This window comes from Balaenoptera acutorostrata, chromosome 4 (genome assembly GCF_949987535.1).
Source record: "Balaenoptera acutorostrata chromosome 4, mBalAcu1.1, whole genome shotgun sequence".
NCBI lineage: Eukaryota > Metazoa > Chordata > Mammalia > Artiodactyla > Balaenopteridae > Balaenoptera > Balaenoptera acutorostrata.
In genome coordinates this window covers 73246730-73318818 of record NC_080067.1, presented here as the reverse complement: position 1 = coordinate 73318818, position 72089 = coordinate 73246730, and the positions used below count along the sequence as shown (strand labels likewise).

Genomic DNA, 72089 nt, shown 5'->3' with positions numbered 1-72089 from the left:
CAAGTGCTCATGGAATATTGTCCAGGATAGATCATATCTTGGGTCACAAATCAAGCCTGGTAAATTTAAGAAAATTGAAATAGTAGCAAGTATTTTTTCCAACCACACCGCTATGAGACTAGATATCAATTACAGGAAAAAATCTGTAAAAAGTACAAGCACATGGAGGTTAAACAAAATGCTACTAAATAACCAAGAGATCACTGAAGAAATCAAAAAAGAAATCAAAAAATACCTAGAAACAAATGACAATGAAAGCATGAAGACCCAAAACATATGGGATGCAGCAAAAGCAGTTCCAAGAGAGAAGTTTATAGCAATACAACCCTACCTCAAGAAACAAGAAAAATCTCAAATAAACAACCTAACTTTACACTGAAAGCAATTAGAGAAAAAAGAACAGAAAAAACCCAAAGTTAGCAGAAGGAAACAAATCATAAAGATCATATCAGAAATAAATGAAAAATAACTGAAGAAAACAATAGTAAACATCAGTAAAACTAAAAGCTGGTTCTTTGAGAAGATAACAAAATCGATAAACCATTAGCCAGACTCATCAAGAAAAAAAGGGAGAACACTCAAATCAGTAGAATTAGAAATGAAAAAGAAGTAACAACCGACACTTCAGAAATATAAAGGGTCATGAGAAATTACTATAAGCAACTATATGCCAATAAAATGGACAACCTGGAAGAAATGGACAAATTCTTAGAAAAACACAACCTCCTGAGACTGAACTAGGAAGAAATAGAAAATATAAACAGACCAATCACAAGCACTGAAATTGAAACTGTGATTAAAAATCTTCCAAAAAACAAAAGCCCAGGACAGATAGCTTCACAGGTGAATTCTAGCAAGCATTTAGAGAAGAGCTAACACCTATCCTTCTCAAACTCTTCCAAAAAATTGCAGAGGAAGGAACACTCCCAAACTCATTCTATGAGGCCACCATCACCCTGATAACAAAACCAGACAAAGAGGTCACAAAAAAAGAAAACTACAGGTCAATATCACTGATGAACATAGATGCAAAAATCCTCAACAAAATACTAGCGAACAGAATACAACAGCACATTGAAAGGATCATACACTGTGATCAAGTGGGGTTTATCCCAGGAATACAAGGATTCTTCAATATATGCAAATCAATCAATGTGATAAACCATATTAACAAATTGAAGGATAAAAAACATATGATAATCTCAATAGATGCAGAAAAATATTTTGACAAAATTCAGCACACATTTATGATAAAAACCCTCCAGAAAATAGTTATAGAGGGAACCTACGTCAACATAGTAAAGGCCATATATGACAAACCTACAGCCAACATCGTTCTCAATGGTGGAAAACTGAAACCATTTCCACTAAGATCAGGAACAAGACAAGGTTGTCCACTCTCAACACTATTATTCAACATAGTTTTGGAAGTTTTAGCCACAGGAATCAGAGAAGAAAAAGAAATAAAAGGAATCCAAATTGGAACAGAAGAAGTAAAACTGTGACTGTCTGCAGATGACATGATACTATACATAGAGACTCCTAAAGATGCTATGAGAAAACTGGTAGAGATAATCAATGAATTTGGTACAGTAGCAGGATACAAAATTAATGCACAGAAATCACTTGCATTACTATACACTAATGATGAAAAATCTGAAAGAGAAATTTAGGAAACACTCCTATTTACCACTGCAACAAAAAGAATAAAATACCTAGGAATAAACCTACCTAAGGAGACAAAAGACCTGTATACAGAAAACTATGACACTGATGAAAGAAATTAAAGATGATACAAACAGGAGGCTTCCCTAGTGGCGCAATGGTTGAGAGTCTGCCTGCCAATGCAGGGGACACGGGTTGGAGCCCTGGTCTGGGAGGATCGCACATGCCACAGAGCAACTAGGCCCGTGAGCCACAATTACTGAGCCTGTGTGTCTGGAGCCTGTGCTCCGCAACAAGAGAGGCCGTGACAGTGAGAGGCCTGCACACCGCGATGAAGAGGGGCCCCCGCTTGCCACAACTGGAGAAAGTCCTCACACAGAAGACCCAAAACAGCCAAAAATAAATAAATAAATTAATTAATTAATTAAAAAAAAAAAGATGATACAAACAAATGGAGAGATATACCATGTTCTCGGATTGGAAGAATCGACATTGTGAAAATGATTATACTACTCAAAGCAATCTACAGATTCAATGTAATCCCTTTCAAACTACCAATGGCATTTTTCACAGAACTAGAACAACAAATTTCACAATTGGTATGGAAAAACAAAAGACCTCAAATAGCCAAAGCAATCTTGAGAAAGAAAAACGGAGCTGGAGGAATCAGGCGCCCTGGCTTTAGACTATACTACAAAGCTACAGTAATCAAGACAGTATGGTACTGGCACAAAAACAGAAACATAGATCAATGGAACAAGATAGAAAGCCCAGAGATTAACCCACGCACCTATGGTCAACTCATCTATGACAAAGGAGGCAAAGATATACAATGGAGAAAAGACAGTCTCTTCAATAAGTGGTGCTGGGAAAACTGGATAACTACATGTAAAAGAATGAAATTAGAATACTCCCTAACACCATAAACAAAAATAAACTCAAAATGGATTAGAGACCTAAATATAAGACTGGACACTATAAAACTCTTAGAGGAAAACATAGGAGGAACACTCTTTGACATAAATCACAGCAAGATCTTTTTTGATCCACCTCCTAGAGTAATGGAAATAAAAACAAAAATAAACAAATGGGACCTAATGAAACTTAAAAGCTTTTGCATAACAAAGGAAACCATAAACAAGACAAAAACGCAACTCTCAGAATGGGAGAAAATATTTGCAAGTGAAGCAACTGACAAAAGATTAATCTCCAAAATATACAAACAGCTAATGCAGCTCAAAATCAGAAAGCAAACAACCCAATCCAAAAATGGGCAGAAGACCTAAATAGACATTTTTGCAAAGAAGATATACAGATTGCCAACAGACACATGAAAGGATGCTCAACATCATTAATCATTAGAGAAATGCAAATCAAAACTACAGTGAGGTATCACCTCACACTGTCAGAATGGCCATCATCAAAAAATCTACAAACAGTAAATGCTGGAGAGGGTGTGGAGAAAAGGGAACCCTCTTGCACTGTTGGTGGCAATGTAAATTGATACAGCCACTATGGAGAACAGTATGGAGGTTCCTTAAAAACTAAAAATAAAACTACCATATGACCCAGCAATCCCACTACTGGGTGTATGTACCTGAGAAAACCATAATTCAAAAAGATACATGCACCACAATGTTCATTGCAGCTCTATATAAAATAGCCAGGACATGGAAGCAACGTAAGTGTCCATCAACAGATGAATGGATAAAGAAGACATGGCACATATATAAAATGGAATATTACTCAGCCATAAAAAGAAATGAAATTGATTTATCTGTATTGAGGTGGATGGACCTAAGAGACTGTCATTCAGAGTGAAGCAAGTCAGAAAGAGAAAAACAAATACCATATGCTAACACATACACATGGAATCTAAAAAAAAGAAAATGGTCTGAAGAACCTAGGGGTAGGACAGGAATAAAGACGCAGATGTAGAGAATGGACTTGAGGACACGGGGAGGGGGAAGGGTAAGCTGGGATGAAGTGAGAGAGGGGAATTGACATATATACCCTACCAAATGTAAAATAGACAGCTAGTGGGAAGCAGCACATAGCACAAGGAGATCAGCTTAGTGCTTTGTGACCACCTAGAGGGGTGGGATAGTGAGGGTGGGAGGGAGATGCAAGAGGAAGGGGATATGGAGATATATGTATACATATAGCTGATTCATTTTGTTATACAGCAGAAACTAACACACCATTGTAAAGCAATTATACTCCAATAAAGATGTTAAAAAAATAAAATAAAATAAAATGGTAGCTGAAATAAATCTCTATGTGTATTTTAATTTATTTCTGAACTCTATTCTGTTCCATCTATCTTTTTGTTTACATGTGTCAGTACCGATTTTTTTAAATTTTTATACTTTTATAATGTCTTAATATATAGTAGTTTAGTGCCTCTTTGTTCTTTTTCAGAACTTCCTTAGACATTTTTGGTAACTTTTTTGTTGGGAGTTGTGTTGGAGTTGTTTCATTTATATAAATACTGAAATATACTCTGTTTAAAAGTAAGCTGCAATTATTATGAGACAGGGAAAGCTTTATGCCCAAGGTTGGGTTACACCTGGGACTGAAAATGATGTATTGGAAAAGAAGAGCAAAGAGGACCAACAAAGGGAAGAAAACTAATAAATTTTCCAAAAAAAAAAATTCTACAAAACAAACAAACAAACAACCCAGAAGTATCCTGGAATAAAACATTCACTTGAATGTTGTAAGCTATTTCAGCAGCCAGCTAGTTTTGCAGGTCAGCATGTATTACCCTGGCTTTTAAGGGTTTGAGAAACATTATCAGTGTTCTGAGCTTAAACTGAAATCCTTGAACTTTCAGTACCTGTGAGCTTGCACCTAAAATTCCTGCTCCTGGCAGCACTTTACCAGTCACAAGGAGCCAGCATTAATGAGTGCCCTGGCAGGAAGCAGAACTTATAGAGAAGCTAACAAGTTCTGAGAAAGACGGAGATAAACACAGGCAGCAAACCACTATCTTTGAGCCTCTTGTCCTTTAAGATATGTCGAGATCCAGACTTCTAAGTGTCACTTCGGTGGTCTCAAAAACAGGAATCTTGTGTTTGCCACTATTCCAGGTAACCATCTCTCTTTCTGGGAAAAGATTTTCAAAGCTACTACTCTAAGGATCTGATTTGTTATAGATTTGTGGTTTGGGTAACAATGACTCTGACAGTTAGAAGATTTCCTTTAAGAATGTGTTACCAGAATCTTATGACATTATATATATTGGTTAAACATACAGATAACAAAATGGTTTATGACCTTAGTCCTATGTCTTCTTTATTTAGTTCTATTGCTATTGAAATATGATGTGATTACATTTTTTTAACTTTGTTATGCTGTAAAATTTTTTAAAATCAGAAGTGCTATTGACATAAAATGCTGTGGCAGGATTAATTTAAGATATGTTTACTGTTGCCCAAAGACATACTTGAGGTTCAACAGTTTTTCAGTGCTGAACAGTGCAGACAGAACCATCTTAGAGTCTATTTTGATTCCTCTGCTCTAGTATCTCATTCTGACTAATCCCTGCATTTCTGTATCTGTGTTTCTTGAATGCAGCATATCTGAAAGATTTTGGTATGAAATATATTAAGACTTCACTCCCCATTTCTTGATAACTCCAAAGTCTGACATTGGAAGTGAGGTGGTAATAATGTAACACTGTGTACTTCTTGCTAGGGTTTCAAGGAAGTGACTTGAAAGTGAAATGCTGGCTTTATTTGTTTATCTGTTAAGCTGGATCCTAAATGTTTTCATCTACTCATAAATAAACTTTCTTTATGGACAAAATTTGAACGTTCATTTTCCTCTCAGTTAGTATGCAAGTCTATTTGCAGCATTCTAGCAAAAGAGAGTGCAGCTCATTTTCTGTGCTTATAAATTGTTCATTACCACGCTCTCTGATGGCCAATTCATGACTCCATCAGCAACTCCACAAATCTCTTTGCCCAGACAAACTTGGTGGAATAAATATGAGGTGCTGAAGAAGATGAGTTTGGGCTTAAGGGAAAAAAAACGTATCTCACACAAAATTTCCAAGTCTATGATTTTAAATTTTGTAACTTCTTACTTGTATTGATATTTGTATGTAGGGTCCAGGAAAATAAATACTTCACTGACCTTATCAACACAATTTTTAGGGCTACATATAAATAATATTCAACAATTTTTCTCATTGTACATGAAAAGGGTCTCAGTTCAAGAGAAAAACAAACCTACAAGCAAGTCCTCTAGATAGGAGTACTTTCTTTCCTCTGTGACGTGAGTTATTGTAACCTATGAGGCTCGACACAGAGGACTAAGATAATTGTGTTAGAATACTTATGGTTCGGGTCTTTTAAAACAAAGCAATCAAGGTTATTAGTTTTCCCCTCTTCTTTGATAAAGAGAAAAATGTAAATCTCAACAGGAATGTCAATGGATCTTAGGTTGACCTTAGCCTTAGAGCAGGTTAAAATCACTCCCTCCTTCGTGCATGTATTTAATATCCACTAACGCTAAGGGAATGGACTTCAGTTTTCATGTAGGGAACTTGATTCCTTTGCGTGAAAATAATATTCACAAGTAATGAAGCTCCTTCCTCTAGCTAAAATGTGAAAACAAAGAAAAACTGCAAGGTGCACAAAAGCTCTTTAGATAAAGCAAAATCTGCCTATAGAAAAAACAAAGTGTTTCCACACCCACCTATGGCGGTGTGTAGGATAGGAATCTGGCTCCCAGTATATATCTCCTGTCACTGCTGAGCTGGAGAATCTACCCAGAGATTTTTTTCAATTACAATTCTGTGCACCAATAGACTCTGCTGCGGAGCTTTTAATTAAAAAAGAAAAACAAATGAAATAATATAAACCCGCATTGTCTCTAGGCACTGTTTGTATTAAAGGATTAGACATGAGATGTTTGGATTTCATTGTTCTAAACATGTGTTTCAGTTGGTGCTATCGGACTCACCATGTGAAGAAAACAAAATGTAAGTAAATAACAAGAGGCCCCATGGTTTTATTCAGCATTTTCAAAATTCAAAGAATAAAAATGTCTCAAGTCATTTGAGAAGCCCCAAATGAGTTTCAAATGATCATTATAATCATGTAAGAAAAATAAAAAGTAAATTCCTTTTAAATGCAAATGGCTCAATTTTTCTAAAAGCAGAAAAGATGCACTTTCATAATGATCAGCTTTGTTAAACAAATAAGGGGCCTAGTTGATTTCTAGGTATTTTTGCTCACTGCATTCTCCACCCTTGAAGTTTTAAGCGTCCTTTAAGTTCATGAAAGAATCATGACTTCCTCTATGCCTCCATCCACATGTGTAACTCACAGGGATGATGGGAGACAGTTTTCTGGATCATTTGGTTTCAAATATAAGCAAACTACCAAAGATCTAACCTGTATTATGTGTACCTTTCAAAGTGCTTTTGATATGTTATGTGAATAATTGACACTATTTTCTCACTTTTCGTACCGTAGGCTTAATCCTTCTCAGAATTCTATTCGGGAGATGGGGAGAAGGTGCCGTTAATAAAGCTGCTGATGATTAACAATAACTGTAATGTACTGAGACTTTGTGCAAGTGTCAGAAAGCACTTCTGCCAAGCCCTATCTTCTCCTGGGAGCAGCCCTCATTGCCAGCTAGCTGTTTTTAATTATCATTGACTGTTACCCTCAAGGCCGGGGTCTCCGGGCATTGTCTCCAGATTATGAGGCCATGCTGGGTGGGATGCTTTCCTTGGCCCTGGAATCCTTCACCTATTTCTGATGGATCATCCCATTATTGATCATCTGCTTATTAAATGTGTGCCACTCTTTCAGCTACTGCATGGCTCTCCATTACTGTTTCTTTGCATTGATTTTGGACTTGCTTTTTTCTCTGTCTTCTGGTGTTGGTGACATAATGGACTTTTGACTATTGGTGTGCTTACCTAACTTTGGACCTCATGGCTGTCTCATCTTGCCCTTTCATCTTCTGCCTTTGACCCAGAACAATAGAATAAAGAAATTCATAATTGGAAAGGATCAGAAATGTTGAATCTAATTCCCCAATCAACAGGACAGGAGAATATGGTATTGAGGAACTTTATAAGCTAACTTTAGAGTCACTGAGGCTACTGGCCTTTTTTTCGGGTGAAGAAATTGAGGCCCAAAGAGAGATAGTAACAAATTTATCGCAGGACTTAAATTAGTACTTAGGTACAAACTTTTTGGCTACATCATTTTGCATGTAAATGTCTGTTATATCAGTCATTATTTAATATAATTGCTTTTGAATAAAAACAAGAAACCACCTCAAATATAATGCAAATTAACAGAAAATTAAGACAGAGAAGGCAAGAAAGTGGCTGATTTTGTGGAGAGCTCGTATAAGGTAAGTAAATGTATTGAAGGCAGACACAGTATTTCAAATATTTTGCCACCACAGGAAGGTGTTTGTGGGATCTATTATTAGTTCTATTTACATTTTTTTTCCAGCACAAGACTAATTTTTTCTGCTCTAACCCGATCAATTTATTTATTTATTTATTTATTTTAACATCTTTATTGGAGTATAATTGCCTTACAATGGTGTGTTAGTTTCTGCTGTACAACAAAGTGAATCAGCTATACATATACATGTATCCCCATATCTTCTCCCTCTTGTGTCTCCCTCCCACCCTCCCTATCCCACCCCTCTATGTGGTCACAAAGCACGGAGCTGATCTCCCTGTGCTATGCGGCTGCCGATCAATTTATTTTTATAACAGCATTTTTAGTATAAACAATGCATTGCTAGACTTTTTGTGTATAATTTAGATATTATAAGTAATTTAGTGTATGAAATCAAACATGTCAGAGTCCCTCTGAAAAATTACACCTTTAATCTTTTCCCTCCCCCAGAAATAACCACGTACACTGATGTACATGTATGTACATAAACAGGGTATTTTACAAAACATAAATAAAATCATACACATACGGGATTCTGTAAATTAATTGCATTAATACATTGCTGATGATAGCTTACCATATTACCTGGCTTGGGGAAGTTAAGTATTTTGCTCAAGAGTAAACAAGTAAAAGGCAGAGCTTGCATCTGGGCCTATGACTGATTCCTGAGCCTGGGATTTTCACTACAAATCCACACTGCATGTCCAATATTTAGATAAAATTACACACCTGGTGAAATACCTAGGGATACACAATCCATCCATCCTTCTGGGTACTGTACAATTTACCCACCCCAGATTAATTAGGTCAGGCCACTAGTCTCTGGATGATATGGTTTGGCACCCATCCCTCCCCCAAATTATTGTAGCTGAATTGCATTCTGGCTTCTGTTAAGAGTAATTTTTACAAAAAGGACCCATGAAATTTATTATTGCATTTATTCTAAGAGTACTGTGAGAAACATTGTTTCTGTTGTTAAAGACAGCCTCTTTATGAAGCCCCATAGTTTGAATTTGTCTCTCGTTTCTATAGCTGGAATAGTTGTGCATTTGGTGAATAATGCTGCCTGTTTTTGTTGATTTTAGAGGATACTATATAACCAATTCTCTCTTTCATCCTATTAACTGCTAGAAAGCTTAAGCCAGATCTGGAGTTCAGTACTAATTTTATATATGGGATTTACTGTATTCAGTTTACAAACTGATCTCATTCTTGGCTTATTCTCTTTGTCTGATACTCTCTGTGCTCTCATTTCTAATTTTTTTCTGTATTTTTAATATTTTCTTAAAGCATTTTGGAACACAGGATATTGAATCCATTCAGGCAGTAGTCCACATAGTAATATGAGGCTAGAGATGAATTTTACTCTCCCCAGTTACAATGCTGCATGGTGGTAAGAGACATGAACTCCACAGCCAGACCATTTGGGTTTAAAGCCTGTCTCTGCCACTTCCAGCCATGTTATCATGAACAAGTTACTTAACCTCTTTATGACCGAATTGTCTCAACTGTAAAGTGAGGATTATAATAGTGTGACCCCACTTTATAGCATTTTAAGTTTGAAAATGAGTTAATTCACATGAAGTTATACAACTGGTTTAGAAGAATGCCCAGCACAGGAAATTATGGATAATTCTAGTAGAGAAGCCAATGAAACAACTTCGCACTCTTCTTCTATTTATCAAAGTAATGAATTTTCAATTAATCTTAGGTCCACAGATTCTCAGCACTGAGAAAAAAAATTAAGATCAACTAGTTTAACCATCCCTATAGAGCAGGAATTATCTCCATACATCAAAGTAGGGCACTGGTTGTTCTGGAAGGGACAGAAATTATCTCCTTCGACACCTACTTCTAGAGAGCTCTGATTATTGGAAATGTCTTCCTTAAATGTTATATTCAGCTCTCACTTCTGGATTTTTTTTTTATCTTTTTGGCATCCTCATCCTAATTTGATCAAGCATAAGTAAATCTCTGAGTAAATAACTTTTTCTACACTGAAGATCTTGCACCTAAAATTTGAATATTTAAAATATTGATACTGTTCAGACACTTTTAATTTTTTTTAAGAACTCAAAAAAATTCTGTTTAAAAATTGAACTTGTGAAAGACATGGAAACAATGGTGAAGAAGGAGGCACTTGGAGTCAGAAGACCTCTATTCTAGTTTAAGTTCTTTGATCAGGTAGTGACCTTCCCATTTCCTTTCCCACTGTGAGTGTCTGTTGCATAGTGTGCAAAATCCTAAAGGTGAAATAAATGATACCAAAGGAGCCTGCAGTTTTGAAATTGTATGACCACTTCGCATTTCTCCAGCTAACTGCTTCCTGGCCATTTTATTGCATATCAGTAACTTCACCAGTGTGTGCACAGGGTCAGAAAAAGGAAGTAAAGTAAATAAGTTTGGATAATTGTTAGCACTTGAAAAAAATATTGAGTGGCTCAATAAGAGCCACTCAATAATTGACACTTATTGAGTGTCACAAAGAAATGATATAAGGTAGTTAATATTTAGAATTGACATTTTAATAAGTATATGGTTTATTTTTAAATGTAAAGAAGAGAAGCAGAGATTTATATATGGAGGAAGATAAAGCAATCCATACTTTTTTCTGGTCATAAGCTTAGATTTCAAGATTCAAAACCAAGAACCTTGAGCTGTTTTATTGAGCCAGGACACCAGGAGAATTTCTGTACATACATCTTTAAAGTGGGATACTACATTTTAAAGATTTTTTTGTATTTATAATATACTATGTAAAAATTTTATGACTACAAAAGTGATGCATGTACATTATAAAAATTCAAACAATATAGAAATACTGAAAATATAAAGTGCCTCACAATACCATCTTCACGAGAAGCAAGCATTGTTAGTAATTTGGTATATATATATACATACTAACTGTATAACACCTATTTAGTGAAATCATTGTATTTACATAAAAGGAAATATACAAAGTAGAATTGAGCTCTCTGTATTATTTTTATTTAATTATAAATATACATCTATATTCTCTTTGATGAATGGGTAATATTCCTTTATAAGGATGTTCCATTAATTATCTTTATAATCCTTTATTGATGATCACTTGTTTTAGGATGTTTTTGAAATTTATACTTCAGCTGCCATTTTTCCCCCTGCCATTTGTACCTATGTACTTGGTTAAACCCTCTAGGTGCACACACACAAAAAAGTCTTGTCATGTGGGTGACTGATGTTTGTCTTAAATGTTTGTGGTAAAATTTTTAAGTTGATACTTCACATATGTTAAAAAGTCATTTCTGACTAGTATAATAAAAAACATGACACACTGCCTCTTTAGAGATGCTGGGAGCAATAAATTAGCTGACATTTAAAAATGCTTTCAAGCTGAAAAGTACTAAGTATTATTTTATCAGTGGCTGAAGAAGACATGATTAAGTACAGCTCCATCTCAGAAGTTTATCAGGCTGTGATGAATGGTTTTCCACTATTTAATGCTAGAATACTTTAACAGCGGCCCATACAGCAAGGTGTGAAAAAGTTCCATCAGCAAACATACATTTAGTGCCCGTGTCTGATATAGTGAGGGTCTCTGGAATGAATAACACTTGAGTGTCTATCCCTGGGGAGTTAAACCTCCTGAAAATTACACTGTGAACCTTGTTTTTGTGACATCTTTTTAACCTAAACCCAGAAATGACTGAGTTGTGCCTAGATACAAAAATGGTTTAACCATCCTAATGGAAGATCAACTTCTAACTCCTTGGTAAATGGTATGTGTGACCACACACACCCATTTTCCTTTTATTCTAATTTTTTTTCTCCAACCAGGTTACAGGCCTGGTTTAGTAAAATCTTCCTTACCAAGATATTAAAGAATAATAGAGATTATGACGTTTCCCTGGAGAATTTGCATTTTGAAAAACTCTAGGTCTCTGAATAAACAGAATACTGCGATGGTTATCTGCCTAATGCCTAACACCTATGACATGTTAGCCCTGAAAAGTTAGTCACTACCTTCTCAATGCACAACAGTATTCGTAACTCTAGAATCAAGTCTATTACAGTGCAGTTATCTGCTTACATATCTGACAGTTTCACATTTACCTGTATTCTCAGTGCCTTAAATGAAGTGGGCATTCAGTAAACATGTGTTTAATTATGGGGAGTGCAGTGAGTAGGTGATTGTTGAGGAAACAAGTGTGGTCAGAACAAATACTATGGTCCAGAAGAATAATCCTTGTCCATCTAGAGGTCCAGCACTAACTGCTCTTCCTTTATTACCAGGTGCACAAACTATAAAGATCAGTACACAAGTGGCTGGTATATCTGGTAAGGACATCCTCAATTTGTGTTATAAAACCTTTGGTGGTATATGCGGCTTCCCTGGTGGCGCAGTGGTTGAGAATCCGCCTGCCAATGCAGGGGACACGGGTTCGAGCCCTGATCTGGGAAGATCCCACATGCCGCGGAGCAACTAGGCCCGTGAGCCACAACTACTGAGCCTGCGCGTCTGGAGCCTGTGCTCCGCAACAAGAGAGACCCGCCCACCGCGATGAAGAGTGGCCCCCGCTCGCCGCAACTAGAGAAAGCCCTCGCACAGAAACGAAGACCCAACACAGCCAAAAATAAATAAATAAATTAATTAATTAAATAAATAAATAAATTAAAAAAATAAAAATAAAAAACCTTTGGTGGTATATGACACTCCTTTTCCTAAATAATTGAGATAAAATATGAAATCATAGAGCATAAGAAAACTTTAGGGATCATGTAGATCAACAGAAACATCACTTTCAGGTTGTTGGCCAGTGTTTACTTAAACACTTCCTATGACAGGGAAGTTACTATTTTTAAGGATAATAGTTTATTCCCAAGTTGGATATTTTTAAAGGTAAAATCATTGTTCTTTATCTTGAAATCTCCCAAAATGACTCCTCCACTGATTTGAGTTCTGACCTTAAAAGCCATTCAGAATATGACAAAAAAGGATTGTTAAAACTTCCTAAATCTTGGCTTCTGTATTTTCAAAACTAAACATTACCAGTTCTCTCAATTAGATGGTTAGCTCCTCAAAGACAGAGATCCTGTCTTGTCAACCTGTGAATCCCCAGCTCCAACATCTAAAATCTATTTGGTCACTTACGTATTAGTTGAATGAATGAATGGACGGCTGAATAGAAGGAATAATGGATGAATGAGTTAAGGAATCAAGATGCTGCTCCTTTGAACAACTCTCCAATTTCTAAAGAGAAAACAGTTACAATTACCTGGCAAGACTGACCCCCTCTAAGCTCAGAGAACATTCCAGAGTCAGTGAAAATGTGAGTGGTGGTGGGGGATTGCTTAAGGAATTTGGCCTCCCAGATGGCTTGCATCCAGTCTTGCTGAGTTTTTGCCCCTTTCCGGGAAGTAGCGGGAGCTCTTAACTTCCCAGCATGCTCCAGCTCACTCCTCCCCTTCTTCTTCTGCCATAAGGTTCTTGCTGCTCATTTTCCTGGTGGCTCTTCTCTGTGGAGCAGTGCTCTTCTGCCTCCAGTGGTGGCTGAGGAAACTCCAAAATGGTCCCCGAAGACGCACCATGGCTGTTTTTGCTGTTGGAGACTTGGACCCTGTTTATGGTAAGCTGTCTACACACTTCTAGACTTCCTCTTTGGAAACCTTATAGTTTTGTGTGGGTTGAAAAGCTAATCTATGAAAAGCAGATTTGTAAACATAGAACAAGACATGGTTTATTGAAGACTCAAAGGCATGCACTGGGGAGAGAGTCTAAATGAGAAAACTTCAGAAGAAAAAGACCCCAAAAGAAAAAAAAAAAAAAAAATGTGTCCTGGGGAAGTGACTCAGAGTTGAGTATGGGGATAGAACCTAAACATGTCATTCAGTCAACAAGCAGAAGGGAAAAGATACACAGGGCTGGCCATTCCAAGTGAATGGTAAGGTTTAAGGTACAGAAGAGCATCTCTGGGCTTTTGATATCCATCTATCCTACCCCATGTTCATAGTCTCATTTACAAAGCTCTCCATGTCTCACTTACCCTCAGTAATATTGAAAAACAATTTCCAGATTGTCTGCTGCCACTGCAGAGCCTGAAATACTGGAATAGGACAGGCGAGTGTCAATACTCATGTCTTTTCTCCCCAGACATACTGGCGGCATCCTGATCCTGTCTGCTCCCAAACCCCACCCCCCAAACCATGCCTTTCCTATTATTTTTCAGTCTGCATTAAGAGGTATGAAATGGAGGAAAGTATGGTCTTGCATTATTTGTAATTGCCAGCCTCAGCTGTAAATAGAGAAATGATAATTTTCTGATTTCTGGCAAGTGACAATTGATAGTTTATTTCTTCATGTTAAGCAGTGTCCTCATCCAGAGACCGTCTGTTATGAGTCTTTCCAGTTAAGGCACTGCATTGTATACTACAGTTGCCTCAAGAGTGCTTGATAGAGATTAACAGCTGCCCTTCAGAAACTTCATCAGCATAAGATTTTCAACAGAGCAGGAGATGTCCTGGAAAAACTAACAACTAAATAGGAAGTGGGGTAAAAATAAACTAAAATGTTTTAATATCAAAATTCAGTACTAAGATTTAGTGATTATATTCACTATTGGATTTTTTAAAAGTTATTATTTAACAGAGAAACACATTGTCATTTTGAGAAATGGTTATTTGGGGAAGAATAATTAAAGTCGCCAATGAAAATAGCTTTTTCTCCTAAAATCAAAAACACTTTCCACTGAGCGTACAGAGAAATAGGGTCACTGACCTTCTAACAAAATACGTTAGTCAAAGGGATCAACATGGTCACATTGGTCTATTTTTCTTTATCTAACAAGAGGTATTTAATAAATAAATGCAATTATGTTTCTTCCAACTTGACCTGAGTTCCTAAAGAGGAAAATCCACAGTGGTCTTTTCAGCCCTCTCTCATTCTGAGGAAGACTCTTTCTCTAGATGGCCTTGAAGCATAAAAAAATTTTGTTTTTAATTTTCAGTAAATAAGCTACCCAGTTAGACTGTTATAACTTTTCAGGCAGTTTATGTGCCACAGTTAAATCCCCATTTATCTAATGTTTTTATATTTCCTGGATGGTGGTTTACATGCATGGCTTTGAATTTGTCTGAATTTCCCTGAACACATATGAGTGTGAGAAAAGGAGTCAAGACTGAGATAGTACTTCAATAATCTGCATGTAATAGCATTGAGTGCAGTGAGTTACATTAGAGTCACATTCTCTACATTACCCTGAAGTCATTATGGACAGAAGAAAATATGTAGGAAGAAATTGTTTAGAATATATATGTATGTATGTATGTGTATATCTATATCTATAGATATAGATATAGATATATAGATATATCTATATATCTATATATCTATATCTATATCTATAGATATAGATATAGATATAGATCACAATTTAATTCACACCTACCAAGTACTAGGCACTAGGTCAGGGGCTTCTCAGATATTATCTCTAATTCCTAAATACCAACTCAGAAAAGTGGCTTTTACTTCCCTTAGAGGATGTTATCTACTTTTCTCACTCTACTGTATAAATATACCCCATAAATCTTTGCTGCAGTCCAACTACAGATTGTCCAGAATTGAGGGTAGAGAGCAATGAAAATTTAGGCAGGGCACACATGGCTTAGCCACCTTACCCCTGGACACTAAGTACGGCTCTATATCCTGAACCTCCAGACATTTCCATTGGGTGATTCCGCGATGGTAGGTATTGCTCTCCAGAATCCTCACTTCCTCCCTCATTCCCTTCCTCATTCTATCCTTTCCTCTCTAATCCCTCGGGTATAGCTCTGGCTCTTCTTTTGCACAAGCAACATTTAACTATTTCTCAGCTTAAATTGCATTACCAAGTTCACTTCTGTTGATGTCCATCTCAGAGAATACAACTTCAGTGGCCTCTTCGCGTTTATTTTTATCCTCACCTATGCTGGGATCAGTGTTGGGTTCTCCCACCCACTGTCCACCTCCCATCCTGTCCTATGGATGCCCAGGGTGGCTGTACAGGGAGCAAACAGCCATTCACATCATCTTTGATGTGGATATGGCTCTCAGAGCTGTGCTTCTTGCCATTCCTGTTTCTGCCCTCCAAAACAAAACACAAAAGAGTAATTTAGGAAGTGGTATTCTCTGTGATCTCTAGTCACCTCTTCTTAACTAGTAATTTCTGGAAGTAAACTCTAGAGAACCAATATTTTAAGGCAGTCTGAAACCCAGACCCACACTGGATTTCCTTTCCACACTGGATTCTCATTACACTTTTACTTCTCCAGACAAACGATCCTCCCTACCTAATATTTCCATAAAAGGAGGTGCTCTCCAAAAGAGAAGTGAGGGAAATACTACAGGATCTTATTATGGCTACAGAGGAAAGTAAGGGTCGAACCACAGCTTCTACCTTCACAGCCCTGAAAAATTTTCTTCTCCCAGCTTAGAGCTGAGTTCACTACTGCTGGATTCATCCGTCTACACCGCAGCTTATGGTTTTGTACTTCTGAGTCTTCCCTATAGCCCCTGTTCAGAAGCAGGAGAGGAAAATGAGAACTCGTTTGAAAAATACTGGTGACGCATTAGAATATAGGGTTTCTGGACTCCCTGCCACCCCTGAGCACAAAGGGGCAGATAGGACCTTCCCTCCTGAATACAGAATGTAGGAAATAAGTCATTTAAAACATCTTAAAGGTGAGACTAGATTTGATATATAAACCTCGGGTTCCTCCGAGACCTTCGTTTTATTTCTTCAAAACTTCTTTCATGTTATTCCCCTTATTTGCTGAATATATTAGTTGAAATAGCTCTGCTCTTCTGACCTGTGGGTCAGAAGTCTGACTCCAGGATCCCATGAAAGCTGCCCTCAACTGAGAAGAGCAAAGAGGAGAATTTTGACTGATTATCAGAGGCTGGAATGGAGTGAACTTCACTGATGTTGAAATATATAAAATATGAAATTTCTCTTACTTGGAATTCCTGACAATATTTCATGGCTCAGGTAGTCAATTATCTTGATTAGAAATATTAAAGAGAGCAAGGGAAACACTTGGCTTGGGAATCCTTGTAAAATGTGTTTAAGGAAAGCCTTGCCAGCCCAGCCCATCACAGTGTCTGATGAGATTTCTGCCTGGGAAAGGTCCTTAGGAATCTCAGCCAAACACCCAGACCTCAAGAGCATCTCCTGGACCAAGAATCATGCTTTTTCACAGTTCTCTGCTGGCTTGGTGATTAGATCTCTCAGTTTTCCTTCCCCTTTTATAGGATCTATGTTTCCATGTCATAACATGTTATGATGAAGCTCTTTGTGCACCAATAAAAGGAGAATTGATCTCTCTGATACTCCTGTGGAGGTTACGGAGGAAGGGGAGGTATTGTTGGAGAAAAAGGAGAAGGAGGAAGAACAAAATAAGGTCAAGAAAGTGCAGGGGGAGGGGAAGAATGAAGAGCTAAAGGAGAAGGAACTTACAGTTTGAAGTTGGAGATATTTTAAAGGCAGAAATTAAACCTGTTTATTTTATACAAGCCCTAAAATTATGCTCTTTCTTCTTCTTCAGGCCCACCTCCTCTTCTTGGACCCAGGTCCAGGGTCTCCTAAACGGTTCCTTCTTCTGTTATTTTCCTGCCCTTACCCCCAGCTCATCTTCTGGATCCAGTTTTCCCTTACCATCTTTGCTCTAAGCCTAGAAGGGATCCATTCTGTGCTCTCCATCTTTTTGAATGGGATCATCCATGAAGTAGTCTCTGAGACCTTCTTGCTCTCTTCTCTCAACCATCAGAGCCTAAAAGTTCTGGTATAATTCATTTTTTTTAGCACCTATCTAAGGGGTAAAAATAATTTAGTGTTTCAAAGCTTTCTTATTTCATTATATTTCCTATTTTAATGATGCTTTGGACAACCTCCTTTCTGATAATTCAGCAGAAAACATAGGAGATTTTTTTTTTTCTTTCCCCAAATGTATACATGGAGAATGAGAACACATATTGGACCATAGAAAGTGATTTTTTAAAAGGATGTATGCAAATTTTTAGTAAAGATGGAAAAGAAGAGGAGAAAATTATTAAAATTCTCACACAAAAATCCATATCCCAAATATCTATTATTTGTGATCAATGCTCTCCACTTTATAAGTCTATACAGGCAGGGTGAAGAGGTAGAAAATACAAGTGATTAAAAAAAAATGTTTTGGGTTTGTTAGATTAATTGCTTTATTTTTTTTAATTTGTATTTAAAAATAAGTAGTGACAGAGGAGTTTTAAAATTTATTAAAAACAATTTTTTTCCAAATTCACCAAAAATATGGATGAAAATAAGTTTTCATTGGAAATAAGGTTGTGAAGCTGAATGAAAGCCCTTATTTACGAAGAATATGACATTTAAAGATAATGAAGAGAAAGAAGTTTGGGGTTTAGGAGGTAAGAGAAGAACAAAAGGCTTGAAGCAGAAAAAAAATCTAGTGTTCATTAGAGAAGAGAGAATTTAAGAGCTTAGGAGAGGGGTCCCAACCATTATCTGTCTTAACAAAAGATAAGCTTTAACAAAAAATAATAAGTTACTATAAAATCTACATGGAATCCTTTTCTTCCTACCTCACGTGGATCAGAGCTGGGTCCCTGACGAGGCAGCAGGCAGGTCCCGTGCCTTTCCTGAGAAGACAGCAAGGTGAGAGCCACAGAGATACCCCTCCTGGGACTCATCCTGGCTTAGCTCCGCCTTGGCCTGATCTCCTTGATAATGCTGCCTTTCAACTATCCAATCTCCCTGACCCCATTTCTTCTGCAATTTCAGAAATAATCTTACCTTTTTCTTATTTCAGGGCAAATAGAAACACCAGTCTTCCAGCAATGATTAAATGTGAGTGCTCCGATTTGCGGAGGGGAAGGAGGACTGGACAGAGTCAGGCAAAAAGCTGGTCCTTACACACTCTGCTCTCATCTCCCTTCCCCTCTCCCAGGATCCTGTCTTATTTTAGGATCCTTTTTGAAATGTCATTTTCATGTACTTTGTGTTCTTCATGTAAATATTCTGGAACTCATTGTAGGAAAGGAATGAGAGTATTTCCTTTATACACTGTCACACACGGGCATGATAATAGTAATGGCTCACGTTTATTGAGCACTCATGTGTCATGCGCTGGGCTAACCCTTGACATCTCTCATCTCGTTTATTCTTCCCTACAACTCCGTGAGGGGTTCACTAACATTCTGAACATTAAAGATGAGAGAACAAAGGCACTTAGAGATTAAGCAACAGAGTAGATGGTAGAATAGTGACTCAAATTCAGGCAATCTTAGCCACCCCCCTGTAAGAGAACAGAATGACACAGAGAAGGGAACAGAGCAGAAAGAGGAAGACAGGTGTGTTAAAATAAGCTAAGTCCACTGGAGTGATTCTTAATGACTTGGGGAATCTGAAACCTGGCTGTAAAAACTTGGCAGTGAGTGTATTTTACAAAATTAAAAAACAAACTCTAATATCTTTACCAACAGCTCTGTCAAAATCATAGGATTTTTGTAGGCATTTTTAACTGAGTTCTCTCAGGTTCTTAATCTGTCAAAAGATAAAAATAATACCTGTCCCCCTCACAATCACATGATATTGTATGTAAACATGCTGTTAAAAAAAATTGAAAAGTGGTATATGTTCAACTTTAGTTCTGTTAGAGCTTAGTTCTGTTTATCAAATGAATGCCCTGTGGTTTTCACAAGTTTAAGAGCAATGGGCAAATTTGTAGTAAGGAAATAACAGTAAAACTTTTCTATCACATAGAGCAAGTGTCAATACCTTGTTGCTTGGAGCATGATATTAATAATGGCAGTGGTGGAAATAAATGTGAGCTAATAATTGTGTCGAGTCAATCTGGTCAACGACTCCAGGTACAATGATAGCCAAATGACCTCTGACTTTGTATTGGATATGCCAGGAGCAGTTCATCTGGAAAATGGACAGTACTTACTACTGGTATCCATACGGAGGGAAGTACTGAGTCAAGTCCACTTTGCCAGTGTTAACTCTGTTTTATCAAGACCCTCGGACTTAGCCTACGTCATCCTAAACTTCCTAACTATTCAAGGCTCTAGCTCCAAGAAAGTTTTCATTCAGTAATCTCTGTGCTGTAACATTAGTAAGGATAATGATTAAATCATTATTTAACCATTAAGATAGGATAGTTTGGGAAATACTATTGTAAATAAAAGAAAATGCATCATACTCCTAGCATAGTACAGTTCTTGCTATATAGTAGTAATGCTAATACTATTATCACTACTAATAATAGTGACAATCAATTTTAATGTGTGTCAGGCTTGGTTTTAAGCACTTTACATTCATTTAGCCTTGTTTTTATAGATGTAGATGCCATCACTGGATTTTTATGGCACAACAGCAAACTGAGGTGTAAAAAATTGTGTAATAACCTAGGAGTAGATTATTCAATTAAATAAATAACCCCTTAAGAAAAGTGTTGAACCAGGAGGTGAGATTTATATTCTAAATATGACCCCACCCTTCACATAGTATAATAATATTTGAATTATTATACTATGGAAATTCATGGTTCTAAATAAATAGAATGCACTCCATAGTAATAATTTTGAGTAATCTACATATGGATTCCAGTGAAGCAGCTATTGCCTAATATGTAACTACTCTTGGAATCATTTTGATAATTGTGGCATGTTCTTTGGAATCTTCTCAATGGTATTGAATCTTAATCCTTTAAGAAAGAGGTCAGCACATTTTTTATATTAAAGGCCAAAATATGTTTGACTTTGCAAGCGTGTGGTCTCTGTGTGGACGACTCACTTCTGCAATTATAGTAGAAAAAGCAGCCAGAGACAATATGCAAATGAATGAACATGTTTGTGCTATTTCAATTTAATATACAAAAACAGTCAAAGGGCCAGATTTAGTTTAAGGGTGTAGTTTCTTTTTTAAAGGTGAATTTATGGTTGTTATTATTGTTTTGGGAAGAAGAAGCCAAATCATTCCCAGAAAGGTAAATACCCCTGTGAATAAAAGAAAAAATATAAAGAGAGAAATGGCTATAAAATATTACTGTTGACTTCCTGTGTAACTCAAAAACAGTCTTTCAAGCCAATACTAATAGAAGAGTTCCCAAAGAACTATTGGAATAAGTACATGATCTCTCAAGGTGATCAGTTTAAGGAAGAAAATGTTTGTTTTTTGATATTTAATGGCTTGTAGTGTGCATAATCTAAAGTCAAGAGCTTTGATTTCAAAATTTAAAATTTAAAATTTGAGAGTGCCTTTCATTTTTGCATGTGTATACTTTAATTACAAACTTTTCACAACTTGATATTTTTACTATTCATCATAGAGATGTTGAAATTAATTAATTGTGTTAGTTGCAGTTTACAGAGCATACATATAAAATAATGAAGTTCAGAGGTAACACTTTAACGTTTCTAGTGATATTCGCATATCTCATGATGGAAGCATTAGCTAAAATGCCATTAATGTTTACAGGAATCTTGTCTTCTGATCTTCCAAAAGGGATATTTCTTCTAGTTTCAGCTGTTAAGTTGTAGATGCTTCTTGATGACTTAGTCAATGATGGTCTAATCGGTTCATGAGAGCAAATTTTCTTGCTGTAATGACTAAAACTATCATGGCAGAGAGTGATATGGTTGTAAATTTTTTCTCAAGGGAAAAAACAATTTTCTGTTACTCCAGTGATCCAAGAAATGCCAGATTTTATTAGGCAGTTCATGTGCTTCCGTTTTATGCTGACTAGAAAGATTATGTCTCCACCTTTCTCTTTCCAGGGACAGAAGCAGCTGTGAATCCAACTGTTGGAATGCACCTTCAAACTCAAAATCCTGAACTGTATCATGTTCCATGTTTTGGTGCTTTAGGCCCCCCACCTCCATATGAAAAAATTCTAAAATCAAGCCGATTTTAGATCTGGATGATTAATTGAAACTATTAGAAATATTTTTAATTCCAAAACATAAAATTTAAGAACAGTTCTTTCATTTAGTGGGAATTCCTAAAGATCAATTAATGTAGTCTAAAAAAGGACAAATAGACAAAAGCATGAATGTAGGAAAAGAATTTGGGGCATGGAGATGTTTCTGTAGTAAATTAGTGGACTCTTGGTATGTCATGGCTGCTTTATACTTTTATGCTCCTAATCAAGTTTCTCCATGTACTCAAATAGGCAGTACTTAACTCAAGGAGTGGCTTCCATTAAGTTTAGGATTCCGCTGTCGTACACATCACAAATTTTTCTGCCTCAATCTCTATTTTAATTTGACCTCTTCCCTAGTACGGAGTGAATAAAATTATCATAATTTAACAGTGACCCAAATAGAGATGCATACATGTCCAGACCCAGAACCAGAAAGAGAATATTTGAATTAGGGTGAGGGGAGAGAGTAGGAAGAAGGACCATTTGGAGTTGAAGGGTGAAGGATGAATGAAGAGGAAGATTAAAAGTTCAAGGAGTTGTATGTCACAGCCTGAGAAGGGAGAAAGTGTTGATTGAAGCTGAAGGAGACCACTTAAGCTGTGAGGCACATGTAATCCCACAGTGTGGAGAAGCAGAGGCTCCCATTTTATATGAGTGAGTGCAGACTCCAGATCCCAAGACCGGTGCCTCAAGACTTGACATTTCTTAGCAAACCATGGTTAGAACCCTTGGCATAGATATCAGTATTCCCATTGAGGACTCTACCTACAGAAGTAGCAGTGAGATATCATCAAGTGACATTTTTGCAGTGGCCATGAGCAAGGGGTCCAGGAAAAGACATCCATGGCAGACGCCATATGGTCTTTGTTGAACGGAACGGTTGACATCTTCACTTGTTAGTCTAATATACCTTTCAAATTTAACTTTGACCAAGCTTATCTCCTAATTTCTTCCCAAACATGTTTATCCAAACCTTCCCTATCTTAATTGATGGTAATAGCAACCTTCCAGGTGCTCAGACCAAATAACTTGAGCCTTGAGTTTTCCATTGATGTGACTTCCTACGTCAAGAAATGCCTTAGCTTGGCTCTACCTTCAGAACAGTTCTAGATTCTAAACATTTCTTACTCCATCTCTGGTGTGAGCCATGTACGGTCAGTTCTTCCCTGGATTACTGTAATAGCATCTAAACGGGTCTGTTTGCTCCCAGCTTTGCCCTCCTATATTCTATTTCCAACACAGTAACTAGAGTAGCATTTCTTATAGCATAAGGAGGATCATGTTCCTTAAATAAATTCCAATGACAACACATCTCACTCAGAAAATGACAAAAGTCCTCGACACATGGCCCTAGAGGATCCATATGCCTCTCAGTTCTCCTTTCTAGTGACTCTCGCCCTTACTCATTTGCTCCAGGAACCCTGCCCTCAAACCTGCCAGGCTGTACCTGACCCCCATCTGACCTTTCCCGCCTTAGCGCTTTCTGTTCCTTTTGCCTGTAAAACTCTTCTCCCGGATATCAACATTGCTTCACGCCTTCACCTCCTGTAAATCTTTGTTTGAAAGTCACTTTTTCAGTGAGGTCTGCCCTGATTACCCTATTTTAAATTGCAATTTCTCCCAACCCTAGCACTTTCACCTCCTTGTCTCAGGTACACTACTCCTTTTCCCATAACATCTATTGTCTTCTACTTATCATCTTCTACTATACTGCATAGTAAAATTCTATTTATAATCTGCTGTCGGCCTTCCCTTGCTAGAACATAAATCCATGAAGGGAGGGATCTTTGTGTCATACACTAATTTATATCCCAAGCCTCTAAAGCAGCCTGGCACTTAGTATGTATTCAAACAATTTTATAAGGAAAGCTCACTAGTTCTCGAAATTTCCAAAAATAACTGGACGGGAATTTGACAGGAATGAAGCCTTACAAAAGTGACTGTGGCTAAGAGCCAGGGACAGCTGACAATGTTGTATAACTTTAAGTTATACATGGTAGATTGAACATATCCATTCTCTTCTTAAACCCACGAAGATTATAGTAAAGGAGTAAAAGGGCTTTTGAATTCACAAGAACAAAGAGAGTGGCAAGAAGATGATGAAGAAAATTAGCAACAAGTTTTAGTACATGGAAAGATGTCTAAGATAGATAAAGATAGATAAATCATAACTGACTGGGGTTTCAAGTTTCTCCGCTATGCTAAAGGACTTATGGAAAGAAACTGAGAATAATCAAGCAAATTCCTGCTGTACCAATGCAGAAATGCCCAAGAGTTAGAGGCAAGAGAGGTGAAGAGAATTTTGGGAATGATGATGAACTTCATCTACAGGAAGATAGCATTGAAGCAGCCTAGAGAAGAGCCAGTTCCAGTCAGAACATGACAGTGAATAGCTATAGGAGAATAAGAGGTAAGATTAAGGAAAAATCTGTAATGAAAATGTGGTGATAAACTAACGATTGGTAAATGGAAAGTGAAGAAACTGAAAAAACAAGGTGATTATAAATCTATGAAAAACAAAAGTTGGATTAACGGCCCAAATGGTTAAGTTGTGAATAATGTAAATAATTGATGTTGAATTATAAAATGAGGGTTATTCATATTGACAGTGTAGGCAGAGGAGGAAAGTTTGGATGAGGGGAGGTGGGTTAGGGTTAGAAAGTATATCCTAATCTCAGATTGTGTGGAATCAATGAATAATATCTAAATTTTTTTAAAAATCAAGAAATAGTAGTAAAGTACATCATGTGGAAATATCATAAATATCTGAAACAAAATGCCAAAGAGTTGAAAATTATTTCCTCAAGAAATAATATTTGGAGATAATGCTGTGTGGGAACAGGTAGAGCAGAGATGTGTTGATTTTCATCATGAGCCTATAGTACTATTTGACTTTTAAAACTAAATGCAAGTGTTACTTTAATAAAAATAAAGTTAAACAAATAAAGGTTTGGCAGATTTATACTTTGCAGTTGCAAACAAACAGAGGAAATCATATCACAAGGAAAAATGTTAAACATAAGTGTCTTTAGGTGGTGGGGCTACAGGTGATTTTGTTTTTTATTCACTTTTTTGGATTTTTCTAATTGCTCAATAACATGTGTACATTACTTTTATAATTGAAAATCTCAGCAAAATTCTATTTTAAAAAAGCACAAAACACTGCCTTCATTTAATAGATGAGAAAAATGGGCTTTGGAAACATAATTGACTACTCAAGGTACATAACTAATTAGTCCCTTAGCTAATTAGACAAAACTAGAGACTATTTTGATCTTTTAATTCCTGTCGCAAGTATTTTTTCACTATGATCTTTTATCTTCAAAAGTGGTTATAGAAATAAACATCAGAGAATGTGGGTTATAATTACATTTATTTCAAATAAGTAACTCTAACAAAAGAGATTTTGGTCATATCCTATAAGCTACGTATGTTAAAATCCATTCCAGTTACAGAACAGGCAGAGGTTGTAATTAACACATAGAAAAGTATAACACAGTAGCCCTGTTTCACATCTGGAAACAGGGCTAGTGATTCAGCAGCTGGAGTTTGATGAAGACATTAGTGAAAGTCAGGGTTGAAGCCATCAGAATTCATTTTTAAGTGACTTGAATTTTATGTGTCAGTGCAAGTCTAAGCAAAGTTCATGCTTGGTGTGTGGTTGGTTGGTTTACTTTTGGGGGCTGGGGAAGAAGTGTGGAGAATAGGCTGTAAGCGGGTGGGTAGGGTTGAGAGAAAATAGTTTGTTTTCAGAGAAATTTTCTGACAAAGATTTTTTATCGAATATCACAAGTCACATTTTAATTTAATGTCTTAGAAATACTTACTGAATGACTGCTGTATGTCAAGTATTGTACAAGGTTCTGGATGTATTTCTCTGATAAACTTCGTTAGTATTATTTTTCATGATACTAGAGTTTCCATTACTTTAATCTGACCTCCAGACAGAGACTTGAAAGTTCCGTAGCAAGTGCCCTTTATGGTCCACTGAAAACTACTGCAAATAATAAAACGATAAAACTAATTTGGGTTATAAGATTATCATGATATTTAAAATAGAAATTAAAGGGCTTCCCTGGTGGCGCAGTGGTTGAGAATCTGCCTGCTAATGCAGGGGACACGGGTTCGAGCCCTGGTCTGGGAAGATCCCACATGCCACGGAGCGGCTGGGCCCGTGAGCCACAACTACTGAGCCTGCGCGTCTGGAGCCTGTGCCCCACAACGGGAGGGGCTGCGATAGTGAGAGGCCCGCGCACCGCGATGAAGAGCGGTCCCTGCACCGCGATGAAGAGTGGCCCCCACTTGCCGTAACTAGAGAAAGCCCTCGCACGAACCGAAGACCCAACACAGCCAAAAATAAATAAAATAAATAAATAAAGTAGCTATAAAATTAAAAAAAAAAAAAAAAAAAAAAAAATAGAAATTAAAAAAAAGAAACCTGTGTTCCTTTCTGTCATCTCATTTCTGAAAATCTTTGCCTGCATCTTAGTTCATCAGTAAGTCATTAAAATTCAATTTAACCTGGCATCTCAGACTTTAATTTTGATAGGACTAGATTTTCTTTTTCTTCCCATGTTAAAGAGCATTCATTTTTTTACAAGGAGGTTTTTATTACTGCTGAAGGATGTAGCTTTTTCTTTGAATGTCCAGTAGAGGGCATGAAAGCCTATCCATGATCCCAGCCCAATAGCTAGATTTGATTTAATGGCTAAGGGAAACCATGAAGCTAGGTTTTTGACACACTCTAGCAGAATAGAATAATAATGAGGTTCAAATTTGCAAAGAGGAATTTAGTACTTTAGCTCGTGTTGCTCACAATGAAGCTGAGCATCAGGTGAGATGCCTGCCATCAGAGAGTCTAGAAAATTTGAAATATACTTGTACTTCTGCGGGTGACACTTGTAAGTTTGAGTTGCCTAAAAAGGCAGGGTAATTTGTGTATATGCTCCTTATGTGGTCTATAACATCTACAGCACTGACCCTATAGGTCTAGTCTATTACTTTTCTACCTGACCATGAATTCCCCTTTAATTTTCAGTTTTGTGGTTCCAATTTGTTTCATTTGTGTTAGGAGCACAACTTTTATAAAAGACAACTATAAAATTCAATATCTTTCATGGAAATGAAATAGAGCTAGGATAAGACTGAATAGCATTCAGCTGGACAATGAAATGAAATTCAACCAGAATATTATATTTAAGGCAAAATGTGAAATACTTCAGGTTTGATTAAGAGAAAACGACACCATGAAAATGTGTTGGCTATAAGGCTCCACTTTCAATAAAGATTTTTTTAATCAGAACAAAGAAAGGAAATAGAGTATACATTCCAAAGGAATCTTTCACTTTTAAATCCATTTTGTTTTGTGATTTTGTACAAAATAACAATACAAGCTTTTTTCTTCCTGTTTAATACTACATCTTGGAAAAATAGTATATATTTTTTTGTTATTTTACTAAATGTAGTTCTGGGAAAATGAAATGAAAGCAATATCCTTTTACAAAATGATATAATTTGGTGATAAACAAAATGTAATTTATATTTGTGCATTTGGAAATAGTTATTTTTCCCCTTCTAAAATTATGCCAGCCTAGATCTATCTGATTCATGAAGCAAGCAATGTATATCAATCAAGATGTCAGATTTTTATATTAGTAAGATGAAAAATGGTATTGCTCAGAAGCACTGAAATTATCAAAGAATTCAGTTGTCTTAGTTTCATTCTCATGTTTATTGAGGAAAAGTTTCCTCTTTGGAAAATCTGTTTATGGGGTGCAGTAAGCAAAACTAAGAGAATTTCCCTTTTACTAGTAATTAATATAATTTTGTCTCTCTTTATATTTAGTAAATTGTCAACTTTAACTTTTTTCATCGAATATGAAACCTGAATTCATCTGTCAATTCAGATTATTCTCTCATTTATTTATCTAAATCTTGATAAATTTATACTGTTAAAAAGCCTTAGGTACCACTGACTAATTGCCTTTTAGATTTAGAAGGTCTGGAGCTATTATTTTTTCATGAAGAGTATTTAGAGACACAAAATAAGAAAGCCTAGCGATTGATTTTAAACAATCAGTGGACGATTGCATGCTTACCTGATACCATGTGGAATGCTTGTCACCTGTGACATGGCCAACAAAATAGATTGATGCTTTATGAGGAGAGTTGGATGAAGGGTTGGGAGGCCAATCTCTCAAGGATACCAAAACATTACTGAGGTTCTAAGGTCTTTCTGGAGATAAGAGTTTTTTAAAGGAGAGTTTGTGGTTGAAAGGAATGCTTTGATAAGCTGTGTAAGCCAGTCAAGGGACACACTCAAGTGACAATAGATGGTCACTAAAAAGGGTAAGTCTGTGTAACCCCAGGAACTCTGCTTTGCTGTTTAAGGTTTAAGTGTTTGGGACCAAAACTAAACTGCGTAAGGCTTCAGAGGAGAGTTTTTCTGCTTTATAAATACAGTTTTACTATAAATTTATTAGCATAAGGAGAGGATTCCATTGAGAAGAAAACAAGAATTGACATATGCTCAGAACAGCCAATAATGGAACATTAACTCCATGTGATTAAGCCTCCACTGTGTTTTTAGCCTCCAATTTTTATTTTCCAATAATGCATTTTATTCTTAGTTTCCTTCACCTTTATTTTGTCTGTTTTAGACAAGGTTTGCTAACTGCTTCAGTTGTTGCTATATTAACCAAATTAGCTTATTTTGTTTTTATTTACTAAACTTGAAGCTTTTCTCTTCACCAATAAAATAAAGCCCCCCTCTGATTTCCTCCTCTAATCAATACTTCTTGCTCCATAGTTTTAGAAAACAAAGGCACTGTATAATGTAGTTTAAATTTAGTAAAAGGAAAAGACATTTTTCAGACAATTGGAACAAAATAGACATTGGGAAGAATGATATTAAGGAGCTGTTAATTGTTTATGTTGTTGACTGTGATAATGGTATTGTAGTTACATTGTTAAAAAGTCTTTATCTGTTATATATATATATATATAATAAGGTAGTTATGAGTGAAATGATTTGATTTCTGAGATCTGTTTTAAATAACCAAATAAATAAATACTCTTATTTTCTTAGTTTTTGGCTCTGGAGAAAGCCTATAGGTTGAATTTGAGCATATGTCCATTTTTCACTTGCTAACTCTAATTCTAGCCTGTGACTCTAATTTGCCTGAGCAATGAAACTTAATAAATTACTGAACCTTTTGTTTAGCATATATTTTATTTTAAGAATATTATGTTGATTAGCCCATTGTATACCAAAATTCAGTCAGCCAAATATGGACTTACCCATTTTTGATAACCCAAAAAGTATTTTTACTTATTTTTATTTAATGTATTTTAAAATCAATGCAGTTTCAAACTTAAATGTATTTAAATGAAAAGTTCAAATTGTATTCTAAGTGGAAAACATGGTGTTTCATATCCACATAAAAATAATTAGACGGCTGTAAAATAAAAATATTCAATGTACCACCTAAAAATATTTCAAATACCATGGGTAGGAAGTATAACACACTTTGAGAAAATAAATATATGTTTTGAAATTGGGACTAGACCATAGCAGTGTAGTAAAAACAATAAAAAAATAATTTCCATCTGCAGAAATAAAAATTCAAACAATTAGTGATTATTTTTTAAAGTTTATCAACTGTACTCAATTTAGTTAAATAAATGCAAATCAAAACAATAATATGATATCATTTTTTTACCCATAAAAGTGGTAACAATATTAAACGTTGCTAATATCTTATGTTGGCAAGGATATGAGGAAACAAACCTTTTTATATACCACTGGGAGAAGTGTGAATTAGCATAACATTTTTTGGAACCCAATTTGGCTATGTGTATCAAAAATGTTAATACAGGAGGAAAGGGAACACTCTTGCACTGTTGGTGGGAATGTAAATTGATACAGCCACTATGGAGAACAGTATGGAGGTTCCTTAAAAAACTACAAATAGAACTACCATACGACCCAGCAATCCCACTACTGGGCATATACCCTGAGAAAACCATAGGTCAAAAAGAGTCATGTACCAAAATGTTCATTGCATCTCTATTTACAATAGCCAGGACATGGAAGCAACCTAAATGTCCATCGACAGATGAATGGATGAAGAAGATGTGGCACATATATACAATGGAATATTACTCAGCCATAAAAAGAAATGAAATGGAGGTATTTGTAATGAGGTGGATGGAGTTAGAGTCTGTCATACAGAGTGAAGTAAGTCAGAAAGAGAAAAACAAATACAGTATGCTAACACATATATACGGAATCTAAGGGAAAAAAAAAAAAAAAAAGGCCATGAAGAACCTAGTGGCAAGACGGGAATAAAGACACAGACCTACTAGAGAATGGACTTGAGGATATGGGGAGGGGGTGGGGTGAGATGTGACAGGGTAAGAGAGTGTCATGGACATATATACACTACCAAATGTAAAATAGATAACTAGTGGGAAGCAGCCGCACAGCACAGGGAGATCAGCTCGGTGCTTTGTGACCACCTAGAGGGGTGGGATGGGGAGGGTGGGAGGGAGGGAGAAGCAAGAGGGAAGAGAAATGGGAACATATTGTATATGTATAACTGATTCACTTTGTTATAAAGCAGAAGCTAACACACTATTGTAAGGCAATTATACTTCAATAAAGATGTTTTTAAAAAAAATGTTAATACATATTCTCATAGATTCAGCATTTCTAATTTTAGACACAGTTGGAAAGTAATTCTATAGTTGTAACCCTATAAGAAGACAAAGATGCTTTTAAAAGAATATTCATTGCCACAGTGCTTATGATACAAAAAGCAGAGGAAGCAATGGAGATGTTTAAGGGGACAAATTAGACAAATAATGGTACATATGAACAAAGAACTATGCAGCCATTAAAAAGAATAAGGTGATATGGAAAATGCCAATAAGTATAGTTAACTATTAATTTTATTTTTAAAGGGAAGATAAAGAGTAAGAGTATGGTGTATACATTTTCAAAGGATCTATATATGCCATAAAATTTATTTTCTTTGTAAACACATAAGAAATATGTGATAGGTACATCTCTTGGGAGAGAGGTGTTGGGGGGAAACCATGGAGGTGGGTAAGAGAGACATTGTTTAATATTTACATTTCTGTACTGTTAATTTCTGAAAAATCTTATGCACGTATAATTTTCCTCTATGTTAACAAACACTCTCTGGGTACAGGGATAAATGCTGTTTTTGTTTGTTTTATTCTTTATTCTTTTTTGTTTTAAAAAAGTAAGGATTACTTCAATAAAATTTTAAATGACAAATCACCAGCTTTTTTGAATGGAAACATAGAGTAACCAATATAGGACTGTGTATTATATTGTTTTCCAATTAATTACAGCATATCAAGGGCCAACATTATTCACTGGAGAACAATTATTTTGTAGCTCAGAAGCTGCAGAACCTGCTCTAGGAATGCTTTTTCCACATAATCCCCAGTTTATCTCCTTAAAATGAAATTGGAACAATTCTCTCCAGCATGAGGATGTTGCGATAAAGAAACAAAACCAAAAAGGTAAAAGAACTGATTTGAAAGAAGATGAAAGTGTAAAGGAGAAGATATGGTAGGAATATTAATTTGGGAATGAAACTTATCTCTGTGATGGTGAAGCCTGTCTTTAATAAGACTTTGCTCCTTGGATCATGCCTCAAAGCGGCTGACTGTAGGAGGGAAACCAGGATAGTTATCCTACAGAATAAAACTTGCACCTTATGACCTTGGCTTGCATTTCTAATGGTGGCATTGAGGGCTTTTTAGCAAACATCTTCATCTCCATTTTCCTACTTGGAAGGAAGGAAATACTATCTTCCTAGGGTTTTCATTTTAAAGTTAATTTGTGAATATATCAAAACCTCCTTATCCCAATTATGCTCTGAGGGCATTGAACTACATGTAATTTTCAGCACATTACTTGCCCTCTCTTGATTCTATTTCTTTGTGCATGTTTTCCTCTTTACACAGAATTCTTTCCCCTAATTTCTTTTCTTTGAAAATGCCTGTCATCTTTCTTCATGCAACTGAAATTTCCCTCCTCTGTGAAGCCTTCCCTGACTCCACAGGCAGGTGCAGAGATTGGTTTTTCCATGACATTCTATACATATCCACATTATAGCAATTATTTTATTGTACTCTAAGTTTCTTCTTTTTTTATGCCTCTGTCCTCTCTGTGTCTTTGGTTGCTTGAAAACATAGAGATGGTCTTTCAATAAAACTGCACAAATGTATGCATTAATAATGGAAGGAATAATCCAATGAACAAATAATTGCATACAATGGATACAAATAAAATGCTTAGTTTCTCCAGGCTAGGGTATTATCATCATTCACTCACTCATTTATTCAAAAATATGTATTGAAGGTCTACTATGCATCAGGCACCGTGCCAGTTGCTGGGAACAGAGCAGTATACAAAGTATAAAGTGTTTTACCCTTTTAGAGCTTGCAAACTTGCAGGAGATCATACACTCATAAGTGAAGTGAAATGGGGGCAATGAAAGCAGAGCCCTAAGGTGTTAGGGAACCTAGTCTAGTGGAAGTCAGGGAGGCCTCCCTTGAAGAAGTGATGTGTTACTGGAGATAGGAAGGATGATAGGGATAAGAACTGGAAAAGGAAGAAGCTGTTCCAGAGCCAGAGGCAAGAGAAACATGGGGCTTTTGAGGCAGAGAAAGAAATGCAGTCTGGTTGGAGGGTGGAGCAAAGGAGAGAGTGCTAAAAGAAGTAGGAGAGGTACCCAAGGACCAAGTCATGACTGACCTTTAAAAATCACGTTAAACTTTTTGTTACTTTATCCTAGAAACAATAGGAAGACATTTAAGCGAAGGGGTAACATGATTGGATATGTATTTTTAAAAGCTCTATCTGGCTGTAGTGTAAACATGGATTGGAAGAAGGAAAAGCGGAAGCTGCCACCATCATCAAAGAGAGAAAAGATAACAATTTGGACTAGGATGGAGATAATGACTTGAACCAAAACAATGATTTACAGGGCTTTTAAGGACATTTGATGTTCATCTGGCTGTAGAAATGAAGGTAATAAGAGAGACAAAGACAACTTTGTCATTTTTCTATTAAGCATAAAATACCTGGTATCTAGCCCACAGGACAACATAAATGTTTTTGAATGAATTAATAACAGATTCTCATAGAATATTAAGAATATTTTTACAGAATATTATATAGTAATAGTAACACTATGTTTAATGAATAATACTGTCTATTGGTGTATGACACCACTTACATTAAAAAAATCTTCTATTTTCTTTTTTTTTTGAAGTTTTGAATTTTATTTTATTTTTTTATACAGCAGGTTCTTATTAGTTATCCATTTTATACATATTAGTGTATATATGTCAATTCCAATCTCCCAATTCATCCCACCACCACCATGCCACTTCTCTATTTTACTTCTATCATGTTATTATCAAAAGTAATTGAAACAGTAAGCACATTTATAGAAAGAGGGAGTTAAACAAGATGACCTCAAAAATTCATTCTAGGACTAAATCTCTACTTCTAAATCATTATTGTAGTGATTCCTTTCTAACATTAAACTTTTTCTTTTATGTTTTAAAAAACAATTTGATAGAAAATAGCCATATTCCCAATGATCACTCTGTGCGTGTTTGTGTGTGTGTGTGTGTGTGTGTGTGAATTTCTAGTTCTATGCAGAGAATTAGTTAAGATACCCTGTGATACTTAGATTTCCATTTCTATGATTACTTCTCTCTAACATGAGAGTTAAATGAGGGTAAGGTGATATGAATAATTAAACCGATAGGTGTCACTGTGGAAGGCTAATTTTCAAATAGAATAATAATCTAGATGACATCCTATTATTTTTTACATATTTTGCATTATTATAAAGTTTTCTGGAATACCCTCACCCTTTCTTTTTTTATATATTTTATATTTTTATATATATTTTTATGAAGAAAAACTGAAAAGAATCAGTTATTTTAAAATTATTAGTTTGAGTAATTGTCAAATTAAAAATAAATCTTAGAACTATATTTTCAGTACCTCATTTCAGTTGTCTGGGAACAAATTCTAACCAAATGTATTAATACTTTTATAAGAAATTTGTTAAAGCCAATTGACCTACTCATTGGAGATATGTATAAGATGTTTTTCCTCGACTCTTTAATCTTCCAATAAAATGCTGGTTATGGATACTATTTATTTTGTTCTTTAAATTTATTCAAAAAACACTTGGATTCATATTTAAATTAAGTAGCAAACTTGATCCTCAAAGTGAATAAGTGACAGAGATTCCTATTGTACTTAAAAAGAAACAGTTGTTCATGCTTTCAAACAAAATGGAAGATTGAGTCTTTATGAATCCCAGGCACCCATGAAATATAACCTATGTTTAGAGGACTTAAACTCTGGAGACCAAAGAAAAACTCTTCAACATTGTACTCCAATTGCTCTACTTGATTTTACTCCCGGTAAGTATTGTGTATGTAGGGGTGTGTGTGTGTGTGTGTGTGTGTGTGTGTGTGTGCACGTGCGTGCACGTGTGCACGCACAATCAATTGTGAATTATATATTGATCATTCTAATATCAGTATATCTGAAAATTTTAAAGTTTACAGTACTATGAACAAGGAAATTATATGGTGAAGGACATAATCGGAAATCTATACAGTTGTATTATCCTATCTCCTTGCATGGAAATTATCTTTACCCAGATATTTTTCTAAAAGTGATTTTCACCCTTGGGTCTGTTAAGTGGGACGATGCAAGCTGCAGAGGAATCATCTAGGAAGTATATTAAAAATAAATCTGAAATTCCGGCATAGTATTATTTTTGATCTGGATGCTGATTACATAGTATGTTCACTTTGTAAAAATTTATCAAATTATACACTTATTGTCTGTGTACTTTTCTGTATATATGTTATACTTAAATACAAGAAAGAAAATACATAAAAGAATATACAAGGGATCACTAAAATAGTTTAGAAGAAAACAGAAGAGAATATCATCAAGATTTTGGGCATACAAAAATTTCTTAACCAGGATACAAAGAAATTATCATCATAAAGGGAAAAATGATGAACTGGACTACATTAAAAATAACTTGTCATTAGAAAATTTCATTAATAAAGTGGAAAAGCAGCCCACAGGCTAGGAGAAGATATTTGTAACACATATATCTGATAAAGGACTCAGATCAAGAATATATAAAGAACTCTTTGAAGAAAAAAGAAAATAGAATGATTGGCAAAGAAATTGAACACATAATCCACTAAATCGAATATTCAAATAGATAATAACCATAGTAAAATGTGTATGGCTTCATTAGTTATTAGGAAGATGAGTTAAAAACTACAAATTTTTATTTTTTGACCCCCTACATACCTACTAGAATGGTTAAAATGAAAGAACATAGATAATATTAGGCATTGACAAGGATGTGGAACATCATGTACTGCTGTGAGTGTGTAAATTGGTACAAGCACTTTGGAACATGGTTTGGCAATATCCACTACCCCTGAACCCAAGCGCACCTGTGATGGAGCAATTCCACTCCTAGGTATCGGAGAAGGGAAGGTATAGCTCTCCCCAAATCATGTACAAGAATGTTTAAGCATAATGATTTACTATATAGCACAGGAAATTATACCCAATATCTTGTAATAACCATAATGGAATATAATCTGCAAAAATACTGAATCACTATGCTGTATACCTTAAACTAACACAATATTGTAAACCAACTACACTTCAATAAAAAACAGAAACAAAGAATGTTCATAGCAGCACTATTTGTAATAGCTAAAAACTGGAAACGTACCAAATGTCCATTACCAATAAAATAGATTAAACATTTTGTTGTGGTATATTCTGCAATAGAATACTGTACTGCAATGAAAATAAGTGAACTAAACTACATGAAACCATATAGATGAATTTTGAATCTTAGGACATAATGTTGGGTAAGAAGTTAGATTCAAAGAATTAAATATACAGTAGTTTGAAAACAGACAAAACTAATCTATGGTTTTGGAAGCCAGGATAGTGGTTACCCAAAGAATGGTGAGGGTAAGGACAAGAAGGTGGGGCAAAGGGAGCTTCTGGGAAAGGATAATCTATTTATTGACATGAATGCAGATTATGCAGGTATATTCACTCTGTGAAAATTCATCTAGCTGTAAACATGTCCTCTTCTGGATGTACCTCAACATTACGATTACCAAAGAAAAATTTTTTTTAAGTACTGTATCAAGAAAACACAGGACCCGGTTTAAAAAAGCCCACACAGACCAAAGATGAACAATTTAAGTACCATAATAATAATAGTTATTATGGATCAAAGCACATTGAATCAATGGTAATATGTAGGTTCACAATGACACTCAAATATAAAGAAATATTGAAAAATAATACGCATCACTCTTTGAGCTAAAAGAAAGACAGTACCTCCTTACTTTCCCAGGATTTAATTATTAATGGGCCCCACTTTTACTCTCAAATTGTCCCTGTTTGGCTGATAAATTACATATTATCTCACTAATAAGCCAGCTCCTTATTTTGTATTGTGAATTGATAAATGAAGGGGAAGAATTTTAAGCATTTATCCTGCCTTTTCAGGGTAACTAAATAGACTCAAATGAAGAGACCAAGGCTTATTTTACAGAAGAGTTTTTACTACAGATGAAGATAAAATAGAATTAGAAAACCATCTTTCTACAAACTGTAACAAATGTACTGACTCCAATAAAGATTATCAATTGTTAAAAGTATTATTTTAAAATTATTATTATGGTTGATGGAGAATAGGATATTCCTATGGTTTCCAAAATAACACCACAATAATCACTTGTTTTTGTCGCTAAAGGAGAAGTATGTACAACTGAAGAATGGAGGGATCAGATTAGCATCACCCTAATCCAGTGAACAACTTTATCATAATTAAGGCTAAATCAACAAGATATTAGGTCTCCAGATATGCTTCACATCACGTACGGTTTATTTTAGAAACTACTTAACTTGATTCCATCAAAGCCTTTTGATTTAAATTTCAATTTACTGAAAATACAAGGTAAAGAGAAATAAGCTAAGTGACATCACCAAACAAATCCAGAAGGTGGAATAAACTGTAGGAAAACTGGTTCAGTTGTTTTTTTTTTTAATAAATCAGGGATGATGAAAAAAATATAGCTTGATTAAAAGAGACTTAAGGGGCATAATAATCAGAGGAAATGCAAATACTGGTTTAAACAAACTAGTAGTATGGTGCATTTTGAGAAACTTGGGTAAATTTAAACATGGATTGGTTATCAATAAGATGAACATTTATTGCTATGAAAAGACAATGATAATTAATGGGGGGAAATTAGGTTACAAAGCCACAGATATGGAATGATCTTTTAAAGAAGAATATATAGTCTTTGTGTATATGTGTATAAACAGAATATGTGGAAGAATGTGCAGATGTTCAATAGGGTTTTAGGAGTAGTGATATAGGTGGAGAGAATATGGTCCCATGATATTTAAACAAGATACATTTTTGGTTGTTTTTGTTTTCCAACTTTCTACAATGCACATATATAACTTTTATAATAACAAAAGGCTAATTTCAGTTAAAAATGTGATATTAGAAAGTCATGATTAATAAAGGGATAGGTAAATAAGATTGTTCCATTTTATACATTTTTATTTTTTCCTATTGCAATTAACAGGACATGACTAAATTATAGTACTCAGAATTTTGTGGGCTATTTTAACGATTCAACCTAATAACCAGATATGAGTATACTTCGGGCTTATGTTATTTTTTTCTTTCTGAGCATGTTGAGCTACCACTATGTCAATTATTGCTTCTTCACAATTTGATATTTATTTTGCTGTTCACTATACAACAAATATATTTTGTAGTTGCTATACAAAGTATATTCTTTGTTATGCTTTATTTTGGAATGCTTCATTAGATTACAGTGGATTAGGAATGAAAATTCCCAAGGGGATTTTTTTAAAAAAATACTAATATTCTTCCCAGGATATGCAAAATGTTTTTATTGAGAAAAATATTCAAAACATTAATAGATTTCGATTATCACCATAATCCTCTGAAATATTTCCTCATAGAAATGAAATCTTTAAGGAGGGAAAAATTTGTATCTCTAAAATCTAATTAATTATTTAATTAATTTTACCTTGGCTTTCCCCAGAAGTATTTCAAGAGAATTATTAGAATATATAAAACATGACAGACAATATATCATAAAATAAATATGGGAATAAAAAATTTAAAAGCTCAGGTTGAGAAAAAAGAACAACACACAATAAGCTTTAAAATGCTTAGAATAATACCCATATAACTAGTAAACATAATCTACAATTACTTTTGTTAAATGTCAGTTACAGTTAATAACATCCATGAAATAAAAGTGAATCAATTGCTCTTAATTCTAAGATTAGATTATGAATTCTCCTTAGATGCTAGAGAGATGTCGTATGAAGTCATGAACATCATTCTCAGCAATGTATATATCAGTTTCCATCATCTCGTTTTCACATTATTTTTAGCTTTTTAAATTGGAAACACTTCTTCTGGGAGCTTCAGACATTCACAACTAAATTTCCATTTTCCAAAGAACTAATTTTTAATTCAGTTGATAGTCTGTTAAGGTACTGTATGGCTATTAATGCTATTCATGTGAGTTTCAAGGAACCAGAAAACCTGAGGTTAAATTTTATAACTTTAAAAAAAAACTCTACAATTAAAAAAATTGAAATATGGTTATATTATGGATATGAACAAAATCCCATTAGCAATTATTCATTGATTTCTTTCAGTGTGTATATAATTCTATTTTTTCTAAAAAGCACATATTTTGTGAGGAAAATTGATTTTTTTCAGTAGAGAATTGTTGAGCCTTTATTGCTTTCAAGCAACAAATGTTTTTTACATTTTATCATATGTCAGCTATTTTGCTGGGTGCTGAGGATCCAGTGGTGAGAGGACACCTGAATTGGCGAATTCTAATATGGTACATTCTTGAGATACATTTGGATGCTCAATCAATACTAAGTGAACTCCCCGGTTTAGCTATTAACTGCTGTAGTTTAATATTTGAAAATATATAGGCAAACTTGGAGTAGTGATTTAAAAAATACACAGATCTTTAATGTGGTTAATGAGGAAGAAGGTCAGCACTGACTCTGGTATTAATTTAGCATTTGCTTTTGACATTTAGAATTTGGAGGGGGACCTTTTTATCTTTAACTCCCACCAGTGGCTGGTACATGAAGCTGTTATTTTCTTTTTCTATTTTAACAGTATCAGAGCAATGGTAAGTTTTGATATACTGGTTTGAATTTGGAAGAATCATCTTCTTCAAAGTTATCAAATAACTCACTCAGTTGAGAATACAAAAAGTGAGCCAAAAGCCAGGGAAAGAGCTAAGAGCTTGTCAATCCTTTCAAAGATTAGAATCTCTGACCTCTTTTGAAAGTTGTTTTCTATTCTTAAAGTGTCATTTAATTTTAATATCAACATGTCACTATCTCTAGCAGCAATATCACAACAAACAGTTTTATATCCCAGCAACCTTATCTTACAGTACAGGGAAAGTGTACGTGTGTATATATGTGAGAGAGAGAGGGTAAAATAATGTGAAAGAATATAAGAATAATTGAGAAGGAGAAGTGATAGGAGAATCAAACTTTTTGATTAAGCTAAGCAATTAATTTAGTTGAACAGGAAGTCTAGATAACTGTCCCTGGATTGGCCAGCTATTTTATTAACTTGAACATATTGATTGGTTAGTTAAACAACATATACACACAGACTGATATGTGTCACTTCACACCCTAGTGTCTACAGCATACATTTTGGCAGTCTGTGTCCGAGGGGCTGCGTATGACGGGGCCATGGAAACAGCTGTAGTTGAATAGGCTTTCCTCCTGGAATAAGGATAGTTCCTCTCAGGTCCAACATCTGTTTGGAAGAAATAAACATAGCGATATAAAAATAATTATGGCTCAGTAAACTTTTGGGTAAGAGTATATAAAATTACATTTTCCCCCAAAGAGGCAATAATATAAATATTATAAGAAGGAATCATCTAAGAACCTAGAAGAAACTCTAAGATTTTCAACTTGAAGTTATTTTTAGATTTAAAATTCAATCAAGTAATCTCCTTTTCTTTTCTTTCTTATGGGAAGAGGGATTTCCTTATTTTTTTTCGGTGACACTTTGAGAAACCCAATAGTAACACATTACAGTCTTTAACAACAAGTATGCATTTGACTTGGCTCTCTGTCTACTTCTCTGTTTAACTCTAGATATAAATTTAGTTGATTGGGTGAAGTGAGATATATAAGATTATGACACATCAAAATAACCATTATATATTTGAATGTTAGATACAATTGTACCTGTAGTATTTTTTTTTCTTTTCAACAAATATACCACTAACAGGATAGTAAGGTTCTAGTATTGCAAATCAGTTGTCCTTGAACAACTGAAATTTCTAATGGTAATAGGTAGGGATCAAGTTATCAACATTACTTTGAGCTGGTGAGATGTGTTTCCATTGGGTTGGGAAGAATGATACTGGAGGCAAGGAAGTGTGCTATTTTATTTTGTTCTTACCTTTGAAGATGTATAAGCAGCATGTGAGGACAGCACCAGCCAAGAAGCAACCCAGAGACCCAGCCATTCCAAGCCAGCAGGACCAACCAAATTTATATTGGATGCCAATAAATATATTGTGCAAAGCCAGAGAAGAACGTTCCACATAAACATCAACAGCATACCACACAGAGCCAATGATTCCCGGGGCACCTGAAGGAGATGAAAATTGCTAAAAATAATGCAGGCCTTTTAAAAATTTAAATCCAAGGAGATTTAAGAGTATTGTATTGTATTGTATTTAAGAGTATTCTATGGCTCCCCAGACCCATGACTGAAGTTATGTCAGCTACATAATCAGCACCCATATGGAAACTATGTTTTTAAAGTCCTTCATTTTAGTACTTTGAGGTTAAAAACAAATAACTAAAGCAGAAATTGAAAATTTATCTAACACTCCCACACCATATTAGGATAGACTAAGAAATTTTGTTCATTTTAAATAAAATTTAATCCTCACAGATTAGTCTTTCTGAAAATTGATTGTCTTGAAACGATGCCACTAGAGTCCTCTTGCTTTAAAGGTATACATTTCATGTCAGGGCTCAGAGGTAAGAAAAAAGAGTGGGGAGTTGTGAGACAAAAGGCTATATGAAAATGGTGTTTCTGAAATCTGTAACCCCCAAGAAACTCTCACCTTTTTTCTCTAATAAGTCTGTGTGTGATATCTTTTGAAGTCACAATTTAATTGCATTATTTTCCCAATTGTTTAATGCAAGAAGTTTAAGAAGAACCAGATCATGAACACATAGTAACCATTAAAATACAGGATGTAAATTACCACACCTTTTCCATAATACTGTAACCCATAGGTTTAGGATGAAAACTCATTTTTTGAAACTTAAAAACAGATCACGGTATATATACACATATATATATATATATGTGCATATATATACATATGCATATATATACACACACACACATATATATATACACACATATATGTGTGTGTGTGTGAAACGGAGCAGGACCCTATGGTCCTTTCTCCCCCATGTCCTCAGTCTGCCTTTTGTCTGTGGAAAAACTTTAGCCAAAGAATACGTTTAATCAGAGATGTGAGAAAATGCAGAAGAAAAGAAAAGCAGTCAGACAGGACAAAACAATGATAGTTTAGTCAGTAAGCAAAGTCAAGGACCTTTAGTTCCTTCTGAAGGGCTATGGATAGTACTCTGAGCCATATCCTTTGAGCTGTTTTGTAGATACTGAAACCCCTACCAGGTGGAAGAAGTTAACTACATGATGAGCAGACTGTAGCCATGACATAAGCTGCCACAATTCCGAGAACTGGCCTCAAAGAAATGGGAACAAACTGACCCTGGAACTGAAGATTAACTGTACTTAAAACAATCAAGAGGATGCTGGTCAGACCACCGATGACCGATTTCAAGATGGCTGTCAGAGCTGACTGTACTGTTTCTACATGTAGCCCCTTCCCTCCACCTATAAAAGCTCTTGCCCCCCGATTGTCGGGGGGGGGGGGCGGTGAGCCTTTGGACAGGTGTCTGCCCTCCCCACTGGTTGCCTGCATCCAAAATAAAGCAAACTTTCCTTTCCACCATCTTTACCTCTTAATTGGCTTTTGAGCGGCGAGCAACAAGACCCCACTTTTAGTTATGTGTATATATCTATGTGTGTGTATATATATATATGTGTGTGTGTATATATAAATATATACATGGTATACTAATTTCAGATGATGATTCCAAGGCTTTGACCATCTCTGGCAATTTAATTTAGTATCTCTTTAGCGGTTCCTGCAGGGATTTTCTTCAGTGACTTATTTTTCTTTAAATTTAATTCGTTTTGCTATTTTATAAAAAATGGAGTAGATTAGTGATGTCTCAAAAAGCATTCTAGAATAAAATTGCAAAATATTAAATGATGTTTAAATTTGTTACATGAACACGTTGTTACATACAAAAGCTTTTATGTTATCACTAGGCTGGATATGGGAATGAATATCTTTAAAAGGAAAAAAAAGTACTAAATTCTTGTGACTTTTTAGTACAACCTAAGGATTCTTAGGGCCTTGTGTGAAAATATCAGGGAGGCCCCACTCTTGACTATGTGATGGGTGAGACTTTCAGCTATGGGCTTACTCTGCCCACATTGGGATCTTTACAACAACAATTAGGAGTAGATATTATTGCTGAGGCTTCACCCTAATTTGCAGACCAAGTTAAGGAGACAGATTAACTGGCCTAAGGTCACACATTTTATATATGTATGTATATATATATATATATATGTATATATATATATAAGCATTTGCTAACTTTTTGCTGCTACCATAAAAGAAGATGGTTTTCTCTCTGGAGGGTGGACACATTGGATTTCAATCTTCCTACACTTTGATTTCTTTCACAGTGTACTTCCTCCCAACTTGTATTGTGATCCAAAAAAGACATGGTGATAAAGGAAGACTAAATTGAATTTGATGACACACCTCAGTAAAATATTGCTGTTTCACTAATAAACACCATATAAAGTGATTCTTGATTTATTGTTTATTACTCATGCTTGATTTATGTCTTCAGAACTCCATTTATCCACCAGCTTCTTAAGTAGAGATAATAGCATAATCTGTTTATTGTTACAGATATGATCATGTGAGTTGGCACATGAGAAAAGTCTAACACAGGACTTGGTACAATTTAGCTCATTGCCATGAAGAACTGGTAAGGGTGTGTACAGGCAAGAAGGTGGCGGTTGGAGGCTTATTTTAGGATTTAACTTCAGGAATAATCACAAAATTTTTTTTTAATTTAAAGCTTTATATAACTTTTTAAATAGTTAAAAAATAGTTCAAGGACATCAATAAACCCTGCCCAGGGATATTAACAAAAGATTAATTATCTGATTCCAAAACTAAGGAAAGCAGGGTTGGTGGATGTGCTCCTTATTCCTTCAATCTAGAAAAACAAGTCAAATATTATCCTAAAATGAACTACTTCAGAACAGCACCCGTCTTCATCCCAAGACCTTAGTTGAGTATCTTTATCCCCATCACTAGTCCAGACCAATACCTGCTATAAGTAATGTGGTTCCAGCAACAAAGCAGATGCGGACTTTGATGTATGGCTCATCAGGGAGCAATTTCACACAGTCAAGACCAAGGAGCAGGGTAATAAATCCAAATCCAGCTAAAATATCTGCAGTAATCATCAGTGCCCGAGTTACCACCAGCTTCACTAGAAGATCAGAGCATGTGGTTTCAGCATAATCAGAGGAAGGAGACATGTTAATACACAGAGGTATACCAAATAACAGACAACCACGTACATTAACACATGCCCACTGAATAAAATCAGACTTTAAATATGCATGAACTTGAAAATAAATACCCTTAATTTTTCATAAAATGCAAAAATAGTATGAGACTATCAACAGTATTATTTGGTTAAGGACTGCTTATTATAGTCTTGTTGGCCATCTAGTAAAATGCCTGCCATAAGGTGGGGACTAAATAACTATTTGCTTTTTGCCTCCTGTTTTGGAATGAGTCTCATTCACAAGTATTAGCTTAATGCTGAATTGAAAGTAGAGTATCTCTTCTTCTGAAGACAACCAATAAATACTCAATAAATAAATAATCACTACATTTGTTTGAAGTGTTATTGAAAAAAATGTAACAAATTGGTTAAAATAGGGGAGCAGAATAACATACTTCAAGACATCTCATGCCAGTTCAGGTAGGAGCCATCAGCAGATCTTTAGAAGGAGAAGGAGCTTCCGTTATTAAACAGAAGACTATTTATTTTCTTTTATTCCTTCAGGTTGTGACCCTTCTCGGCCAACACCCTGCATTAATCCTTCAACCTTGCATTGTCAACGTAGCATATTTTAAAGCTATTGCCAATGAGAATATGTGGTAGAAAGTCCAGGAAAGAGAAGATCAGGTAAATAGAAGTAGAATAGTAGCAGTCACCTGCAATGGGAGCACCATCAACTGTAAAAGCCTCCTCACCTGTGAGTCCCAGTGACACTAAATTAAAACTAGAATAATGTTGTCACAAACAGAGGGTTAATTATCTGAAGTCAGAACTATTGTTACTTTAGCTGGCTACTGGAGAGGAGTAATAAAATTTATTCCTTTGATGGTATCATAATTATGTTTTATTTTCATAGTGATCTGGAGTTTACTTGTATTGAAATAATTTTTCCCCAATGATGAGACAACTTTAGGGGCTATTTAGTTATAGATGGCTTGCAAAAATGTGGCCAATTTTCCTCATTTCAAATATAAAATATTTTTATAATCCATCTAAGAGAGGAAATCAATGCATAAAATCAGTTTCTACCTTATTAATAGGTGAATATTTAAGATCTCAAAATGTGACATTATTTTTTAAAATTTAGGCTCAAATTTCAAATTTAGGCCAAATCTAAGGTTCTTTTTTTTTTTTTTTTCCAAATTAAGGAAAGAGAAAAATATGTAACTCATTAGGTGATATCAGTTTTTATATTTTCGCAGATCTCCTTGATCCTCAAATGTTATATATAAGTGGGCTTCCCATTCAGCACCCCAAACCAAGTGGTCCCACATTTTGGAGTGCCTCCCTTGAAATTTTCTAAGTCCTCTTTTGGAACCTGGGATCAACAGGGCCAGGGTTGCTATCTGGATGGGGTGCCCTGAAATCATTGTGGGCCCTGGTCTTCCCCTCTCTGACCCTTGCTCCCATACAAAGTGTGTCTCAGATGGTCTGTGGAACTACAGTACTCAGGCCTATGGTGTCATCCAGGGGCCACATGGCTAGCCCAGTTCCAAGAGGGCAGCTCTGCAAGAGATTGCTAATGCTGGCCAGCCAGGAATTTCCTTTTGGAGATTATCTGAGATTTGGCTGCCAGAATAACGTTAAATACCCTGATCTGGGGGACGGAGAAGGGTTAAAATTAACAGTATCAACAGGAACCCTAAAAAAGGCATCTGGGTCTAAATACTCTAAGTATACAAGGTAATGAGAAAGGTGATCTAATTGTGATTGTATAAAAGATACCAAAGACTAAAAATAAAATCCTACTCTCTTACAGGTAACATCCTAACTTAGAGGGTACAGTTGTATTATTTTCTTAGAACACATTTTCATCTCTCTTGCCTTTAAGCATATGATAGAATTTTTTAAAGAAAATTAATGGATTTTTAGTATATTATTTGAAAGTAATAGGTAAAAATATATCAAAAGACAAATGTGAGATAGTATAGGCAAAAGATAAAGGACCATTTTAAAATATAAACAGTGATTTTCTCTGTGTAGTAGGCTTATGAATAATTTTATTTTCTTCTTACATAAATGTACATAACAAATATTTAAAAGTTAGAAATATTTCATCTTTCTATTTTCTTCTCAACTCTAACCATAGCACTGCATTTCTGGAAGAGCCTAAGGTCCACATGAACATGAATGCCCATTCCTATTGACCAAACCGTGCCTCTTTGTAGATAGAACTAGGTTAGTGCAAGAAGGGAAAAAAGAGGAAAACATAAAAGGCCTTTTTCTAAAAAATGAAATAAAAGCTTTATGAATTAAAAAATGTTTCAGGCACTCAAATTCTAAATGGCAGAGAAAGATATTTGTAGAGCACAGCTCCTTTTAAGTGCTTTTCCCTGGACCGAAATAGCTGTTCAGGGGAAAAGTCACATTCTAAGGGTTTACTTTTCATTTATCTTGAGAAAAGAAGTTGTGATATTGTACCACCACCCATCATTTGATTTGAAAGAGACTAAAACCAATTTGCTTTAATAACAGCACCAGTATTTCTTGGCACGATTGGATGTTCTAATAAGTAAATAAATAAACAAACAAACACACAAATAAATAAATAAATGGTATGGAGAAGAGTTGAGAGAATCAGTAATAAGGTTTTTCAATCTATGAAATCTTTTATTCATAGAAACATGGGCCTTGTTAACACCTAATTATAATTTAAAGCTAAAGGTAGGGAAGGTGAAGGAGATGGCTTTATTATTTCTGCTAAGAATGTGTCACATATTTTAATGTTTTTCACTCCCTGATCCCACAGTCTGGTATCTCTTTGCCTATCTGTCTCCCTATCTGTTTTTCTGTCTCTGTCTCTGCCCCTATATATCCACTGTCTCTCTTTCTTAACAAGTCATCCATTGAAATACTGTAAACTTTCTATCTGACCTAAGTCATAGCTAAAAGACGTCTCCAAAATGCTTTTCATCTAACCAGTCAATTCTAATCATAAAATCACTGCACCCTGAAGATTTCATTTCAATTTAAAAATTGTTTACTCTAAGCCTGCTGTGTATAAGACACTATACCAGACCTTTTGTGGGAGAGCAGAACTGAGTAAGATAATATTTTTACCCTAAAGGAATTTATAAATACATGGTAAAAGATAAAATATGCTAAAAATGTTCCAATTCACATTTTAGAAATAAACTAAATTTCTAATTGAAACACTTAAAACTGGACAGAACCTTAATATAGAATAGTAAAAAACAAAAACACATAATGGAAACCTGAGTTCAATTTCCTTTGGTCTTCCCTCCCTGACAAGGGTGATGTCTAAGGCATACGTACAGGAGTGTTCAGCAAATATAGAATCGTACTCATCACAGGTGCGAATCCCATCAAAAGCATTTGTGACACACTCCCACCAGAGGCCTCGGCATTTTGTGCTCACCTAGATGTTGGAGAAGACACCGTGTGAAACAATTCAGGCAGACACACTTCAATTCACCTTGATCAAAGGAAGAACTTGGCTGTTGTGAGTTTGATAGCAAAGTACAGTGGTTACAAGCATGATCGGAATTTCATTTACAACAAACACAATGCATTTTAGAGTATTTTCCCTTAAGCACTAACAATTCAAGGCTTTCACCACCAGGAAGTAAAATCACTTCCTGATTTGGGGGTGGGGGGCAGGAAGAAGTCATGCCTAAGATGGATAAAATCAGAATTAAACATATGCAAATGCCTATGGCTGGTTCTATCATCAAGTCAGTTTAATAGGGCGACAATTCATTTCACTACCATATGCTGACATTTACTTATCCAAAAAAAAAAAAAATCAATATAACAATAGGTGATAACTGTTGCCATCTTGAGTCTATTAGGAATGTACATTAATTTTTCTTCATCAGGAACAATGAGTCCCATGAAGAAACATGTTATTATATATGAGGTCCATAAATTTAAAATAATGGTCAAAGAAAGTTATACATAAAGACGAGCATAAATGAAATATAAAGACCATACTACTTCTTCCTTGCTCCACTGATGGACTACCAATGTTTAAACTATGAGATGGATGTAAACAAACTGAACATTAATTTCATACAACCTTGCAGTCGTAAATCACTTAGAAATGCTGTACAGATGATTCTAAGTATCCACTTAGAGCTAAAAGGTACAAGTGTCCTGAGCCTTCTCAGACTTTACCTATAAGCTGTAAGTCAAAATAGATTTTCTAGAATTGGAAACATGCCAACAGAAAATGTTTTCAAGTATTCTTGACAGAGCTCATACATATGGAACAGAAGTAATATGCCTGCTTATTCTGATTTGATTACAGATTCACATTACCTTGGCAATCAGGAAATAGTTTAGTAAGATTTAACCACAAATTATCTTGGAAAATGAAAGCTTAAAGTTTTCCTTAAAGTAAGAATAAATAACAGAGCAGAGTGGGAAGAGAAATGCAAAGACAGGGAGATTATAACTGGTGCAGAGAAGAAAGGAAAGAACATGAAACATTTTGATTTGCAAAAGAAAAATATATCAGAGAATATTTGCTCTATGAAACTCTTTAACCCATGTTCTGCTTTGAAGTTGTGTTGTGCACCAAATAAAACTCTACTGCTGGCTACTCCATCACAATTTTGAATGTTGTACTTCTATTTTCACTTGTAAAAATGTAAAATGCTTATAAGTGGTAATAATTAATAATTCTATACTGAATCTATACTCTGAAGCAGTTACTGTTTAAGTGTATTATCACCTCACTTATTAATTAAAGGATCCTGTGATCTATCATTATTACTGTCCATTTTACAAACAAGGAAAATGAGGCACAGGAAAGTTAAGTGATAACCCCAGAAAGTGTAGTTAAATGGAGGAGATAGGATTCAAACACAGCAGTCTGTGTGTACGCTCTTAAGCATTGCAGTATACTTAAAACCTATTTTTTTTAATTCCAATTTTACTTCAGGTGAAAGTACTCCAGAATTGGAAACTGGAAGATAGTTTTGGGTGAAGTAGTAAGCCCTAACTTTAATCTCATCCTATGGCCATTATTCTATGAAACCCCACTTTGGCTTTCTCTTCCTAAGATTAGATCTAGTAGTGATGTTTTAGAATGTTGGAATATTATCTGACCTGAGGCACCACAGAGACCAAAATATTAATAAAGAAAAGCCATCTTGTGAAACCTAATATATCAATTTCTAAAGAAGGATGTGAATATCTAAACTTACACGCACATGAAATTTAAGCTATAACTGAAAAAACACAGACTTTAAATTGACACTCTTATTAGCTGTGTTGCATCCTTGGCAAGGCCTTACCTTTTTTGAGCCTCAATCTCCTTATCTTTATAAAGGAGCTAATGCTAGGGTGACTATAAGAATTAAAAATTACAAACACACACAACATAAATGATTTGCTCAATAAATGATAATACTAGTAAAGTACTTAAACAGCATAGTAACCTGAGTAGTGACTAAGTTCAGCATTACTAACTAACTATATGAAAGTGGAGAAAGGTAGATGTAATGGGTAGAATGGCAGCCCCCCAAAAGATGTATTCATGTTCTAATCCCCAGAACCTGCGAATGTGACCTTATTTGGAAAAAGAGACTTTGCATATGTAGTTAAATTAAGGGTTTTGAGATAAGAAGATCCTCTTGGATTACCAGGGTGGGCCCTAAATCTAATGACGTGTCCTTATAAGAAGAGACACACAGAGGAGAGACAGACAGAAGAGAAGGAAGCAATGTGCCCACAGATTCAGACACTGGAGTGATGTGGGCTCACGTCAAGGAATGCCTATGTCACCAGAAGCTGGAAGAGGCAAGTAATGCATTCTCCTCTAGAGCCTTCAGAGGCGGTGTAGCCCTGCCAAAACTTTGATTTCAAAATTCTGGCCTTCAGAACTGTAAGAGAGAAATGTCTCTTGTGTTAAGCCACCAAATTGTGGCAATGTGTTATGGAAGCCCTAGGAAATGGATAGTAGAGACGATTTGTACTGAACTATTACACCACAACAGAAGACAAGCATTCTCGTAGCCTATTACCCTTCAGTCTCTCAATTAACAGGAACACACTGGATCCAGTTCATTCCAATTTGAGCTAGGTTATATGGACCTGAAGTCACTATTCTATAATCAGAGAGTGACTGTCCCCAATTTCCTGCTGTCTAACTCAGCCACTAAGACAAACAAATAAAACCTACTATAGTCATTCTCATTATATGTGAGGTTATTTAGAAAATGAGCTGAGCTATATATGTGAGGATATTTAGACTAAAAAGAGTATTTTTTTCTTGCCAAAATAAACCAGTAGTGGTGTCATTTTCAAGGCTATTGATCATTTACCTGCAATGACCATATTTAGAAAAGCAATGAGCTCATTAAAGGAAACAAGGAATCCAATTTCATTAGGTATTAATGCTTAGGGGCACAATATTAGATTGCTTGGTATTCACACTCAGTTAAGGTACGTGAGAATAGTGGCTGTAATTAACTAAACTTCTGTGTTAATATAGCACTTACTGGAGACACCCTTAAAGGTGCCTTTGTGCACAAAATACAAGGTTAAAAGACTGTTCATTATTTATCACATTTAGGAAAGCCCTCCTTGCCTATAATTTAGAATCTTCACTTATCCTCCTGTTGTACAATGGCTTATTAAGAACTCTCTAAAACAAGCAAATCTACATTCTTTAAAGTTTTAAGACAAGGTTTTTACAAAGCAGACTCATGCTTAAAATATTACGGTTAACCTTACTTAACGGGTAAAAACAATGTTAACTAATAATTTTATCTCACAGCGTTGTCCAAAATAGACGATTACAAATTTAAGCTTTGTACTCTTAACATGTGATTCATATATTAACAAATAACATATAAAATAATACTCAGGGAATTTTTATATCATTTCAATAAGTATCTGTTGGTCCTGAAGTGGGAAGAAGTCAGTTTATCCAAGGTGTGGCAATAAAGGTGCAAGTCACAAACATGAGGCCAACCTAAATTTCTTAATATTAATTACAGGCCGACAGTGAAACATAGAGAGTTTACAGAAGAGTACAGATTTCTGGCTTCCCTTGGAAACTTGGTCAGTCTGGCCACCTGGACTCCCTGTCTCCACAGAGCAGCAATTAGCCGGAGCTGAGTGGATCTTCAAATTTCTACCTCTCATTTAAATCTCACCTCAAAGATATCCCTCCTTCCATGAGATTCTCCCAGTCTCTCCAGCTGGAGTTAATCTCTTCTTGGATCCCACAGTAACTAGTCCATATTTCTATAACATGTATAATATTGCATTATCTTTTTATGTGCATTTATGTGCATCTGTCTCCCAAGTCTGCCTTTCACACTATGTTCACTGAATGTCTGTCATGTGTCAGTCAACCGGCCAAGTGCTGGGGATACAGCAATGACCAAGATAGGCATGGCACCTTGCTTCAAGGAGCGTACAAACCCTCCTTCTCAGTATATAATAGATGCTCAATAGATGTTTACTGAAGGAAAATATTTGTCAATTTTTCTAATTCATACACATTAACTCTCATTTCTCATTTGGCATAGAAAATAGTTACTGATACACTGTACACACAATTGATGCTTAATATGTCCTTTTGACTTGACTGAACAGACTAGAACGTCTAAATCCAGGAGTTAAAGAAATATTATTGAGACCAGAGAGTTTATGCTGATTTGGTGTCAGCCTGGACCCTATCTACTCAACTGGCTCTGGAAAGCGTTTACCACAATACTAAGGATGAGCAAGCAGGATACCACATAGAAAAATAGTTTCAGAAAAGTTTCAGAAAGAGGGACTGATGGTCCCTCTTCCTAGTTGAGTTTATAATGGCATAAATTAATTCCTTAATCCTGGGATTTCTTATTCTAACCTCCTTAACAGTTTCCAATTAAGTTTTCTCTATCCTAACCTTTGCCAATTTCCCTTTTCTTATTTCTCTGAAAATATTTACAAGTAGCAACACACAATTTTGCCTGCATTGTTTTATCTTCTGCAGTTTTGAGTGTGCCTGTCATGCCTCCATATATTTTATATATCTTTTGAGAAGAGAGAAACTTAAAAATACTTTAATTAATTGACATTGTCTCCTCCTGTTACATAGGAGAAATTTATGTATATATCTATTGGGTTGGCCAAAAAGTGTCTTCGGTTTTTAAGTAAAAATAAAAACCACATTTTTCATTTTCACCAAGAACTTTATTGAACAATGTATTCACCGTTTTGTTCCACTACTTTCTGCCATTTTTCAGGCAACTTCATAATTCGATCTTCCCCAAACTTTTTATCTTTCTGAGCAAAGAACTGTTCCAAGTGCCTTTTACAGTCTTCCAGGGAATTGAAATTTTTTTCATTAACAGAATTTTGTAAAGGCCAAAATAAATGGAAATCCAAAGGTGCAATGTCTGGTGAATACGGTGGATGAATGAGAACTTCCCAGCCGAGCTGTAACAGTTTTTGCCTGGTCATCAAACAAACATGTGGTCTTGCGTTATCCTGATGGAAGATGATGCGTTTTCTGTTGACGAATTCCGGATGCTTTTCATCGAGTGCTGCTTTCATTTGGTCTAATTCGGAGCAGTACTTGTTGGAATTAATCGTTTGGTTTTCCAGAAGGAGCTCATAATAGAGGACTCCCTTCCAATCCCACCATATACACAACATCACCTTCTTTGGATAAAGACCGGTCTTTGGTGAGGTTGGTGGTGGTTCATTTCGCTTGCCCCACCATCTCTTCTGTTCCACATTATCGTACAGTATCCACTTTTCATCTCCCGTCACAATTTGTTTTAAAAACGGAATGTTTGGGGCTTCCCTGGTGGCACAGTGGTTAAGAATCCACCTGCCAATGCAGGAGACACGGGTTCGAGCCCTGGTCGGGGAAGATCCCACATGCCGTGGAGCAACTAAGCCCACGCGCCACAACTACTGAGCCTATGCTCTAGAGCCCGCGAACCACAACTACTGAAGCCCACACGCCTAGAGCCCACGCTCCGCAACAAGAGAAGCCACCACAATGAGAAGCCTGCACACCACAACAAAGAGTAGCCCCTGCTCTCTGCAACTAGAGAAAGCCCGCGTGCAACAGCAAAGTCCCAATGCAGCCAAAAATAAATAAATTAATTAAAAAAAAAAACAACGGAATGTTTTCATTATGTTTAAGTAGAGAATCGCATGCGGAAATATGGTCAAGAAGGTTTTTTTCACTTAACTTATGTGGAACCCAAACATCAAAGCGATTCACATAACCAAGCTGGTGCAAATGATTTTCAGTGTTTGATTTGGATATTTTGAGTATGTCGGCTATCTCCCATGTGGTACAACGTTGATTGTTCTCAATTAATGTCTCGATTTGTTTGCTATCAACTTTAATTGCTTTACCCAACCATGGAGCATCGTCCAGAGAGAAATCTCCAGCATGAAACTTGGCGAACAACTTTTGACACCTTCAGTCACAGCACCTTCTCCATATGCTGCACAAATCTTTTCTTGCGTTTAGGTTGCATTTTTACCTTTCTTGAAATAATAGAGCATAATATGCTGAAAACGTTGCTTTTTTTCTTCCGTCTTCAATATTAAAATGGCTACACAAAAATTCACCAACTTTGATCTTTTTTAAATGCATGCTGATATGACAGCTGTCACATACAATCTAACAAAATTGTTTTGAATGAATTTAAAAGACAACTAAGTGCTACTAGAGCCATCTTATGGGAAAAAACGAACCAACCGTTTGGCCAACCCAATATATATAGTAATTATACACAGCAGGCTTAGTAAATGTTTTTTCTTGGTTGACCACAATTAAACAAGATTTTTCTTTGTCACTATGCATTATGTTATAAATGCATATGCATTGGGATTTATGTGTAAATGTAATATATATAGGAAGAATAATCATTAGCCAAAAGAAAAATGGGATAAGTCATGAAGATATATTCTTTTAAAAACCACCTTGCATATGCATAAAATAGAGATTTATAGTTTTCACATCACTTTACCATCCCTGTGCTAGTGTACTTTAATGTTGAAGATGTAACTTATTTGTTTCCAGTACTTAATTGAATATATTTATTGGGGTGCGAAAGTTTTAATAATACTATAGTAAATAATGTTTTACTCCTAAAACATGAAACATTTTCACTTTGAACAAAAAGACATTTGAATTTTCTCATACTAGAGTTCTGAACTTTTAATTTTTACATTTTCTTTTCTTTTTCTTACTATCCCAGGGCCTAAAAGAACTCAAGACAAGTATTTATAAGGATGAGAAAGCAAGATTAAAATAAATATAATAGATGTCACCTTTCTTTTTTACTCCATTTATGTACCATGAGTTTATTTGCTAAAATATATTTGGTTTAACTCTTCTTGCTTAGCTGTGGAGCACTGGCTAAAGGTATAAATGGCAAGAATGGGATAATGAAAACCTAGTAGGTATTAATATAATGTTTGTGGCCTTTATGGTCATATTACCTAATTTACATATATGGACTATATAAATATTTCAATTTTAATATTTATTATTTAATTTAAGTCATACATTTAATCATTTTAGGATGTTTTCCTTATGAAAGTATGGAATCACAACTTTGCAAAGATTACTGGCCAGTGTCAGAGATCACAATTTACGTTGAGTGAATTATTACAAAATATTAATTTCCTTTTCTCTCACTCCTTTTCTTCATTTCTTGCCCTCTTTGAAGCACCATGAAGAAAAGCTATATTTTCTAGGTAGGAATACACTCTTCACCAACTTTATTATACATCTCAGGGGATTGGCTCCTTTTTCCTATCTGATTAAAAAGAGGGGCCAAATCCATAACCTGGAAAAATTTAAACTGCAGCAAGATGAAAGATCTTCCCTAAGAAAAAGCGATGGTCTTTCTACAGAGATACTTCTTATTTAGTGTTCAACGTGAGATTTCCAAATATCACTTCACATTGTATTTCACTCATTTATTCATTCTTTTAGTAAGTATGTCAAGTATCATAATAGGTACCCATTCACTTCATATTAACAAGTGCATCCTGAGTTCCCATTATGTGGAAGGGGGTGCTAAGAGCTGTAGGAGACCATGAGGTGAATTAAAGAATATTTCTAGGCTCAAATGTCTGCTAAAGGAGTTTAAAATCAGTTGGAAAGCAAAGCAAGTGTATAGATAATCAGAGTACATGCTAGCTCTAATAATTTCAATATTTATGTATGAAAGAATTGTAGCATCATTAATGAAAATAGAAATCCCAGGGGAGAACCTGGTAATGAAGACAAAATAAATCCAAATGTGGATTACCTTTCATTTGAGGTCATAAAATTTTAATCATAACAGTGCTTGGTACATGACAAATTCTCAGTAAATAATTAACAAAAGTTGAACTGAAAAATGAAATAAACTTGTGAAAACATTTTTTTCTTTCTGATAATTGAGAGACCAGTAACTTTGTGAAGAAGCTACTTTTCTATTTTACTGTGGATAATGAAGAATTACACATTTTATGATGTAATTAGCATATTTATGTTATTAATTCATAATTTATTTTCTTTTAAAATGTATTTAATATATAACTTATGCTATTTTGTCTCTATTCTCTGCCTTATTCCCCTGGTTAGACAAAAAGGGAACAGTCATAAGTGTAAAAATGGAAAAATCAACAGCTCAGAGAAGTAAACAAAATTTGTCCAAGAGAATCAATAGAGAAAACAGGAACAAAACTTAAATCTCATATTTCTCCCTTCAGTGAACATTGTACAAAATGTCATCTCCTCCTCCAGAACAAAAACAAAACAATAAACTGCAAATAGACGATAATATATCTAACATTTATTGACTGGTTTGTATTTGACTGGTACTGCGGTAAACTAGATACACAGGCTCATTTAACCCTCACAAGACACTTACCATGTGCATATTGTTACTCTCCCTTTATAGGAGAGGAAATGCAGTTTTACACAACTTAAACATCTGTCTGAATTCACACATCTACTGCCTGGCAGGGTGGGATTTAATCTCAGGTCCCTGTAACATCAAGTTCAACCTGTAAACATCCACACTGAAAAGCATTCCCTTCCTGGCCTCCTCAAGGTGCTGTACAACAATCTAAGAAAGAAAAAAATAGTGCCATGGTCCAGGGATATTGCTGCTTAATGACTTCTGTATAGAGACTAATTTTCCTCCATTTAAGCTCTAGGTGAGTGGCTCCAACCTTCCTCCAATTACCCCGAAACAGTAAAGTAGATTTCAAATTTTACTTCTCCTTCTCCATCAGCCTTCTTTCCCCACATGCAATCAATTATTAATCCCATCAATTTGAGTCCTTTAGTTTCCCATATTATGCCTTTTTATGCCTTTTTAAAAATGTTTTATTGAATTATAGTTGATTTACAATGTTGTGTTAGTTTCAGATGTACAGCAAAGTGAATCAGTTATACATATACATATATCTACTCTTTTCAGATTGTTTTCCCATATAGGCTGTTACAGAGTATTGAGTAGAGTTCCCTGTGCTATACAGTAGGTTCCTATTAGTTGTCTATTTCATATATAGTAGTGTGTATATGTCAATCCCAGTCTCCCAGTTTATCCCTCCCTGCTTATCCCCCGGTAACCATAAGTTTGTTTTCTACATCTGTGACTCTACTTCTGTTTTGTAAACAAGTTCATTTGTACCCTTTTTATGCTTGCTGCCACACTAGTTCAGACCATCAATGTTTTCCTCCTGTTTTATGGGAAAAGCTGCCTAGTTGATCTCCCTATAATTCATTTTACCCTTTCCAATCATTCCCCACATTAGTCAGAATGATTGCTCTTTCTAAAACACACATATATATTTGCTTACAGTGAACCACCCTTGTCTATGGTATAAGATCTATATTTTACATGAACACAAGCTCTCAATGATCCAGCCCCTATATTCTCCTCCCTATGTTGAAAACTTTTTCCAATATGTCCAAAGTGATAAACATACAGCACTCTCATACCTAGATCTCTGCCTATATTATGTCCTGTGCGTGCAATACTCTCTACTTTTTCTGCCCCCTTCACTTGTTCTTCAAACTTAGTGTAGATATTTCTTCTGGGTAACCTTCACTGATTATACACGATTTAGTGAGCTGGCCACTCAGAGTTATCTGTAATCATAGCACTGGTCATATCATACTGTCTATCAGTTTACCTGTCTGTCTCCCCCAATATGCTGGGAGAAACCTAAGGAAGATCCAAGTTTCTTCCTCCTTCATAACCTATACCCACCACAATACCAAGTAGACAGTAGGTATCAAAGAGCATTTGTGGAATGAAAGATTATAGAAAGAAAAGAAAAAAAAGGGGAGCACAAAAGAGAGAGATAAAGAGAAAAAGGAGAAAGGTGGGGGGAGAAAAAGAAGAATAAAAGAGAAGTAGGGGATAAAATTTTTTTTAAAAGAGAGGGAAAGGGAAAAGGGGAGAAGGAAGGGAGAAGAGGAAGAAGAAGAAAGAGGAAAGAGGCAGGGAGGAAAGAAGAAAGGAAGGGGAAAAAAAGTAAGGAAAGAAGTAAAGTGGGGAATAGGAAGAAAGAGCATATAAAGTTAACAGAAAAATGAAGACTATTCACACTAGATTTCCTAGTGGAAATTTCTAGGGAGGCTCTAGATGCCATCAGTCCTCCAGCGGCTGGCCATCTCTCTAGAAGACATAGTCATGTCTCTAGAAATAGTCATAGTCAAGGAGTTCTGATGTTAAAGAATGGAGGACTAAAAAGGACCTTAAAACAACTGAGTTCAACTTCATTTTATAATTGAGGAAACTGAGCCGAAGACACGAGCTGAGACTGCTCAATAGAAGACAGTTAAGATGCGAACACAGGCTGGAATAATTTCAAAACCCAAGTTCTCTTCACACATCAGTCTTCCCCAAGACACACATGAATCAAGAATGACAGGGGCAGCATGGTAGCTCAGGACCCCTGGTCCCTGACTTGGGGCTGTGCACAATTCCGTGTACTATTTCTTTTTCCTAATGTTTTTACTTCACTCAAAGAACTTTCCTCTTCAAGACAGGTATAAATGAGGCCCAATACTATTTTGTAGTATTTTGAGTAATCTCTAGTAAGGCAAAAGGATATCTGAGCTCTATCTGCTTCTTACTCCCTGTTACTCACCTTTAGCCTGTAGTTTTGTTATTTGTCCTCTCTCTTGGAAGACCTCTGCTGCCATTTCTACCTTTTGAAATCCTTGGCATCTTTTTTGACACTTTGTTCAAATGTCTTTTCCTCCTTGAGGCCTGTCTCAATGTCCCTGACAGGAAATAATAGCTCTCTCTTCTTTCCTCCAGTGACACTTTGTTCATTTCTTTCTCAAATATGAATTGGCCTACACCCTTTATTAGAGTTTCATGTGCATCTTTGTTCCTCCCTAAACGTGCACTCATGAAAGGCAGGAATGGCTCTTGCTTTAGCTTTGACTCCCCTTGGAGGATTAGCACGGCACCTTTGAAATGACATACATTTCATGTTTGTTATGTTGAACTGAACTACAGAATCCATTTTCCAACACTGATGCCTACATCACTGTCAAAGATTAACAAAGCGAAAAATTCATTATATTCCTTTTTGTTTAAATTTTCTATGGGTATGCTTTTTTTTTAAAGCCCTTTTATTTTGTCAATTTTTGTCCAGTAGTTGTTTAAAGTGAGCTGTCAATATGGACCAATGACGATATATACACAAGGAAGGAAGCAAAGAGACAGAACAGTAAAATTGAGTCAGTGAGTATCAGAACCTTGACATTTATGGATAATATTATGACTTTATCTGCCAACTGAAGGAGTAATTGTTATGAGAGATCCATGTCCCTTTAAAAATACTGGCAAATAAAGAGACTGTTGGAGAGAAGGGGGCCTCATTTGTTAAAGGGTTCTTCTTTTTATTTTTAATTTTAGAATATTATTTATTTTTTATACAGCAGGTTCTTATTAGTTATCTATTTTATATATATTGGTGTATATATGTCAATCCCAATCTCCCAATTCATACCACCCTCCCTTGCCCCCTTGGTGTCCATACGTTTGTTCTCTACATCTGTGTCTCTATTTCTGCCCTGCAAACCGGTTCATCTGTACCATTTTTCTAGGTTCCACATATATGCGTTAATATTCAATATTTGTTTTCCTCTTTCTGACTTACTTCACTCTATATGACAGTCTCTAGATCCATCCACGTCTCTACAAATGACTAAAGGGTTCTTCTTTTAATGGGGAGGCTTCTTGGGGAAGATTTATTGCAATACATCTCAAGTATGGGAAATATGAAAGAAGTTAAGAACTACTAACTATAGTCCGAGGTTAGCAAGGATTTACTCAAGTTGAATAAACTAGACTACTCATTCCACTCATTTTACCTAGAAGTGTTCTTGGCAAAGAACAGATGGCAGATTGGTTGTATGTACTGAGATGAAAGCAAGAAGGCACTTTAAATACCAGAACTCCCAATCTGCCTCAGCAAGGTCTGACCCTTTCTAAACTTTCATTTCTTATCAAGTGAAGTTAGCAGTTCCATCAGCTTAAGGAGAAAGATTTTCAAATTGTTTTGGAAAATATTTTAAGAATGCTTTTAGATGAGATTTTGCATGTTTTTAAAAACATAATTTTAAGTGAGCTCAAGTCCAACATATTTCTGTATTCATCACCTACTACTGGCAGCCCATATTCTAGCAAGCTAATGGCAGCAGAACATTTCTATCTGCACTTTTCTGAGTACTGTTCAAAGGACAGTTTGGGTTTGTTTTTTTTCATTCACCACTTATGTGCATGGCCAGATAATGCATCACTGGACTAACATATAGCAGACATCCTTTATAGTATTTCAGTTCTATCACAATTTTCAGAAAAATAATTTTCTAGTGCTAAAGAAGTACTAAAAACTCTCTTGGTTTTGAAATACCATGTAAGAGTCAGAGGAAATTTAAAAGCAAGAAAAAAATAAAACACAAAAATAATACACAGAAAAATAAAAGATTATTACTTTCCATTCGAAACTCCAACTTGGGAGTTTAATAAATAAAATTAGAAGAAAAAATATAAAAACTTGCCCTCAGGTATCTTTCTTAAACTTCATAAAGGTATAGCATTTGCTAGAGTAAATTGTTCCATTCAGGATGCACATAGGAGAACATAGTGAGTTGCTGTATATTCTCAGTGAGTTCCTGATATATTCTTTCTTTCTCTCACCTACACTTTTTGAAACCTTACAAATGAATAGTTGCTGAGTCGGAAGAATTGATTTTTACTTAGTTTTACCTCTCTCAGATTCCTATAACCACAGAAAATAATTCTAAATTTGAAAATTACTTCTTTCAGAGTTTCTCCAGTGAGAAAAATAAAATTTTCAAATATGAACCACTCACTCATCTTGTACATGAACAGTAGGTTCCCAAGAGCAACTCATTTTTAAAAGAGGGTTTCTTAAACCCATATCTGTCTCCTGTACTTTGGGACACACTGGAAAAACTTGGTTTCCCACAGAATGTTTTCTCCTACTTGGAAACTCCTTACAATGACATTTCTCCATTGCACAGTAATTGGGTAGGTTTTATATGGCTTGAATTTGATCACTTGATCAACATTTAGATGATCACTCCTTAAGAAAGTCTATCATACTACTTTTAATGTTGTCTTCAAGATTAACAAATTTCTGTTTGTGAGAAAGGATGTTAATGGAATGTTATTCAATTTGGTATATGCAGCAATGGAAGAGGTGAATTTCTGGAAAGCTTATATAATTACGCTTGTGTAAATTTACCTTTATGAAAAAAGGGCTTATTCAGTTACCTCATCTGTAAAATGGGATAACAGCAATACCTACCACATAGATGAGCTGTTAGGATTAAATAAGCTAATAATGTAAAGACTCAGTAAATAGTAAGTAAGAAGCAAGTCCAACCATGTTGGCTATTATTACTATCTTAGTCCTAGTGAATGTAATGGGCCAGTGGGGCTTAGAGAAAAATTGGACAGGCTCGGGTCAGTAAAAGAAGCTGCTGACTTCTTACCTCCAGGGAGTCATCTGCATTCACCGTCCAACAGTCTGTCCAGGTGGCCACAACCAAGAACCCAGTAGAGAAAAATGAAAAGAAGCAGGCGACATACTGAAAAAGATCCCTCATCTTAACGAACAGCCTGTCTGCAAGGGACACATGGGCAGCTGTCAGCCCTGGACCCATGCAGGTAGCTGGAATGCCGTCAGTCTTCTGTGCTTCTGGTACCTGGGGATGTTGAAAATGCTGGTCTTTTCCTTTTCCTTACTCCCCACTGCAGGAGTCTTAAGCTGCGGTAAGAGTAATACGAACAGGCTGTAACCCACAGAGGGGTCCTGGAGGTCATTATCTGAAGCAACGAGCCTCCAATCAGAAGCCAGGTCAGTGAAAGGACTGAGAATGTTTTGGGTGGGGGAGAAAAGGAGCCCCGGTAATGTTTTCTGCCCAGACCTTGGGCTAATGTGAGATGATGGTCACCAGAGGCACGTGCCAGCGTCAAGATGGAGAGAAGGAAGAAGGGTCACACCCCATGCTGACGCCTGTAAACTGATCTTTCTCAGGCCCTCCAGAGAAAGTGAGCTATTCTCCTCCTCCCCTCAGTAAGGGGGCTATATGGTTGACTGAGTGCTTTTATTATTAGGACTATTTTAATATTCGCTGACTACCTTAGACAGACAGGCCACTGGTGAAACTATGCTAACAAGGGCTTGCTCAAGGGAGTTTGCATTCCAAAGTGCTGGGCAGAACAGCTCATAAAGGGTTTCCAAGCACCTGGGCCCCAGGTAGAGCCATGGCTCCTAACCTTTCGACATCATTCAGTGGGAAAGAGTGTGCATTTTAACCCAAAGAGCTCTGGGTATAAATCCTTGCTCTGAAGCTTACAGGCTGAAGGCACTTGGGCTGTGGTTTCTGTAAAATGGGGATATTAATACAAACAGACATCATGAAATGTTTGGGAAAATTAAACGATACTGTGTCTGTAAATCACTTGGAACAGTGTCTGACAAAAGTAGCTAAATGGTAAATATTAACATGGCCAAGAATTCCCTATATGATTACTTTTCCCCCATGAACCAATGTTTGAAAATATGCTTGAAAAAGAAACTGTTTATTCTAGAATAAAAGGATTTTTTTAAGTCTGTGATATAGCAGGGGCAACTAGAGTTTTACCTACACCAGAATCGATAGCCTTATTGAGTATAAATATTCCATAACCAGTAGAATTTAAAAAAATACTTAAAACAGCATACACACCCTCATTTAATCATTATCAGATAGACCTCTCTACACTAAAATACAGATTTTTAAGTGATAATAAAAAATATTTTACATGGTTCTTAATGCAAGAGAGGGAATGAGAAAGGCAGGGGGAGAGAGAGAGATTGAGAGAGAAAGAGAAAGAGGAACAAGGGAAAAGGATTAGAAATAGGTCATTACTCTGGGAAGAATCATCTACTAAGAAAGTTATTTTAGTGACAGCTCAGGAAGGGATTACTTTTTGCCACTTAATAATGATTCAGTCATAATATTTAGGGTAAAAGACTAAAATCAGTATTGATAAAACATCCTTCAAGTCTATATTAAAATAATAAACTTTTGTGACTAAAATTTGTTGTTTTCTAATTTTAATTGATTTGTGTTCAAAAGTATAAACTGTAAATATAAATGTAAAATCATTTGTAAAACCATATGTGGAATATGTCTATTTACTGCCATAAATAAAGTATATATGTTATCAGTAATTATCATTAGTTTGTGAGCGGCATTACAATTGCTTTTAATTTTATTTATTCTATTTGACTTATTTCACTTAACAATTGGGGAAAACAACACTTATTTTTTAAAGTACTCATTCAAAGAATGAATTACCTATGGTGTAAGGCAGCTACAACGCACACATGCCGCTTTGGTGAGTCAAAGCGAATCTGTCCCTGTGCCCTAAAATCTAAAATGCTCATGCTCTGTTGATCTGGGAGGGAAACCAATTCCAAAAGCACATGCCCATTACAGGAAAAGTCCTGGACTTGGCTGCTAGCTTGCCACCCGGGGACCTTCCACAATGTACTTTTCCTGCTAAGAGTGCACCCCAGGGCAATGGTTCTTAAACTTGAGTGCACAATGGAATCTCCAAAGCCACTTGTTATAAATGCAGACTTGGGAGGTCCACCCTCAGAGATCTGGATTCGGGAAATTGGGAACGGAAGTCAAGAGTTCACATTTTGTAAATGTCGTGTATAAAATTCTGATTCTGAACCAGAGGACCATGCTTTGAGAGACTAAGAAGAAGAGAAGAAAAATCAGCATTAAAACCAGCATATTACTTTACAGACTCATATACTATAGCTCACAGACAAAGCTGCGGGAGGGGGACACCAGAATTACATCTTTGGTACCAAAGTCTTCTCTAATTAGTACCATAACAGGTCCCAAATCCAAATATCAGGACTTAATGAAGAAGGTGAAGTAAAGGAAAAAAACACTGAGCACCATGCATGCACTATGCATGCAAACACACACCAGTACACATATATCTCTGGAAATCAGAGATTCCTTCACAGGAAATATATAGGCTGTTCCTTAATTTATTTCATTCCCCAAATTGTATTGGACGTCTTATGTGGTTAAGGATTGGGAGACTATTCATGTGACTATAGAGCTGTTCCTGAATCAAAGTATAACACTTTTAGAGAATAACGTAAGACAAGCATGCTTAAGGGTCCATTTCTGTGGGTGAGGCCATAATATGATAGGAGATCCAAGAAAGGAGAGACATGCAGACTAACCGATGAGTAAGAAGGACTCCGTGGGTGGAGTGTGAGTGCACTTCAAAGGAGGAGACAAATGTGTTGGGAGCTGTGAGCACAGAGGTGCACATGCAGAATAAACCATTCACGAGTCTAGAAAACAAACTTATGGTTACCAAAGGGGATAGTGGGACGGGGGTTGGGTTAAATAGGCATTTGGGATTAACAAATACACACTATTATATGTAAAATAGGTAAACAACAAGGACCAACGATATAGCACAGGGAACTATACTCAGTATCTTATAATAACTGTGATGGAAAAGAATCTGAAAAAAGAAATTATATATATGTATATATATGTGTGTGTGTGTGTGTGTATATATATGTATATATTTATATATATATAAAACTGAATCACTTTGCTGTACACTTGAAACTAACACAACATTGTAAATTAACTATACTTCAATAAAACAAAAACAAAAAAACATTCATGAGCCTATGTACTTAAATCAATTCTTCTTTCTGCCCATGCTCTAGATTCCAATACTTAGCTTTATCTACTCAATCCTACTTTAGTTCCATTCCACTCAGTACACATATACATATAGCCTACTCTGACCAGCACTATGCTAGGTCCTGGAGACACAGAGAAAATAGAATATGGAAGACCTGGTCCCTGTCCTTGAGAAGCTACAGTGAGTGGACCAGAGCCCGGCACATGAGAGGAAGTGAAGAGCTTCGTTCAGGCAACCCTGAGTACAGTCTTAAGTGATAGTATGACTTCCAATAGTAGTACACGGGCGCATTGCTTAAAAACATGCAGGGATAGGGAGGGTGGGAGGGAGGGAGATGCAGGAGGGAAGAGATATGGGAACATATGTATATGTATAACTGATTCACTTTGTTATAAACCAGAAACTAAAACACCATTGTAAAGCAATAATACTCCAATAAAGATGTTAAAAAGAAAAGAAAAAAACATGCAGGGATTCCCATTATAGTATAAACACAAAAGACAATCATCCCTCTGCATGTGACCCAGTAGTGTTTATCAAATATTTTCAAATACATTATCTCATCTAAGCTCCATGAAGACAGACAGCTTTATTTTATTCATCAAGGTACCCCAAATGCTTAAAATTCTGCCTGGCCTATAGTAGGCTCTCAACAACTAGGTGATGCATTTCATTTAATCCTCAAAGCCCCCATGTTCGACAGAAGAGATAGTAAAGGTGGGCTTGCTCTTTCTGAATCATCCAGGGTCCCCCAGGATAAATACTGGGCTGGCAGAAGTGGCTCAGTCATCTTTGCAGCTCCAGAGCTTTTCATTCTGCAGGATCCCTAAGACATCGTGGTCGATTCGTTAGCACTGTGTTCCCACTCACCCAGTACGTGCATTACTCCTGGTTGAAGAATTAGAGCCGCCTGGTGATGAAGTGAGTGGTGCCCTCGGTCCAGCACCCTAACTGTCGGTCTCTGCTCAGCTGGAAATACTGCAGTTGTCCCTTTGGCCTGCAGGTGGAAGTAGCTCTGCATTTTCAGTTGAGAAAAACAGCAAGTTGTTTTTGTGCTAACTGTTGTTTCTGCTAGGGTCACACACTGTTCCTTCTATGTTCATTATACGTCCTTAGGAGGAATAAGCTGATTTACACCACATCTTATGAATAATCTTCTCACTCCTTTTTAATTTCCCAATGTTCACTGGAAAAAAAGTACATAATAAAATCATTTGTTGTTGTCAAAGGCCATACTGCCTATAACTAAGGGCAAAATAAACCAGTGGTTAAAATGTTTGGACCTCAGAGTCAGGCAGACCCAAGTTCAGACTAAGCCACTTAACATACGTGAGCTCTTGGGCACACTACTTGCTACTTAATTAATAGCTGGCTCAATAAAATGAAAATGACAAATTCTGTCTAAGACGGCTGTGAAAAATAAATAACATTTGTAGAGGTCTTAATACAGTGCCTGGAACATAATAAACAATCAATAAGTTATAGCTATTATTATTTTTATGTTACAATCTTGCTCTTCTACATATGTGCCATATATATATATATATATCAATATATATACACGTGTGTATAGGTATGTATACGTGGTGTATGCATATATGTACGTACACAAAGACGTCATAGATACATAGATACATACATAGATACATAGTAAAACAACTTAGTCAATTGAACACAGAGGAAACAAAAGGCGTAACCATGAAGAAATTTCATTTTTCTCTCCCATGATCCTTTCAAATCCATTCGTTTTGGGGCCATTTCTTCCCCTGCCTCTAGGATGAAATCTAGTGTAGGTCCCATGGCATTTCTGTCATTCTTAGGTAATATAAATTCTTCTGGTCATTTCAAGGCACAAAGACACAGCCTCATTCCAGTTATGTAAACATCTGTACTAGTGTACAGAGGCCAAGCCCTTTGTAGCCAGTCCTCCTTCATGCCTCCTCATAGCAATGCGCCTGCCATGGTCTCTGCCCTTTAGATTTCTTGGGCCCCAGAAGAACAGCAGTCCATTATACCTCCCCAGGTCCAGGGAACAAATACCAGGCTTTCAGTGTAGACGAGTTGGAACTCCTTTCTCTGGGCTTAAAGTAAGGTATTAGAACTATCATTCTCGTCTATGGTGCCAGGGAAGTGGGACTCAATACATGTCAGTCTCCAAAAATCTCTCCTAATATTCATCTCTTTTCTTGGAGATAACTTTGTCTTTTTTTGTCGAGGGATGGGGAAGAGTGGGCAGGGTGGAGATAGCTGGCCCACTAAGAGTTGCAAAACTGGTTCTAAGACACCTCTTTTGCAGCTCCTGTTTGGGGAGTGTGGTATTTACTGTCTAGTGACTTCAGTCAAAACTGGGACTAAAATGGTTTCAATGGAAAAACCTCTACACACACTCATTTAGTGTTAGACTGAAACTCTAGTGCTCATCCTGGCTAGACCACACCTGGATTCACTGAGTTTACTCCTGAGTACCATCATTTAAGAAAGACTGGAGCCCACCTAGAGAAGAAGGTTCCAGTTAGTGAAGTTAGTGAGGAGATTGGCAGCTATCTCATATTAAGTATAACTGAAGGAAGTTGGGAAGAAGAGGGTATTTTAAATCTAAATAAAGGAGATAGTAAACACGACAGTGGGTTTTAAATAATGGAAGTGTTGTCAAATGGGAAAGGAATAATAATCTTCCTAGGAACCTTCAGAAAACATAACTAGAAAATATTGTAAAAGCACAGAAAGGCAAAGTTGTGTTCAATTCAGGAAGAATTTCCAAAAATCAGAACTGACTGAAAGGGAAGTGGTCTGGTCTGATGGGTTTCTTGATACTAGAGATGTTCAAACAGAGAAAGGATTACCATTGGCAGAGGGTTCATGAATCAGTTCATGATGGGCTAATTGTACTCTGATTTGGAGAATGCTTGGAGAACATGGGGTCCAGGAAAACTTGTGCTCCTAATTTATCTCTTACCTTACACAGAATTTGAGTCTTTCTTAAGCAAACCTTAACGATGACTCAGTGAATCATTCGTCAAAAATCACACCTCAACTTCAGCAGCAATGCATGTATCATTACTCATTCTGTAACTTATTTCACCTTGAAAAACAAGATTTTCATCATGGTACAGTATGATTAAGCTATCAAGGGTGCTCTAGGGGAACAGCAATGTAATAAACCTGGTATCAAAGGTTAGCATTTTATTCTCTTTGAGTTAACAGGTAACTCATGAAGCCATTCTAACATGAAACTTTTCTCTTGAATGGCCTGCACCGTTCCATATATATCCTTATGTTCATTATTAAATTAGTATTAAATAAATCTATCAGAATCAGGGTTTATTTCACAAATTGAACTTTCTTCATTTGATTTAAGCCCATTCACTTGACAACTGTGATATTTTTCCTCACCATTTTGCATTTCCTTCTTCTTCTTTTCTCTCCGCATATTTAAGCATTCACTTAGGGAGTCAGTTTCAGTTCTTCTTTGTAAATTATGAAGGCTATATGAATGGTGAATGTTCAGTGTATACTTAGTCCACGTTGAGCAGGAAAATATTGAAATTGTCAAGAAATTGTAGGAGATGTTCTTATAAACTATCAGGTTGTGTCCTTATCATTGCTCTTGTGCTCACCTTTACAATCCAGTTGGCTTAATTGATGCATTCTTTTTTTAAAATTTTTATTTATTTATTTATTTATGGCTGTGTTGGGTCTTCGTTTCTATGTGAGGGCTTCCTCTAGTTGCGGCAAGCGGGGGCCACTCTTCATCGCGGTGCGCGGGCCTCTCACTATCGCGGCCTCTCTTGTTGCGGAGCACAGGCTCCAGACGCACAGGCTCAGTAGTTGTGGCTCACGGGCTTAGTTGCTCCGCGGCATGTGGGATCTTCCCAGACCAGGGCTCGAACCCGTGTCCCCTGCATTGGCAGGCGGACTCTCAACCACTGCGCCACCAGGGAAGCCCAATTGATGTATTCTTAACTCCGCTCATTTGGAATGAAAATTGCACAAAGTCCCTATCTAAGACAATAGATGACTAATTTGGGGTTTCATTCAATACACTGGTGCTAGATGACATCAGTGATAAAAATAATAGTATAAAGGGCCTAGAGGCAGAAGGACAAAGTATATGATGAATAAGCCCTGAGTGCTCTGCTACGCAGAGAGTTAAGTATATGTTTAGGACAGTAGAGGAAAAGAAAGTGGGAGTGGCAAGTTACAGTCACATTGCAGAAGATCCTCAATCCTAGATTAAGGAGTGTGGATTAACGTGCTATTTGTTGAGAGCCACTGAAGGTTTTAGACAAGAGAGCGAGAGTGGTCAAGTAGCAGACAGGTCAGGTAGCCTCCCTTTTTACTACTACTTATAAAATTAATTCCTAACTGCCCTAATCCTTAGCCTTTAAACCAGAAGATCTGCTACCAACCAGGTGTGGGGAAAGCTAATGAAAACAAGTTCTAGTCAACTAATTATATTTTAGGAAACTATTTCGGGTCCTCCCTCTTCACTCTGTCCCTTGCACTTTGCTGCACATCACCCTGTACCACTGCCCTGTCTTCCTGGATCCAGAGCCTTTGTAGTTTATCTGTCATTTAAATCCCAGCACTGACCCCTTGGACTTGGGAAGTTGACTGTATTCCCTAGCTTTTACCTTTGGTGCTCCCTAAGGCGTAGCTCATACTCACCCTCCTGGCCAATCTGAATAACCTCCATTGCATCCTCTGCAGCTCTGGTCCTGGGGACCCTACTTTGTATCAGTTAATTTGCAAGATCTATTTCCTTCTGCCCACCAAGGGGAAGGAACTCCAAGCCTTGATTGTCCCTCTGATTCCTTGGCAGGTGAGCTAAAATTTTACTAATTTATAAAAAATCCACCAGCCTAATTTTTGTAAATCTTCATAATTTTTTCCAGCAGTATTTTCACAGTCAATTTTGAGCTGGAAAAGCAGGAGGGAATGAGAAGAGAACAGAAACTCAAAGGTCTTGACTGTTGAGGGGAGAAGAGGTAAGGATGGGTCATTTTGCCACTCCCTTCCTGTATCCTCACTGATGCTCCATGTAGGTGACCATTGCCTGAACCACGAATACCCTATCCTTTCCTGAATTATACCTTTGTTCATGCTGCTTTGTCATCAGGAATGACCCCCAATAAAACCCAAAGTCCACTTATCCCAAACCTATATATCCTTAAAGATGTCTTTTTCATAAAGCTTCTTACTAATAATGCTGGATGAAAATTATCTTTCTAATGTTTCCTCTATACATCTTGTGATAGTTAACTTTCTGTGTCAAACTGATTGAGCTAGAGGGTGACCAGATATTTGGTCAAGATAACCGGGTATTTCTGTGAGGGTGTTTTGGGTGAGATTAACATGTACATCAGTACTCTAAGTCAAGCAGATTGCCCTCCCTAATGTGAGTGGGCCTCGTCCAATCCATTGAAGGCCTGAGTAGAACGAAAGGCCTGACCTTTCCTTGAATAAGAGAGAATTCTTCCTGCTGGACTGCCTTAGAACTGGCATTTGGCTTTTTTCCTCCCTTCAGCCTTGAATTGAAACTGAACTTGGGTCTAGAGCCTGCCAACCTTAAAATGAGAACTACACCATTGGCCTTCCTGGTTTTCAGACCTGTGCACTTTGTATCTAGTTCTCCTGGGTCACCTGGGTCTTGCCTACTCACCATGCAGATCTTGGGATTTGATTTGCCCACCTCCATAATCAAGTGTATGTGTGTGTGTGTGTGTGTTTGTGTGTGTGTGTGTGTTTATTTCTCTGGAGAACCCTAATACACATCTAATAAGAAGATTATATATCACCTCTCTTTGCTCATTCAGTCCTTCTCAACAGAGTTTCCATTCTAGACATTATGCAGTTTCTTTCTTAACCTCTGGATACTTCTGTCTCTTAACATATGTTTATGCTATCTCTTCTGGATGGAATGCTTTTTATTTTTCTCACCATTTATTATAATCCTAATCATCAACCAAGGGATGAATATTAACTTCACAAAGCCTTATATGATATCTCTAGCTCACTCACCTCTCTGTCTGTTTGACATGTGATCAATAACCACATAGTTTAGCATGCCATCATTTCAAGTTTTCTATACATTAGTTTGATGTCTCCAGATGATGTTTAACAAACAAACAAACAAAATTCACCAAGTAGAAAGTATGTGTCAGGCACAGGGTTAGTTACTTCATATCCAAATATTAATAAAACACCATTCAAGAAGTTTGCAGTTGATTGGGAGAAGAGATGAAGAGATAGATAGATAGATGATAGATAGATAGATAGATAGATAGATAGATAGATAGATCTTGTATTGAAATATATGTTTTTGAAAAATGTTTTAGGAGCATAAATGATGGAGTGATTGATATCTCTAGGCAATCATTACAAAAAGCTTCGTGGAAAAGAAAATGGCTGATTTGGTTCTTAAGTGATAATAATTCGCTAAACATAAAGGAAGGGAACAGACAAGGGAAACATCTTGAGCAAAGAGAGAGGTGTGTGAATGTGCATCACATTATTGAGAAATGAGTTTGTGACAAGCACCAATAAGCAAGCAGGAATCCTTTTTTATTTTATTTCATTTTTTGCCTGTACTTTAAATGCTCCACAATATCGAGTACAGTGATGGCATCATTGTAGAAGCTCACGTGCTGGGGATGTTTATTTGTTTGTTTAAAATTTTAGGCCCCATAGAAGTAGGAACTATGTGAGTAGCTTTATTGAATGCTAGGTTCCAATAAAGATGTGTTGAGTGAATGAATAAGTTCCATGTGCCAGGCATCATGCTAGGCACTAGAAACACATCAAAGAACAAAATATTCTAGTGGAGGAAAGATATTCAATAGTATTTAGGCTTTTAATAGACATTTGATGTTTTTCTGTGAGATAAAGCTATAAATTTACCATGAGTATTCTAAAGAGGTCCTGCAAAGGTGGCCCAGTTATAATATAGCTTATTTGGAATGTATCTTATGTTCTAGATGCAGGGCATTTTAATAGAAAATATTGGGCTGGAATTCCATATACTTGGTTTCAGTCAAAGGTACATTTTAGATTTTCTTAGCTTGTATTACATGAAAATAAAGAACATTTAATCCTACTGTATAGCACAGGGAACTATTTTCAATATCCTGTGATAAACCATAATGGAAAAGAATATGAAAAAGAATGTATACATATGTATAACAGAATCACTTTGCTATGCAGCAGAAATTAACACAATATTGTAAAACAAAATAAATAAAATAATAAAATAAATGTTAAAAAGGTCCTTTAACGACTGTCCAGTAATTTGATCATTGTAGATAGCCAATCTATATAATTGAGGCTTAAAACAAAAAAATCAAGTATATTTCTCTACTTATGCATCAAATGAGCAAAAAGGTCTATATACCAGTGCTTAAAGAATTTATGAAAAAACTCTGTATCAACATTCCTAATTTTAATCATATTTAATTGGAGTTTATAGGCATTTTCATTTGTATTATTTCATGTTGTATTAAAGACACAATTGGAGAGGCATCATATCACACATACAGAAGAGGAAAATAAGGATCGTTTGTTTAATTACTTACCCAACCTGATGGAGCTGGAAGGTGGCAAAATCAGAGTTTGGATCCAAGGCAACCAAAGTGGAGCAGAGGCAAGCAGCCAATGGAAACTATAAAAGCCAATGGAGGTAAGTCAGGGAAATGGAAGTCCTCCCGAGGACAGCAGACCCACTTAAACCTGGCAAGTGTTCAGGGACAGTTCCACTCCACCTGTTACCTGTCCAACATTCTGACTCCTTAATCCTAAAGCAGGAGTCAGATGTAAGATCCGTCCTAACCACCACTGAATAGGAAAGAATCAGGACCTGGC

General features: G+C 36.0%; 2 protein-coding genes across 3 annotated transcripts; one reads left to right on the top strand and one right to left on the bottom strand.

Annotated features, from left to right (window-relative positions):
- Positions 1–4553: 4553 nt before the first annotated feature.
- TMEM207 (transmembrane protein 207) lies at positions 4554–24936 on the top strand. Of its 2 annotated transcripts, XM_007195210.3 has the most exons (6): positions 4554–4757; positions 6618–6655; positions 7152–7193; positions 12378–12422; positions 13569–13711; positions 21895–24936. In XM_007195210.3, exons 1-6 carry the CDS (start codon positions 4683–4685, stop codon positions 22029–22031), a joined length of 480 nt encoding a protein of 159 aa, XP_007195272.1. In that variant the 5' UTR covers positions 4554–4682; the 3' UTR covers positions 22032–24936. The 2 variants fall into 2 exon arrangements, with proteins under 2 accessions (XP_007195272.1, XP_007195273.1); XM_007195211.3 differs by lacking the exon at positions 7152–7193.
- An 11864-nt stretch (positions 24937–36800) lies between these two features.
- On the bottom strand, positions 36801–61402 carry CLDN16 (claudin 16). Its single transcript, XM_007195212.2, has 6 exons — positions 61196–61402; positions 60983–61113; positions 47278–47380; positions 43756–43920; positions 40688–40879; positions 36801–40030 (listed from the first exon to the last, which is right to left on the bottom strand). The coding sequence occupies exons 1-6, from the start codon at positions 61311–61313 to the stop codon at positions 39897–39899; spliced, it is 843 nt and encodes a 280-aa protein (XP_007195274.1). The 5' UTR covers positions 61314–61402; the 3' UTR covers positions 36801–39896.
- Positions 61403–72089: the final 10687 nt, after the last annotated feature.

What these genes read in the sequence shown, in the direction of transcription:
- TMEM207 (XM_007195210.3), top strand. Translation starts at nt 4,683, where the DNA reads ATGTCGAGATCCAGACTTCTAAGTGTCACTTCGGTGGTCTCAAAAACA. An exon ending in TGTGTTTGCCACTATTCCAG is followed by an intron (nt 4,758 to 6,617) that starts GTAACCATCTCT and finishes CATGTGTTTCAG; the next exon opens with TTGGTGCTATCGGACTCACC. An exon ending in ACAAGTGGCTGGTATATCTG is followed by an intron (nt 12,423 to 13,568) that starts GTAAGGACATCC and finishes TTCTGCCATAAG; the next exon opens with GTTCTTGCTGCTCATTTTCC.
- CLDN16 (XM_007195212.2), bottom strand. Translation starts at nt 61,313, where the DNA reads ATGACCTCCAGGACCCCTCTGTGGGTTACAGCCTGTTCGTATTACTCT. An exon ending in ATGCAGATGACTCCCTGGAG is followed by an intron (nt 47,381 to 60,982) that starts GTAAGAAGTCAG and finishes TCCAACATCTAG; the next exon opens with GTGAGCACAAAATGCCGAGG. An exon ending in CTGCTTATACATCTTCAAAG is followed by an intron (nt 40,031 to 40,687) that starts GTAAGAACAAAA and finishes TCTTCCAAACAG; the next exon opens with ATGTTGGACCTGAGAGGAAC.